The following is a 72089-nucleotide window of genomic DNA, read 5'->3' on the forward strand; positions in this document are numbered from 1 at the left end:
GCCTCTACACCTAATATTACTCCTTTAAAGGTAGTTTTTGTGGGCTTGATTCTTGACCGATCGATGCCCATTTTGCGCACCGTATCCTGATAGAGCAGGTTGAGGCTGCCGCCACCGTCCATGAGGACTCGTGTGAGGTGGAATCCATCAATTATTGGATCGAGAACCAGTGCGGCTGAACCTCCATGACGGATACTGGTCGTATGGTCCCTGCGATCAAAGGTGATCGGGCAGGACAACCATGGGTTGAATTTTGGGGCGACTGGCTCTATCACATAGACATCCCTGAGCGCGCGCTTGCGCTCCCTCTTGGGGATATGGGTAGCGTATATCATGTTCACCATTTTGATCTGAGGGGGAAACTTCTTCTGTCCCCATGTGTTCGATGGACAGGGCTCCTCGTCATCATTCTCTCTTTGCGAACCCTTCTTTTTGTCTTCGGCATTTAACTTGCCGGCCTATTTGAAGACCCAACAACTCCGGTGGGTATGATTGGCTGGTTTATCAGGGGTGCCATGGATCTAACATGGACGATCGAGTATGCGGTCCAGGATGGAAGAGCCCGAACTGTTCCTTTATATGGCTTCTTCCGCTGACCGGACTTGGAGCCACTGAATCCGATGTTGACCACTGTGTCATCAGTATTGTCACCATTGTTTCGATGCCTATGCATGTTGCGTCGGGTCTTGTCGTTGCTATTCTTGGTTTCAGAGGTGTCGGGTTCGCTTGCATTATTATTGCTATGGGCTAGCCAACTGTCTTCGCCCGCACAGAAGCGGGTCATAAGTGCCGTGAGGGCCGCCATGGACTTTGGTTTTTCTTGGCCGAGGTGTCGGGTGAGCCATTCGTCGCGGATGCTATGCTTAAAGGCCACTAGGGCTTCGGCATCCGGGCAGTCGACGATATGGTTCTTTTTAGTTAAGAACCTAGTCTAGAATTTCCTGGCTGACTCTCCGGGCTGTTGAACTATGTGACTTAAGTCGTCGGCGTCCAGAGGTCTAACGTATGTGCCTTGGAAGTTATCGCGGAAGGCGTCTTCTAGGTCTTCCCAGCCGCCAATAGAGTTTTCAGGCAGGCTGTTCAGCCAGTGCCGGGCCAGTCCCTTGAGTTTTAGGGGCAGGTATTTGATGGCGTGAAGATCATCACTGCAGGCCATATGGATATGGAGAAGGAAATCTTCGATCCATACGCGCGGTCTGTTGTCCCATCATATGATTCGATGTTCACGGGTTTAAACCTTTCTGGGAATTCGTGCTCCATTACTTCATCAGTGAAGCAGAGGGGGTGTGCGGCGCCTCTATATCGGGCCAAGTCGTGACGTAGCTCGGATGGAGGTCGTCTGCGGTTTTTGGCCTGGGCGTGAATATGCTTGTCACGTCCGGCTAGATAGCCGTCGTCGCGTGTCGAGGCACGCCCCCACGATCCGTAGATCGATCTGGTCTGTCCTGCTCTATTGTTCAGGTTCTGCCGCAGGTCATACGTATATCCCCGAGCTGTTTTATCTCTGCCTTTATGGTGAGGTAGTACGGGCTGGTGTTCGGCTTGAGTTGCCGCTTTGTACGGGCCACGTTGTGGCCGGTCAGCCGCATTACGCGATGATGGTATAGGCTCCAATGCCTCGTTATCGAATTGGTGTAGCAATTAGCGCTTCGGGTAACTTTTGGTTGGGCGCTCGAGGTTGTACTCCCCGGCTGCTAGGACATTAGTACATCTGTCGTTGAGCAGATCTTGATTAGCTTGAAGCTGCTGCTGCTTCTTTTTCAGGCTCCTTGAAGTGGCTATTAGCCGGCGCTTAAAGCGCTCCTGCTCGAGAGGCTCCTCAGGCACGATGAAATCCTCATTGCCGAGGTTCGCCTCATCATCAGAGAGTGGAAGATAATTACTGTCCTCCGAGTCTTCGTTTACGGCCTGTTCATCAGGGCTAACTTGCCCATCTTCCCATTCGTCCTGTTCGGAAGTTGGCTCAACGGGGTCTTCATTGTCTTCAGCATCTTCCGGAGTATTGTTTTCTCCTATGCCGGTATTGCTATCTTTTCCAAGGCGCGACTTAGAGCGGCGCCGTTGACATCGGCGCTATGGCTGTATCTCAGGAGGTTTATCCTCGATTGGGTTTTCCTTGTTGTCGCCATTATTCTCTTTGGGTGTATCCACCATGTACACGTCATACGAAGAAGTGGATGTCCAGCGTCCGGTAAATGACGAGTTTTGGGCCTCCTCTCCTCCAGCATTGTCGTCCATACCGTTGATGTCTTCGGAGCCGTAGTCGAGCATGTCGGTTAAGTCCTCGACAGTGGCTATAAGGTGGGTGGTCGGTGGGACGTAAAATTCCTTGCTCTCAGCCCCTAGTCCGGGATGGGCATAGTTTGGACGTTGCTCCACCGTAATGACAAAGGATCACATTAAGTCCAGGGCCTCGCTTAAACGCGAGGTTTGGCCAGAGAGAAGAGAGCCCGTGGAGTACAGAGAGAGGGAGACTCCTTGGTCGAACTCACACGATGCTGACTCCGAGGATTCAGAGCCAGTGTCCGGAGAAGGGCTCGGCTTCATGATGGTTGCCAGTGACACTTCTTCCCCCGGCTTTCCCACAATGGGCCTAGTGGCCGCAGACAGTCCGGCGAACTCAAGGAGCTCGCCTTCCGACCTGGCGATACGCTCCGGATCTAAGGCCAGAGCGGAGGTTGGGGCGTGAATCCTTGGAAGATCAAGTCTCCTCGGATATCAGCGACATAGTCCAGATTTCCAAAACTAATCTGGTGACCTGGGGCGTAGCTATCGATTTGCTCTAGATGTCCAAGCGAGTTGGCCCGCAGTGCGAAGCCACCGAACACAAAGATCTGGCCGGGGAGGAAGACCTCCCCCAGGGTAGCATTGTTGTAGATGATTGATGGAGCCATCGAACCTTCTGGTGACGACGCAGTGGAACTCTCAATGAAAGCACCAATGTCGGTGTCAAAACTGGCGGTTCTCGGGTAGGGGGTCCCGAACTGTGCGTCTAGGGTCGATGGTAACAGGAGACACGGGACACGATGTTTACCCAAGTTCGGGCCCTCTCTATGGAGGTAATACCCTACTTCCTACTTGTTGATTGATCTTGATGAATATGAGTATTACAAGAGTGGATCTACCACGAGATCATAATGGCTAAAACCCTAGGAGTCTAACCTATATGATTATGATTGCCTCTACGGACTAAACCCTCCGGTTTATATAGACACCGGAGGGGACTAGGGTTGTACAAAGTCGGTTATAGAGAAAGGAATCTTCATATCCGAACGCTAGGCTTGCCATCCACGCCAAGGAGAGTCCCATCCGGACACGGGAGAGAGTCTTCTATCTTGTATCTTCACGGCCCATCAGTCCGGCCATGTCCAACAAGTCGGACGCCCGACGACCCCTTAATCCAGGAATCCCTCAGTCATTGACTTAGACTGCCGGGTTATCTACCTGGCCAAAGTTTCATCCTCAGGTAACTCGCCCCGGGTCATGTAAGCCAAATAGGGAACCGTCCAATCAGGAATAGCATGAAGATCCGCCACCAGTTGTGCTTCTGGGTCAGGAATAGCAAGATCCTCCTCTGTAGGCAATTTGATAGAAGGGTTATGCAGAATATCCAGGAAAGTGTTAGGTGGCACCGGCTTACGCTGAGACCCTAACCGGCTTAAAGCATCAACTGCCTCATTTTTCCTGCGATCAACATGCTCAACTTGATAACCCTTGAAGTGACCCGCAATAACATCAACCTCTCGGCGATAAGCCACCATGAGTGGATCCTTAGAATCCCAAGTGCCAGAAACTTGCTGAGCTACCAAATCTGAGTCGCCGACGCACCTCACCCGGCTTAAGTTCATCTCCTTAGCCATCCAAAGACCATGGAGCAAGGCCTCATACTCAGTTGCATTGTTAGTACAAGGGAACGTCAACCGAAGAACATAAGAAAATTTATCACCTCGTGGGGAAGTCAAGACAACTCTAGCCCCCGAGCCCTCCAATTGCCTGGACCCATCAAAGTGGATAGTCCAATATGTGCTATCCGGCTTCTCCTCAGGCATCTGCAACTCTGTCCAATCATTGATAAAATCCACAAGTGCTTGAGATTTGATGGCTGTACGGGGCACATACTTTAAGCCATGAGGTCCAAGCTCAATGGCCCATTTGGCTACCCGACCTGTGGCTTCTCTGTTTTGAATGATATCCCCTAAAGGGGAAGAACTAACCACAGTGATAGGATGACCCAGAAAATATTGCTTAAGCTTCCGGCTAGCCATGAAAACCCCATATACAAGCTTCTTCCAATGTGGATATCTCTGTTTGGACTCAATAAGCACCTCACTGATGTAGTAAACTGGCCATTGAACCGGATATTCCTTGTCTGTCTCCTTCCTTTCCACCACAATGGCTACACTGACAGCTCGGCTATTGGCAGCCACATATAACAACAAAGGCTCTTTATCAATGGGAGCAGCAAGAATGGGCGGCTCAGCCAATTGTTTCTTCAAGGCCTCAAATGCCTGATCAGCAGCATCACTCCAGACAAAGTGATCTGTCTTCTTCATCATCTTGTACAGAGGGATAGCCTTCTCAACCAACCGGCTTATGAACCGGCTTAAGGCCGCAATACGACCCGCCACGTGTTGAACATCATTGATACACGCCGGCTTAGCCAGAGAGGTGATAGCCTTTATCTTCTCCGGGTTAGCTTCAATACCCCGTTCTGAAACCAGGAAACCCAAAAGCTTACCAGCTGGTACACCAAAAACACACTTGGCCGGGTTAAGCATCATTTTATAAACCCGAAGATTGTCAAAGGTATCCTTCAAATCATCAATGAGGGTCTCCTTCTTCCTGGACTTCACCACAATATCATCCGCGTAAGCATGCACATTGCACCCAATCTGATCATGAAGGCAATTTTGCACACACTGCTGGTAAGTCGCCTGGGCACTCTTGAGCCCAAAAGGCATTGACACATAACAGAAAGCTCGAAAGGGAGTGATGAACGTTGTCTTCTCCTGGTCCTTAACTACCATCTTGATCTGATGATAACCAGAATAAGCATCCAAAAAGCTCAAATGCTCACAACCGCCATCTTGGTAGCATCAATAATTTGATCAATACGAGGTAGAGCAAAAGGATCAGCCGGACAAGCTTTGTTTAAGTCCGTGTGGTCCACACACATACGCCAAGTGCCATTTTTCTTAAGTACCAGCACCGGGTTAGCCAACCACTCAGGATGAAAAACTTCAACAATAAACCCAGCCGCCAAGAGCCGGGCCACTTCTTCACCAATGGCCTTATGTTGCTCTTCATTGAAAGGACGAAGGAATTGCTTGACCGGCTTAAACTTCGGATCAATATTAAGAGTGTGCTCAGTGAGTTCCCTTGGTACACCTGGCATATCAGAAGGTTTCCATGCAAAGATGTCCCGGTTCTCACGGATGAACTCGATGAGAGCGTTTTCCTATTTCGGATCCAGTTTAGCACTGATGATGAACTGCTTGGATGAGTCACCAGGAACAAAGTCAACTAGCTTAGTGTCATCTGCCGACTTGAACTTCAAGATCGGATCATGCTCCGTAGTTGGCTTCTTCAAAGATGCCATATCTACCGGGTCAACATTGTCTTTATAAAACTTCAATTCCTCTGTTGTGCAGACACACTCATCATATGCAGCATCACCCTCTTCACACTCCAAGGCTATCTTGCGACTCCCATGCATTGTTATAGTGCCCTTGTGACCCGGCATCTTCAGCTGCAAGTAAACATAACAAGGCCTTGGCATAAACCTAGCATAAGTCGGCCGTCCAAACAGAGCATGATAAGGGCTCTTGATCTTAACCACTTCAAAGGTCAACGTCTCAGATCTGGAATCATACTCATCTCCAAAAGCCACTTCCAGAGCTATTTTTGTTGGAAATATGCCCTAGAGGCAATAATAAATTGGTTATTATTATATTTCCTTGTTAATGATAATCGTTTATTATCCATGCTAGAATTGTATTGATAGGAAACTCAGATACATGTGTGGATACATAGACAACACCATGTCCCTAGTAAGCCTCTAGTTGACTAGCTCGTTGATCAATGGATGGTTGCGGTTTCCTGACCATGGACATTGGATGTCGTTGATAACGGGATCACATCATTAGGAGAATGATTTGATGGACAAGACCCAATCCTAAGCCTAGCACAAAGATCGTGTAGTTCGTATGCTAAAGCTTTTCTAATGTCAACTATCATTTCCTTAGACCATGAGATTGTGCAACTCCCGAATACCGTAGGAATACTTGGGGTGTGCCAAACGTCACAACGTAACTGGGTGACTATAAAGGTGCACTACGAGTATCTCCGAAAGTGTCTGTTGGGTTGACACGAATCGAGACTGGGATTTGTCACTCCGTGTGACGGAGAGGTATCTCTGGGCCCACTCGGTAGGACATCATCATAATGTGCACAATGTGATCAAGGAGTTGATCACGGGATGATGTGTTACGGAACGAGTAAAGAGACTTGCCGGTAACGAGATTGAACAAGGTATCGGGATACCGACGATCGAATCTCGGGCAAGTATCGTACCGCTAGACAAAGGGAATTGTATACGGGATTGACCGAATCCTCGACATCGTGGTTCATCCGATGAGATCATCGTGGAACATGTGGGAACCAACATGGGTATCCAGATCCCGCTGTTGGTTATTGACCGGAGAACGTCTCGGTCATGTTTGCATGGTTCCCGAACCCGTAGGGTCTACACACTTAAGGTTCGATGATGCTAGGGTTATAAAGAAAGTTTGTATGTGGTTACCGAATGTTGTTTGGAGTCCCGGATGAGATCCCGGACGTCACGAGGAGTTCCGGAATGGCCCGGAGGTAAAGATTTATATATGGGAAGTCCTGTTTTGGTCACGGGAAAATTTTCGGGGTTTATCGATAACGTACCGGGACCACCGGGAGGGTCCCGGTGGTCCACCAAGTGGGGCCACCAGCCCCGGAGGGCAGCATGGTCCAAGTGTGGGAGGGGACCAGCCCCAGGTGGGCTGGTGCGCCCCCCCACCAAGTCCCAAGGCGCAAGGGAGAATGGAAGGGGGCAAACCCTAGGCTCAGATGGGCCTAAGGCCCACCTAGTGGTGCGCCCCCTCTCTCCCCCTTTGGCCGCCCCCCTAGATGGGATCTAGGGCTGGCCGCCACCCCTAGGGGTGGAAACCTAGGTGGGGCGCAGCCCCTCCCCTCCCCCTATATATACTTGAGTTTTTGGGCTGCCAGAGACACGAGTTCCTCTCCTTCTTGGCGCAGCCCTACCCCTCTCCCTCCTCGTCTCTTGCGATGCTTGGCGAAGCCCTGCTGGAGTACCACGCTCCTCCTCCACCACCACCACGCCGTTGTGTTTCTGCTGGATGGAGTCTTCCCCAACCTCTCCTTCTCCCCTTGCTGGATCAAGGCGTAGGAGACGTCACCAGGCTGTACGTGTGTTGAACACGGAGGTGCCGTCCGTTCGGCACTAGGATCATCGGTGATTTGGATCACGACGAGTACGACTCCATCAACCCCGTTCTCTTGAACGCTTCCGCGTAGCGATCTACAAGGGTATGTAGATGCACTCTTCTTCCCCTCGTTGCTGGTTTCTCCATAGATAGATCTTGGTGACACGTAGGAAAATTTTGAATTTCTGCTACGTTTCCCAACAGTGGCATCATGAGCTAGGTCTATGCGTAGTTTCTATGCACGAGTAGAACACAAAGTAGTTGCGGGCGTTGATTTTGTTCAATATGCTTACCGTTACTAGTCCAATCTTGATTCGGCGGCATTGTGGGATGAAGCGGCCCGGACCGACCTTACACGTACTCTTACGTGAGACTGGTTCCACCGACTGACATGCACTAGTTGCATAAGGTGGCTAGCGGGTGTCTGTCTCTCCCACTTTAGTCGAATCGGATTCGATGAAAAGGGTCCTTATGAAAGGTAAATAGCAATTGGCATATCACGTTGTGGTTTTTGCGTAGGTAAGAAACGTTCTTGCTAGAAACCCATAGCAGCCACGTAAAAACATGCAAACAACAATTAGAGGACGTCTAACTTGTTTTTGCAGGGTATGCTATGTGATGTGGTATGGCCAAGAAGAATGTGATGAATGATATGTGATGTATGAGATCATGTTCTTGTAATAGGAATCACGACTTACATGTCGATGAGTATGACAACCGGCAGGAGCCATAGGAGTTGTCTTAATTTATTTATGACCTGCGTGTCAACATAAACGTCATGTAATTACTTTACTTTATTGCTAACCGTTAGCTGTAGTAGTAGAAGTAATAGTTGGCGAGACAACTTCATGAAGACACGATGATAGAGATCATGATGATGGAGATCATGGTGTCATGCCGGTGACGATGATGATCATGGAGCCCCGTAGATGGAGATCAAGAGGAGCAAAGTGATGATGGCCATATCATGTCACTATTTGATTGCATGTGATGTTTATCATGTTTATGCATCTTATTTGCTTAGAACAACGGTAGTAAATAAGATGATCCCTCATTAAAATTTCAACAAAGTGTTCCCCCTAACTGTGCACCGTTGCGACAGTTTGTTGTTTCGAAGCACCACGTGATGATTGGGTGTGATAGATTCTAACGTTCGAATACAACAGGTGTTGACGAGCCTAGCATGTACAGACATGGCCTCGGAACACATGCAAAACACTTAGGTTGACTTGACGAGCCTAGCATGTACAGACATGGCCTCAGAACACAAGAGACCGAAAGGTCGAGCATGAGTCGTATGGTAGATACGATCAACATGAAGATGTTCACCGATGTTGACTAGTCCGTCTCACGTGATGATCGGACACGGCCTAGTTGACTCGGATCATGTAATCACTTAGATGACTAGAGGGATGTCTATCTGAGTGGGAGTTCATAAGATGAACTTAATTATCCTGAACATAGTCAAAAGGTCTTCGTAAATTATGTCGTAGCTCGCGCTTTAGTTCTACTGTTTAGATATGTTCCTAGAGAAAATTTAGTTGAAAGTTGATAGTAGCAATTATGCGGACTAGGTCCGTAAACTGAGGATTGTCCTCATTGCTTCATAGAAGGCTTATGTCCTTAATGCACCGCTCAGTGTGCTGAACCTCAAATGTCGTCTGTGGATGTTGCGAACATCTGACATACACGTTTTGATAACTACGTGATAGTTCAGTTAAACGGTTTAGAGTTGAGGCACCGAAGACGTTTTGAAACGTCACGAAACATATGAGATGTTTCGAGGGCTGAAATTGGGATTTCAGGCTCGTGCCCACGTCAAGAGGTATAAGACCTCCGACGATTTTCTAAAGCCTGCAGACTAAGGGAGAAAAGCTCAATTGTTGAGCTTGTGCTCAGATTGTTTGAGTACAACAATCATTTGAATCGAGTGGGAGTTGATCTTCCAGATGAGATAGTGATGTTTCTCCGAAGTGATTACCACCAAGCTGCTAGAGCTTCGTGATGAACTATAATATATTAGGGACATATATGATGATCCTTGAGATATTCGCGATGTTTGACACCACAAAAGTAGAAATCAAGAAGGAGCATCAACTGTTGATGGTTGGTGAAACCACTAGTTTCAAGAAGGGCAAGGAAAAAAAGGGATACTTCATGAAACGGCAATTCAGCTGCTGCTCTAGTGAAGAAACCCAAGGTTGAACCCGAGACTAAGTGCTTCTGTAATAAGGGGAACAGTCACTGGAGCAGAATTACCCTAGATACTTGGTAGATGAGAAGGCTGGCAAGGTCGATAGAAGTATATTGGATGTACATTGTGTTAATGTGTACTTTACTAGTACTCCTAGTAGCACCATGGTATTAGATACCGGTTCGGTTGCTAAATGTTAGTAAACTCGAAATAAAAGGCTGCGGAGTAAACGGAGACTAGCTAAAGGTGAGCTGGCAATATGTGTTGGAAGTTTTTCCAAGCTTGATGTGATCAAGCATCGCACGCTCCCTCTACCATCGAGATTGGCGTTTGCGTTGAGCATAGACATGATTGGATTATGTCTATTGCAATACAGTTATTCATTTAAGGAGAATAATGGTTACTCTGTTTATTTGAATAATACCTTCAATGGTCTTGCACCTAAAATGAATGGTTTGTTGAATCTCGATCGTAGTGATACACATGTTCATGCCAAAAGATATAAGATAGTAATGATAGTACCACCTACTTGTGGCACTGCCACGCAAGTCATATCGGTATAAAACGCATGAAGAAGCTCCATGTTGATGGATCTTTGGGCTCACTCGTTTTTGAAAAGTTTGAGACATGCGAACCTTGTCTATTGGTGTATATGCATGAAGAAACTCCATGCAAATGGACCGTTTGGACTCACTTTATTTTAAATCACCTGAGACATGCAAATCATACCACATGGGCAAGATGACTGAAAGCCTCGTTTTCAGTAAAATGGAACTAGAAAGCAACTTGTTGGAAGTAATACATTTTGATGTGTGCAGTCCAATAAGTGCTGAGGCGTGTAGTGGATATCGTTATGTTCTTACTTCACAAATGATTTGAGTAGATGTTGAGTATATTTACTTGATGAATCACGAGTCTGAATTATTGAAAGGTTCAAGTAATTTCAAGGTGAAGTTGAAAGATCATCGTGACAAGAGGATAAAATATCTATGATATGATCATAGAGATGAATATCTGAATTACGAGTTTGGCACGGAATTAAGATATTGTGGAAATTGTTTCACAACTAAAACAGCCTGGAACACCATAGTGTGATGGTGTGTCCGAACATCATAACTGCACCCTATTGGACATGATGCATACCATGATGTCTCTTATCGAATTACCATGATAGTTTATGGGTCAGGCATTAGAGACAACCACATTCACTTTAAATAGGGCACCACGTAATTCCGATGAGATGACACCGTATGAACTATGGTTTAGAGAAACCTAAGCTGTCATTTCTTAAAAGTTTGGGGCTGCGACGCTTATGTGGAAAAGTTTCAGGCTGATAAGCTCAAACCCAAAGCGGATAAATGCATCTTCATAGGACACCCAAAATAGTTGGGTATACCTCCTGTCTCAGATCCGAAAGCAATAAGGGATTGTTTCTAGAATCGGGTCCTTTCTCGAGAAAAAGTTTCTCTTGAAGGAATTGAGTGGGAGGATGGTGGAGACTTGATGAGGTTATTGAACTGTCTCTTCAACTAGTGTGTGGCAGGGCACAGGAAGTTGTTCCTGTGGCACCTACACCAATTGAAGTGGAAGCTTATGATAGTGATCATGAAACTTCAGATCAAGTCACTAACAAACCTCGTGGGATGACAAGGATGCGTACTACTTCAGAGTGGTACGTAATCCTGTCTTGGAAGTCATGTTGCTAGACAACAATGAACCTACGAGCTATGGAGAAGCGATGGTGGGCCCGGATTCCGATAAATGGCTTGAGGCCATAAAATTCGAGAGAGGATCCATGTATGAAAACAAAGTGTAGACTTTGGCAGAACGGCTCAATGGTCGTAAGGCTGTTGAGTATAGATGGATTTTAAAAGGAAGACGGACAATGATGGTAAATGTCACCATTAAGAAAGCTCGACTTGTCGTTAAGATGTTTTCCGACAAGTTCAAGGAGTTGACTACGATGAGACTTTCTCACTCGTAGCGATGCTAAGAGTCTGTTGGAATTATATTAGCATTATTTATGAAATCTTGCAGATAGGATGTCAAACATTGTTTCCTCGACGATTTTCTTGAGGAAAGGTTGTATGTGATACAACCGGAAGGTTTTGTCAATCCTGAAAGATGCTAATAAGTATGCAAAGCTCCAGCAATCCTTCTAAGGACTGGAGTAAGCATCTCGGAGTTGGAATGTATGCTTTGATGAGATGATCAAAGATTTTGGGTGTATACAAAGTTTATGAGAAACTTGTATTTCCAAAGAAGTGAGTGGAAGCACTATAGAATTTCTGATGAATATATGTTGTTGACATAATGTTGATCAGAAATGACGTAGGATTTCTGGAAAGCATATAGGGTTATTTGGGAAGTGTTTTCAATGGAAAGCCTGGATTAAGCTACTTGAACATTGAGCATCAAGATCTATAAGGATAGATCAAAACACTTAATGGTACTTTTAAATGAGCACATACCTTGACATGATCTTGAAGGTGTTTAAGATGGATCAGTCAAAGAAGGAGTTCTTGCCTGAGTTGTAAGGTATGAAGTTAAGACTTAAAGCTCGACCGCGGCAGAAGAAAGAGGGAGGACGAAGGTCGTCCCCTATGCTTTTGTCATAGGCTCTATACAGTATGCCATGCTGAGTACCGCACCTGATGTGTGCCTTGCCACATATCTGGCAAGAGGGTACAAAGGTAATCTAGGAGTAGATCACCAGATAGCGGTCTAAATTATCCTTAGAGGAATAAGGATATATTTCTCGGTTATGGAGGTGATAAAGAGTTCGACGTAAAGAGTTACGTCGATGCAAGCTTAACACCTATCCGGATAGCTCTGAGTAGAGATACCGGATACGTATAATGGAGCAACAATTTAGAATAGCTCCAAGTAGAACAGTTATTTGAAATGGCTCCAAATGTAGCGTAGTAGTTGCATCTACAAGATGACATAGAAATTGCGAAGTACATACGGATCTGAATGTTGCAGACCCGTTGATAGAAACCTCTCTCACAAGCATAACATGATCAAACCCAGAACTCTTTGGGTGTTGGTCACATGGGGATGTGACCTTGAGTGTTAATCACATATCGATGTGAACTGGATTATTGACTCTAGTGCAAGTGGGAGACTGTTGGAAATATGCCCTAGAGGCAATAATAAATTGGTTATTATTATATTTCCTTGTTCATGATAATCGTTTATTATCCATGCTAGAATTGTATTGATAGGAAACTCAGATACATGTGTGGATACATAGACAACACCATGTCCCTAGTAAGCCTCTAGTTGACTAGCTCGTTGATTAATGGATGGTTGCGGTTTCCTGACCATGGACATTGGATGTCGTTGATAACGGGATCACATCATTAGGAGAATGATTTGATGGACAAGACCCAATCCTAAGCCTAGCACAAAGATCGTGTAGTTCGTATGCTAAAGCTTTTCTAATGTCAACTATCATTTCCTTAGACCATGAGATTGTGCAACTCCCGGATACCGTAGGAATACTTTGGGTGTGCCAAACGTCACAACGTAACTGGGTGACTATAAAGGTGCACTACGGGTATCTCCGAAAGTGTCTGTTGGGTTGACACGAATCGAGACTGGGGTTTGTCACTCCGTGTGACGGAGAGGTATCTCTGGGCCCACTCGGTAGGACATCATCATAATGTGCACAATGTGATCAAGGAGTTGATCACAAGATGATGTGTTACGGAACGAGTAAAGAGACTTGCCGGTAACGAGATTGAACAAGGTATCAGGATACCGACGATCGAATCTCGGGCAAGTATCGTACCGCTAGACAAAGGGAATTGTATACGGGATTGACCGAATCCTCGACATCATGGTTCATCCGATGAGATCATCGTGGAACATGTGGGAACCAACATGGGTATCCAGATCCCGCTGTTGGTTATTGACCGGAGAACGTCTCGGTCATGTTTGCATGGTTCCCGAACCCGTAGGGTCTACACACTTAAGGTTCGATGATGCTAGGGTTATAAAGAAAGTTTGTATGTGGTTACCGAATGTTGTTTGGAGTCCCGGATGAGATCCCGGACGTCACGAGGAGTTCCGGAATGGCCCGGAGGTAAAGATTTATATATGGGAAGTCCTGTTTTGGTCACGGGAAAATTTTCGGGGTTTATCGATAACGTACCGGGACCACCGGGAGGGTCCCGGTGGTCCACCAAGTGGGGCCACCAGCCCCGGAGGGCAGCATGGTCCAAGTGTGGGAGGGGACCAGCCCCAGGTGGGCTGGTGCGCCCCCCCCCACCAAGTCCCAAGGCGCAAGGGAGAGTGGAAGGGGGCAAACCCTAGGCTCAGATGGGCCTAAGGCCCACCTAGTGGTGCGCCCCCTCTCTCCCCCTTTGGCCGCCCCCCTAGATGGGATCTAGGGCTGGCCGCCACCCCTAGGGGTGGAAACCTAGGTGGGGCGCAGCCCCTCCCCTCCCCCTATATATACTTGAGGTTTTGGGCTGCCAGAGACACGAGTTCCTCTCCTTCTTGGCGCAGCCCTACCCCTCTCCCTCCTCGTCTCTTGCGATGCTTGGCGAAGCCCTGCTGGAGTACCACGCTCCTCCATCACCACCAAGCCATTGTGTTGCTGCTGGATGGAGTCTTCCCCAACCTCTCCTTCTCCCCTTGTTGGATCAAGGCGTAGGAGACGTCACCGGGCTGTACGTGTGTTGAACACGGAGGTGCCGTCCGTTCGGCACTAGGATCATCGGTGATTTGGATCACGACGAGTACGACTCCATCAACCCCGTTCTCTTGAACGCTTCCACGTAGCGATCTACAAGGGTATGTAGATGCACTCTCCTTCCCCTTGTTGCTGGTTTCTCCATAGATAGATCTTGGTGACACGTAGGAAAATTTTGAATTTCTGCTACGTTTCCCAACAATTTTACCAACCGGGTATGCCGACTTACCAGGCACTACACCATGAAAAACAGTGTTCGACGGCTTAAGATTTTTATCAGTCAATCCCATGCGACGGAAAGTTTCATAATAAAGGATATTGATGCTACTACCCCCATCCATGAGTACCTTAGTGAATCTATATCCTCCAACCTGAGTCGCCACTACCAAAGCCAAGTGACCCGGATTATCAACCCGGGGCGGGTGATCCTCACGACTTCGCACAATAGGCTGCTCAGACCATCGCAAGTAACGAGGAACCACCGGCTCAATGGCGTTCACAACCCTTTTATGGAGCTTCTGATCCTGCTTGCATAAACTTTTGGTGAAGACATGGTACTGCCCACTATTCAACTGCTTCGGGTTACTCTGATAACCAGATTGCTGCTGCTGATTCCCCTGATTGTTCTGCTGGTTGTAACCACCTTGATTGCCTTGGCCCTGGAAACCGAAATTAGACGCGCCACCACCGTAACCCGGCCCATGACTGTTCTGGAAAAGATCGGAATTTTTATACTCCTTCATAATGTGGCAATCCTTCCAGAGGTGACCGGACGGCCTTTCCCGTGTACCATGCTTTGGGGGCAGGGCTGATTCACCATCTGCTCAAGATTGATACCTGGCCCTCCCGTCTGAGGAGGTGGCTTTCCCTTACGACGCTGGCCATTATTCTGCGGGTTGGTATTAGCCACAAAATCAAAATAGTTATCAGCCTTGCGCTTACCATTGCCCCCTTGACTCGCTGGGTTATGATGCTGCCCCTTGGCATTGCTACTCTTCTTTCCCTTACCCGGCTTTTCTTCATTAGACTCGGGGTCCTTGGTAAAATCAGAGTCGACATATTTAACCAGAGGAGCCATGAGCGTCCCCATGTCATTGCAGTGGCGTTTGAGCCGCCCTAATTTCTGCTTCAGGGGCGTGAAACAACAATTGGTCTCCAACATTAAGACTGCCAAATCAGCATTGATGCGATCCGAAGCAGGATCGCTGAGACCCGATGCACCCAATGGGTTGTCGACTCGCCCTCTTCTTGGGCACAGGAGGCCAAATCTACAATCGACATAGGCTGCTTGCATGTATCCTTAAAATTCTGGATAAACCGGGCTTTTAACTCAGCCCATGACCCAATGGAGTTGGCTGGCAGCCCCTTCAACCAAGTGCGGGCCGTTCCTCCCAATATCATGGTGAAGTACTTAGCACATGCAGCATCGTCGACATCCAATAGCTCCATCGCCATCTCATAACTCTCAACCTATGCTTCAGGGGGTAAATCAACTATGTAGTTGGGCACCTTACGAGGACCCTTGAAATCCTTGGGCAATCATACGTTATGTAAAGCAAGAACTAAACATGGCACTCCCAAGGTTCTGGAGGTTACACCTATCTCCACCGAAGTTGTCGGATAAACCGGAGGATGCTGATGAGTCGCTTGCTGAGCCGCCAGCTCAGCCTCTCGACGGGCTCTGCCCTGGTCTATCAAATCCTGAGCACCATCACGCGCCGAGTCACGTCCACGAGGCTGGTTATGGCGCCTGTCACTGCTTGAAACGGCCGGTGAGTCAATGTGTCTGCTATAACTCTGGCTTGGGCGAGGGGTTGAGTGGATCCTCCCACGACTATAAGAATAAGCCTCCTGCTATACCAATGTTGTCTAAAGAAGCTCTCTAGCCCTCCGCGCTTCAATCGCAGTTGTAGACTCGCCTTCAACTGGGAGAGCCGCCAATTGTGTCGCCGTAGCAATCATATTATCCAAAGGGTTAGAATAATGACCTGGTGGCGTCGGCACATATTGTGGCGGGATATTATTCAGATCAGGCGGATCCGTCGTGCGTGGCTGAGCCGGCGCTCCAGCCCTAGGTCTAGCTACCGCCTGGTTTACCTCTGGCGGGTCACTGGTCCCTGCACCAGGTGTGTTGAAGAGGTTCCTTTCCTCGTAAACCGGAGGCAGACGGCTCAGGTGTCTTCTCCTTAGGACTTCATTTGAAACGTTCTGATCCAGCGTGAGCCGGAAGGAGTCAGCCTGGATCCGTTGTGCCTGAGCATCCAGAGCAGCTTGCTCCGCCGTCATCCTCGCGTCCTCAGCTGCCAGATCTTCCTTGGCTTGGGCTATCCCATCTCGTAGTTTTGCAACTTCCGCCTTATGCTGAGCTTGATTTGCCGGATTAACCTCTGTTGCTAACAATGTTGTCAAAGCCTCCTGCCCCAGCCGCCGTCGCCGTTACTGACCCGGAAATCATTGTTCTTGTAGTCGTAGAAGTCTGCCCTGGCTATGTACCGGCCATGAAAATCGCGACCCGGTTCGGCGGCTCATAGGGGTCCGGAATTGTGACGCCCCCGATTCAATCGTACACTAATCATACACGAAAACGTGTACGATCAAGATCAGGGACTCACGGGAAGATATCACAACACAACTCTACATATAAAATAAGTCATACAAGCATCATATTACAAGCCAGGGGCCTCGAGGGCTCGAATACAAGAGCTCGATCATAGACGAGTCAGCGGAAGCAACAATATCTGAGTACAGACATAAGTTAAACAAGTTTGCCTTAAGAAGGCTAGCACAAACTAGGATACATGTCGAAAGAGGTGCGGGCCTCCTGCCTGGGATCCTCCTACACTACTCCAGGTCGTCGTCAGCGGCCTGCTCGTAGTAGTAGGCGCCTCCCGAGTAGTAGCAGTCGTCATCGACAATGGCGTTTGGCTCCTGGACTCCAACGTCTGGTCGCAACAATCAGATATAGAAAGGGGAAAAAGGAGGGAGCAAAGCAACCGTGAGTACTCATCCAAAGTACTCGCAAGCAAGGAGCTACATTACATATGTATGCATTGGTATCAAATGGTAAAGGGGTAGCATATGTGGACTGGACTACAGAATGCCAGAATAAGAGGGGGATAGCTAGTCCTATCGAAGACTACGCTTCTGGCAGCCTCCATCTTGCAGCATGTAGAAGAGAGTAGATGGTAAGTTCACCAAGTATCATCGCATAGCATAATCCTACCCGGTGATCCTCCCCTCGTCGCCCCGTGAGAGAGCGATCGCCGGTTGTATCTGGCACTTGGAAGGGTGTGTTTTATTAAGTATCCAGTTCTAGTTGTCATAAGGTCAAGGTACAACTCCGGGTCATCCTTTTACCGAGGGAAACGACTATTCGAATAGATAAACTTCCCTGCAGGGGTGCACCACATTTCCCAACACGCTCGATCCTCTTTGTCCAGACACACTTTTCTGGGTCATGCCCGGCCTCGGAAGATCAACACGTCACAGCCCCACCTACGCACAACAGAGAGGTCAGCACGCCGGTCTAAATCCTATGGCGCATGGGTCTGGGCCCATCGCCCATTGCACACCTGCACGTTGTGTACGCGGCCGGCGAGCAGACCTAGCCTCCCTTATACAAGAGCAGGCGTTCCAGTCCAACCCGACGTGCGCCGCTCAGTCGCTGACGTCACGAAGGCTTCGGCTGATACCATGACGTCGAGTGCCCATAACTGTTCCCGCGTAGTTGGTTAGTGCATATAGGCCAGTGGCCAGATGAGGGAGTCCTGGATTAGGGGGTCTCCGGACAACCGGACTATATCCTTTGGCCGGACTGTTGGACTATGAAGATACAAGATTGAAGACTTCGTTCCGTGTCCGGATGGGACTCTCCTTGGCGTGGAAGGCAAGCTAGGCAATACGGATATGTAGATCTCCTCCCTTGTAACCGACTCTGTGTAACCCTAGCCCCCTCCGGTGTCTATATAAACCGGAGGGTTTAGTCCGTAGGACAACATACAATCATACCGTAGGCTAGCTTCTAGGGTTTAGCCTCTACGATCGCGTGGTAGATCAACTCTTGTAATACTCATATCATCAAGAACAATCAAGCAGGACGTAGGGTATTACCTCCATCAAGAGGGCCCGAACCTGGGTAAACATCGTGTCCCCTGCTTCCTGTTACCATCCGCTTTAGACGCACAGTTCGTGACCCCCTACCCGAGATCCACCGGTTTTGACACCGACATTGGTGCTTTCATTAAGAGTTCCACTGTGTCGTCACCATAAGGCTTGATGGCTCCTTCGATCATCGATAGCGATGCAGTCCAGTGTGAGGTTTTCCTCCTCGGACAGATCTTTGTATTCGGCGGCTTCACACTGCGGGCCAATTCGCTTGGCCATCTGGAGCAGATCGAGAGCTACGCCCTTGGCCATCAGGTCAGATTCGGAAACTTAAACTACACTACCGACATCCGCGGAGACTTGATCTTCGATGGATTTGAGCCCGTGTCAGGTGCGCCGCACAGTCACGACGAGCACGACGTAACTCTGCCGTTCGATAGTGTTCGGGGGTTCGCATCCGCAACTACTCCGGCCTTCGATCAGGAGCAAATTGCGCCATCCAAGGACGGAGTGATAGACCCCGCCATGGAGGCCGCACTCTCAGTGGCGATGGAGCCGCATACTGATTTTACCCCTTACGAGAGCCGTATCGCCAAACCACTAGATTCGTCTCTGGCCACGGACTCCGAGACGCCCGCATCCGTGCCCATCGAATCCGACTGGGCGCCGATCATGGAGTTCACCTCTGTGGATATCTTTCAGCACTTGCCTTTCGGTGATGTGCTAAATTCATTAAAGTCTCTCTCCCTGTCAGGAGAACCTTGCCGAACTATGTCCGGCTAGAATGGGATACAGACGACGAACAAAATTCGCTGCTCGCCCACCACCCACTTAGTAGCCACTTTCGACGACTTAACCGACATGCTCAACTTCGACTCCGAAGACATCGACGGCATGGACGAAGATGCAGGAGACGAACAGGAACCAGCGCCCACAGGGCGCCGGACAGCCACTTCATCACATGACATATACATGGTGGATACACCCAAAGAAGGCAATGGCGAAGACATAGCTGAGGATGGCCCCTCCAAGAAGCAACCCAAGCGCCGACTTCAGCGGTGCCACTGTAAGTCCCGCCATAGCAAAAACAGCGATAACAACGCAAGAGAAAATAACACTCCAGTCGACTCCAGAGGAAACGACGACCACATTGCCCCGACGGCAGAGCACGATGAAGCTGCAAGCGGCGAACATAGTACGGATCCGATGTCCAAACACAGCGACGCCGAGGATAACCCTCATCAAACCCCATCTGGGGAGGAAAACAGTCCGGACAAAGATGCACACATCATCCCGGAAACGCACTTGGAGCAAGAGAACCTCCGCAGAAGGCTTATTGCCACAACAAGGAGTCTGAAGAAGCAGAAGCAAAGGCTTAAGGCCGCACAAAACACACTCAACAGCAGGTGGAACAAAGTGCTCGACAGCGAAGCAAAGTATGGTGGAAGTTACCATAGAAAGAGCTATACAAAGCGCAAGCCGTTACCTGAATTCGACGACGAGGCCTTAAAGCCCACGCAACCAAATAATGAAACGGCCAACCAGCCGGATCCACCACCTTGTGACCGTGATAGAGCGGCTCACAAAGTCGCACATAAGTCAATACACGATCTACGTGAGGACTTGCAGCAAAAATTCGGTACGACCAGATCCATCTATGGATCTAGGAAGCGCGCTCTGGCACAAAATCAAAACCGAATATTACAACCGTCCAAACACCACGGTACGTCCAAGTACAGGGGTGCCGCACACCCCCTATGTTGCACCGATGAGGTGCTGGACCACGAATTCCCAAAAGGATTCAAACCAGTGAACATAGAAGCGTACAACGGGACCACAGACCCTAGGGTCTGGATTGAGAACTTTATCCTCCATATCCATATGGCTCGTGGAGACGATCTCCATGCCATTAAATACTTGCCCCTCAAGCTTAAAGGACTAGCTCGGCACTGGCTGAAAAGCCTCCCCGAAAACTCAATTGGAAGTTGGGAGGAGCTCGAGGACGCTTTTCGGGCTAATTTTCAAGGGACCTACGTCCGACCTCCAGATGTAGACGATTTAAGTCATATAATTCAACACTCCGGAGAGTCCGCCCGAAAGCTTTGGAACAGGTTTCTCACCAAGAAGAACCAAATCATCGACTGTCTGGACGCCGAAGCCTTAGCAGCTTTCAAACACAGCGTCCGAGACGAATGGCTCGCCAGACACCTCGGCCAAGAAAAACCGAGAACAATGGCAGCTCTAACAAGTCTCATGACCCGCTTTTGTGCGGGCGAAGATAGCTGGTTAGCCCGCAGCAGCACCAGCGACCCAAGCACATCCGAAGTTAGGGATGGCAATGGAAAACCACGACGCAATAAAAGAAAGCGTCGAAATAAAGAAGTTAGCCCAGATAATATGGCGGTAAACGCCGGATTCAGGGGCTCTCGACCAGGTCAGCAGAAAAGGCCTTTCAAAGGCAGCAGAGACGGACCGTCTGGCCTAAACAAGATTCTTGACAAACTATGTCAGATTCACGGCACCCCCGATAAACCTGCAAATCACACCCACAGAGAATGTTGGGTCTTCAAGCAGGCCGCTAAGCTAAACGCTGAACACAAGGGTGGGGGAGACACCAAACAAAGACGAGGATGAGCCTCGCGAGCAAAGCACCGGAGGACAGAAAAAATTCCCTCTAGAGGTTAAAACAGTCAACATGATCCATGTGACGAAGAGGAAAAGCAAACATGCACTCCGAGACACACGCGCCATAGAGCGTGTCACCCCTAGGTTCAACCCCTGGTTGGCCTGCCCAATCACTTTTGATCACGGGGATCACGCGACAAGCATCCTTCACGAAGGATTGGCTGCCTTGGTGTTAGACCCAATAATAAACGGATACCATCTCACACGAGTCCTCATGGACGGCGGCAGTGGTCTAAACCTGATATATCAGGACACAGTCCGCATAATGGGGATAGACCCATCAAAAATAAGCCATCGTACTACTACCTTCAAGGGAGTAATACCAGGCCTAGAGGCCCGCTGCACGGGCTCTCTATTACTAGAGGTTGTATTCGGTTCTTCTGACAACTTCCGAAGCGAAAGGTTAAATTTCTACATCGCTCCATTCTGAAGTGGCTATCAGGCACTACTCGGAAGAGCGGCTTTCGTTCGTTTTAATGCAATCCCGCATTACGCTTTTCTCAAGCTTAAGATGCCCGGTCCAGGTGGCACCATCACAGTTAGCGGAAATACTGAGCGTGCTCTACGCACGGAAGAATGTGCGGCGGCTTTAGCCGCTGAGCACTAGACGGCCTCACCAACCAGAAAAAATGACAGGTTGTCAAGACCACGGACACGGTTAGACGAGTCCGGTACACCACTACATATACATGAGATTGGTTTGATGATCAAGCCCTCCTAGACGGTACCAGGGGCTTCCCGCGTGTAATCAGGGCTAGTCCGGCTCAACTTGACTTATCTTGAATTTTAATGGTTTATTGATAATAACCAATTTTCTGGCATGGCAACTTTCACCTAAGCTCTTTTCTTTTACAGGTGACAATCATGCTACACCCGTCCAGGACACGGCACAACGGAGACACAGGCGCAGACGTGCAGCAGGGACCCGCTCAAAGGTTTCTCTTTAGATTAAGACCCTGCGTCAACCTTTTTTACTGTCTCTTGTTGCTCACATCCTCCGGATACTCAATACAACCGAGAAGGATGCCGACGTATTGGCATGTGGCCACGTCAGGATATTGCATGTACCTGGACACCCAGGGTTTATTATTAAGGACATTGTTCAGCCCGGCATATGTTATAAAGACCGAATACCTTAGGGAGTGTTCGGCGTCGCGAGTTTGGCCTTATATGCATCAGCTCCGAATCATGTCTTTGGTCAAATGTTGGGTTTGCCCAGCTCCCATGTTTTGGTACCTTACGTTCCGCTATATCGGCTAAGGTAGCACTAGGAGAACTACTACGATTGTGCCCTGGTTCATCCGGATGAGCACCTTAGTAGAGAAAGCCGAAAACTGACTGTCATGATATAGCGCGAGACTGGTCAACCACTCGATGACTCAGCGGAATCTTCGGGATTCCTCCGCATTAATGAAGGGCCGTTTCCCGGTCATGTACGTATGCGCCCCGTATTCGGACGAGCGCAGAAGTACCAGGGGCTATATAGTAGCCCCACCGTCAAACTCCTATGGCTAAGTGAAAGTGTTAAAGCAATATAGTCCGATTGCCTCGTTCGCTGCGCTACCACCTCCTTAATGGACCAAGACATTGGATCAAGTGTGAATACGCATTTTTTGCGAATACCCCCGCATTATATGCGTGGGGGCGGAAGCTGACGACTGCAAAACTTTCAGGTTATATACATACATAAACGGCCACACAGGAGGCATCATAATACTTTCAGGCAAAAGTATAAACACAGCCTTGATAACTCAATAAAACATTGTTTTTACAATGGGAGTACATGTCACTAGAACATGAGGTTCTTCGAGCACTGAGCCTCTATCGAACGAGCGCCATCAAGGACTTCTTCAAAGTAGTGCTTGATAGCCACTCGTCCCATGGCCGAACCATGTGTTGCAATAGTGGTGGCCTCCATCTCTGCCCAATATGTCTTGACACTGGCAAAGGCCATCCGCACACCCTCTATGCACGCCGACCTCTTCATAGCATCGATGTGCGGCACAACACCAAGGAATTGTTGCACTAAACTAAACTAACTATTCGGCCTTAGCCCTCCCGGCCACAGATGATCCACAACAGACCTCATGGCGAGTCCGGACAACCTATGGAGCTCGGCCCACTCGGCCATTCGCTCATTCAATAGCAGCGGACGCATTGGAGCATGGAACTGTGACCAGAACAGCTTTTCCACTTCGCGATCTTTTTGATCCTTGAAGTACTCGGCCGCATCAGCAGCACTTGCCGCCAAATCCACGTAGGCATCCGCCGAACTCCATAGTTGATCAAGAGGAGCATACTTCAGATCTCTGAACTTAGTCCGCAACAAGAAGGGCTTCCCAGCCACGATATCTGCAGCTTGCTGCAACTCCTCCTTCGTCGCTCTGATTTTAGAGCGGGCTTCCTTGGCTGCTACCATGGCCTTTTCCAGGTCCGTCGCCCTCGCTCGGCTTTCTTCTTCAAGAAGCTGGTAACGGTCAGCGGCATCTTTCAACTCAATGGCCATCTTGGCTATCCTTTCCTTGCTCTGGCGATGCGCGGACTGTTCGGCCCTCAGCTCTTCGACCGCCTTCAGAGCGGCCGCATCGATGTTCCTTGCTTGTTCCTTGGCTCGGGCAAGCTCTGCCCGAAGGGTCTCCACGGTGGCAGCTCCATCTGCAGTCACAACATATTAAAGATACTGGCATCATGCTCCTCTTACTATGCGTTGATCACAGGATAAATTACTTACCCTGTGCCTCGTCAAGCCGCTTGTTGACAAGCACGATGTCGGCATCTGCCCCATCAAGTTGCCGCTTTAGCTTGGTAAACCCATCAGTCCGGCTAGCCACCAGAGCTTCAGCCACCTGCACATAAAGGCGGTTTGGTTATTACCTGGGACTATGATCCTCTGTTTGCCGCCGTTTTCGACGACAACCAAAGTCTCAGGGGCTTCTATCTGCATAGGGCACACCTAACGTGTGCGGTACTGTGAAAAACATACACTATGTAGCGTATCTCAAAGCCTTTCACCAGAATCATAAAAGCTTCATGCAATTCGCTTTCAGCGGATGAAATCCTTTCAACTACCGTACCCATTAGCGTATGATGTGCTTCTGAGATGGCCGCTTGCTCCAGAAGATCCTTCAGTGCATCCGACCGCACACTATACGGTTTCGGACTCTTTCTGTTGCTCTCTTTAGGAGTCGAATACTAAGGACTCCGGGTGGCCAAGGGATTACCCCCTAGCCTTGGCGGATCAGGAGAAACCCTCCGCGATGACACTTCAGGGTCGCCCGCCTCATGAGGTGGGGTGGCAGGGGGAGGTGTTTTGCTCTCCATCATCTCCGGAAGAAGATCCCCCGAAGACGAACTCTGTCGAGAAGGGCTACAATCCGAACTACAAGATATAAGCTTTGGTTATTGTCTTCAGAAGTAAGGTAGGATATTTTCACTACTAAGTACTTTTTGATTACTTACAGCTCGGTAGAGGGCTGATTCCCTTGCGGATACTGTGCGGCAAGGGTATCCCCCGGGGCAGGACCCTCTGGTGAAGACTTCTTCCCTCGTTTGGAAACCTCTGTTTCCGGATATTCAGAGGTGGTCCTCTTCCTTCCCCGGGGAGAGGGAATGTCAGATTCTTCTCCCTACTTGTCCTCCTTCGCGGAGGCGCTCGTTCCCCTGGTTGGGACGAGTAGTGAGCGAGGCTCGCTTCCGGCCTCTTTATTCCCCCTTCCTCTTCCTTCGAGGGCACCTGATAAGGCGTCGGCTCCAGCATTCTGTCTAATACTGGATTGGCCAAGCCCTCGGGAAGGAGGGCCGGACACCTGATCATCTTCGCCTTTGTTATCCAGTCCTGGTCAAAGAGCGACTTTTCAGCGTGATGTTGTGATAAATAAGAAAAACAGCGTGTTCGGCCACGGGATTACTTACTTGGGTATCTGGGCGATTACAGCTTAGACCCGCATCCTCGGTGCTGTTCGGACACTTTATTTGTGGTCCGAAGAACAACTTGTACATCTCCTCGAGCATCATGCTGAGGAAGTGCTGAATGATTCGCGGTCCCTCCGGGTTGAACTCCCACAAACGGAGAGGTCTACGTTTGCAAGGCGGGACCTGGCGAACTAGCATGACCTGCATCACCGTGACCAGGTTGACGTCTCTCTCAATGAGATCTCGGATGCGACTCTGCAATATCGGCACATCCTTTACTGGACCCCAGTTTAGCCCCTCGCTGATCCATGACATCAGTTGTGGTGGGGGGCCCGAGCAAAAGGCAGGGGCGGCTACCCACTTGGCACTCTGGGGGGCTGTGATATAAAACCACTCCCGCTGCCACAAACTAGACACCTCTGGGAAGGAACTCTCTGGCCATGGAGCATCAGCGCTTTTGCTTATTACGGCACCTTCGCACTCTGCATGCCGCCCCTCGATCATCTTCGGATTCAAATTGAAGGTCTTGAGCCACAGGCCGAAGTGAGGGGTAGTGCGGAGGAAGGCCTCACATACGACGATGAACGACGAGATGTGAAGGAGGGAATCCGGGGCCAGATCGTGGAAATCCAGCCCATAAGAGAACATGAGTACCCTAACAAAGGGGTCCAGAGCGAGGCCTAGTCCTCGGAGGAAGTGAGAGATGAACACAACACTCTCGTTGGGTTCGGGAGTGGGGATGACCTGCCCTCGGGCGGGCAGCCTGTGCGAGATTTCGGCGGTCAGATATCTGGCCTCTCCCAGCTTCTTGATGTCCTCCTCTGTGACAGAGGAAGGCATCCACCGACCTTGGAGGTTGGATCCGGACATGGTTGAAGGTCCGAAGCGCCTGACCTGAGCCTGGGGTGTTGGAACTTGAGGTGGGGGCAGGATTCGATTGAGCGCGAGAGGAAAAAGGGACGGGTCTTGGCCTCTTTATAAAAAGGGTGAATGTCAAGCGTCCTCCTCGTGGCCGTTTTGGGGCTTGCCTAAAATCAAGGAGTCATACCAACGGGCACGAGTGGGTTACCCACATTCGTATTGATGAGAATCCCGTAATAAGGGGGACACGATCTCTGTTTTGACAAGACGTGTCAAGAAAACCGCCTCACGTTATGTGCGGTGCTGTTTGAGAAAAACGGTTCGAATAATGACCGGGCCATGACGTAACATCATGCTGTCAAAACACGTCAGCAGATTAGATTTGTGGAAATATTATTCTCTCTATGGTGGTATGTGGAAATTATTTTATAGGGCCGGACACTATCCTTGGGTCCAAAATCTTCTATGGAGTATTCGGAGGAGGAAACCGCCTTGCAATGCCAAAGACGAAACTGCGCGTCGGACTCATCGTCATTGAAGCCTGGTTCACGAACTACTGAGGGAGTCCTGGATTAGGGGGTCTCCGGATAGCCGGACTATATCCTTTGGCCGGACTGTTGGACCATGAAGATACAAGATTGAAGAGTTCATCCCGTGTCCGGATGGGACTTTCCTTGGTGTGGAAGGCAAGTGTGACGCCCCCGATTTGACCGTACACTAATCATACACGCAAACGTGTACGATCAAGATCAGGGACTCACGGGAAGATATCACAACACAACTCTACAAATAAAAATAAGTCATACAAGCATCATATTACAAGCCAGGGGCCTCGAGGGCTCGAATACAAGAGCTCGATCATAGACAAGTCAGCGGAAGCAACAATATCTGAGTACAGACATAAGTTAAACAAGTTTGCCTTAAGAAGGCTAGCACAAACTGGGATACAGATCGAAAGAGGCGGAGGCCTCCTGCCTGGGATCCTCCTAACTACTCCTGGTCGTCGTCAGCGGGCAGCACATAGTAGTAGGCACCTCCGGTGTAGTAGGAGTCGTCGTCGAAGGTGGCGTCTGGCTCCTGGGCTCCAACATCTGGTTGCGACAACCAGGTAGAAGGGATAGGGGAAAAGAGGGAGAAAGCAACCGTGAGTACTCATCCAAAGTACTCGCAAGCAAGGAGCTACACTACATATGTATGCATTGGTATCAACTGGAATAAGGCTATTATATGTGGACTGGACTGCAGAAAGCCGGAATAAGAGGGGGATAGCTAGTCCTTTTGAAGACTACGCTTCTGGCAGCCTCCGTCTTGCAGCATGTAGAAGAGAGTAGACTGAAATCCTCCAAGTAGCATCGCATAGCATAATCCTAACCGATGATCCTCCCCTCGTCGCCCTATGAGAGAGCGACCACCGGTTGTATCTGGCACTTGGAAGGGTGTGTTTTATTAAGTATCCAGTTCTAGTTGTCATAAGGTCAAGGTACAACTCCAAGTCGTCCTGTTACCAAAGATCACGGCTATTCGAATAGATTAACTTCCCTGCAGGGGTGCACCACATAACCCAACACGCTCGATCCCATTTGGCCGGACACACTTTCCTGGGTCATGCCCGGCCTCGGAAGATCAACACGTCGCAGCCCTACCTAGGCACAACAGAGAGGTCAGCACGCCGGTCTAAATCCTATGGCGCAGGGGTCTGGGCCCATCGCCCTTTGCACACCTGCACGTTGCGAACGCGGCCGGAAGCAGAACTAGCCCCCTTAATACAAGAGCAGGCTTACGGTCCAATCCGGCGCGCGCCACTCAGTCGCTGACGTCACGAAGGCTTCGGCTGATACCACGACGTCGAGTGCCCATAACTGTCCCCGCGTAGATGGTTAGTGCGTATAGGCCAGTAGCCAGACTCAGATCAAATACCAAGATCTCGTTAAACGTGTTAAGTATCTGCGAACGCCGACCAGGGCCAGGCCCACCTCTCTCCTAGGTGGTCTCAACCTGCCCTGTCGCTCCGCCTCAAAGTAACAGTCAGGGGCCGTCGGGAACCCAGGCCCACCACTACCTGGATGGAGCCACCTGCCCCTTCAGCCCCCAACTCCGCACAGTATCACAGGTAAGGTAACTGTGTAAAGTATATTGTATATGCCCGTGATCACCTCCCGAAGTGATCATGGCCCAGTAGTATAGCATGGCAGACGGACAAGAGTGTAGGGCCACTGATGGAACACTAGCATCCTATACTAAGCAGTAGGATAGCAGGTAATGGTAACATCAGTAGTAGCAAGGACAGGCTATGCATCAGGATAGGAATAACGGAAAGCAGTAACATGCTACACTACTCTAATGCAAGCAGTATAGAGAAGAGTAGGCGATATCTGGTGATCAAAAGGGGGGGCTTGCCTGGTTGCTCTGGCAAGAGAGAGGGGTCGTCAACTCCATAGTCGTACTGGGTAGCAGCGACGTCGGTCTCAGTGTCTAGCGAGAGAAGAGGGGGAAGAAACAATAAATACGTAAGCAAACAGATGCATAGCGATGCATGGCATGACAAGTATCGGTGCTAGGGGTGCCCTAACGCAGTATGAGGTGATACCGTTGAAGGGGGGAACATTCGGGAAAGAATCCCCGGTGTTTCGCGTTTTCGGGCAGAGGAGCCGGAGGGGGAAAGTTGCGAGTTTGATATGTTAGGGGTGTGTGGCGGATGAACGGGCTGCGTATCCGGGTTCGTCTCGTCGTTCTGAGCAACTTTCATGTTGAAAATATTTTAATCCGAGTTACGGATTAAAAGATATGATTTTCTAAAGATTTTATTAATTTTTGGTATTTAATTAATTATTTAAATTAATTCAAAAATAAATTAATGACATCAGCATGATGTCATGCTGACGTCAGCAGTCAACAGAGTTGACTGGGTCAAACTGACATGTGGGTCTAGTGGGACCCACCTGTCATACACTGTTTAGGTTAATTAGGTCTTAGTTAAACTAATTACTATTTAATTAAACTAACTAGTTAATTAGATTAATTAAACATGATTAATTAACTTAATTAATTTACTTATTGATTAATTAATTAATTAATGTAATTATTATTTATTTATTTTTAATTCTCATTTTAGTAAAATACTACAGTGGCAAGAAAATAGAGGTTGCAAGCTAAGCCACAGCCACAAACCACTTAGCATCGAAGCAAAATAGTTTTGAAATTGTTTAACATTTTGAAAGCATTTAAATAATTATTATTGTTACTATTTTATTCATTTTAGAGTGTTTAAACATTTTATAAAGGTGTGCTTTCTCCATCGTATTTACACATGATTTATCTGACCCACCTTGAACATTTTGGTTTCATTGTTTGAAAACTTTTATTATCTGCCTTTAATCGAATTTGAATTTGAATCGGTTTCGAACTAACACGAGATTAGCGATAGTAATTGAAGTGACGTGGCATCATTAGCAGAGAATTACTGTAGCGTAACTATCCGGGCGTCACAATTCTCCTCCACTACAAGAAATCTCGTCCCGAGATTTAAGAGGTAGTGAAAGGGGGAAAGGTTTGGTAACGAATCTAGCGGGTCTTCTTACCCTGGCTTGCTCTTCTCGAAGAGGCCGGTCCAATAAATTGATGTCTTCATTCCTCTAACCCAGGTCATTATGATGAAGTCGTCCTCCTTTCTTCGGAAATTCTGTCGTACTTACGAATAGGTAAGGGGCTGCCCTACAACGATAGAATGGTATAAGGGGAAATCATATGGGGTTATCCCAGGAATGAACACACGAGTATCTCTCGAGTTGAACAAACAAAACACATCGAGAGTAAAGTTGGAAGGTACAATAAGAAGTTTCAAGCAGCCAGGCAATCATTCAATGCCTAGATAGAAGGTAAAAGGGGCTTCAAAGCAACAGAATAATTATTGTGTCCGATATCAGACCTGAAGGTGGCTCGTGAATTACATACGAGGCCACGAGCGAGGAGTAACTTTGGAAATCGGGGGTGTACAGGAGAGTCAGGTTTCGATCCTGTGAAACTGTGGGTTATGGGCCCACCATACGGGATAAAGGTAGAAGGAGTGGTGACATCTTGCACGGTCATGATAGCAAGGCATGTTAGAGGGTAGCCCATTAGTTATGTCGAAAACAACGTCGGTACCAAGGGCGAGGGACGAAGAGAACCATTTTCCTGCTCGTTGAACGAGGCGGACCATTAGGCAAAGTTCTCGTCCATCGGTGGCTACCGAAATGTCATCAATTATAGTAATAGGGTCTTACTGGCAGAGTTGTACCACGAGGTGCTTACCTAAGCAGGGAATTACCACGGCTCAGTTAAGTAGATTATAAGAAAGTTTGAACAAAACAATGGAAAGGAAAATGTGTTTAAACACATATATCAGGGGTATACCCTTCCTAAAGTCAAGCAGAGGATGATATCCAAGACAGGATATAAAGTAGAAAATCATTTAGGTAAAGGGAGAGCAATTCCATGACATTACCCAAACAATGGTGTTTGGGTAATTGAGCAAGAAGCATTCAGCATTGGGCTAAAAATGTTCTTGCTGAAAATCGGAGTACCATAGACATGCTTCGAGATAGCATTGACATGGTATTCAAGCAAAGGTCAGACTTTGGATACACGAAGGATTCATCAGGAACAACTTGTAGAATAAGTCTTACAATTTCCTCATGGAAGAATGGATAACCCCGCAGAAAAGGAAACTATAACAATAGGTCCTCCGGCCAGGTGTGCTAGGATGACATCACCTTACCGGGTCATATAAGGAACAATGTTATGACTCTTGGAAAAATGTTCCAACCATCATATCTGACCGAGATTCAGATCTGATTGCTGTCAGGATAACTCAGACTCGGGATGCCTAAGAAGAAAGGTGCAACACAATTTGTTGCGATGACATTGTAAGATTCTCAGGAATTAATCTACGGAAGCGAGTTCCGAAACAAGAGTTCATCATTAAACCAAGGAGAGGATGAGAAGGTGGCTGATGGACTCAGCGACAATTCGTCGAGACTTCCAAAATGTGGTTTCCACAATTATGTGAACAAGGAGATAACATTAGTCAGATCTAATGATATAATGATGTATGCTTGAGGAAAACATACACAGTTAAACATTGCTTAAAAGGTGCACCCGAAAATGGGCTTAGGTAGCATGATCAATATTTAGAATGGTGATTCAATAACCAATGGTCAAAAATGAAATATCGACCATTAATATCAAAGCATTAGGGTTGCTAGAAGTGCAGAATCACAGTAGTTCCGTTGACTGCATCCCGGTTAGAATCAACACGGGGACCAAGAAACAAAGGGATACGGCGATAAGTATCACCGTATCAAGAATTGTTATGAGGTGGAGCAAGTCTCACAACATCCTTGACATAAAAGATAGTAATACTTCAAGGTAGAATATAATGTAAGCTGGATAGCAGGTTGCATCAATAACAGAACGAGTTTGTGATGAAAGAACGGTAAGGGTGTTGTTGATGGTAACACAAATCATCGAGGGGTAAGGATGGTATTTCTCATCGGGAAGTCGATTGATATCATGGAAGATCTCATTACGTTGAGGATGATCACGACACATTTGTCGAAAGTTTTCTTGAAGATGTAATCAATCAGCGACGACAACAAGTCAAAGGAATGATGAAACGGAAGGTTATTGGAACATGGGTACAACACAAACTCGAAATCAAGCTTTCTGTTCAAGGTGAAATGATAGGACAAGGAAATCGACGTAAGCTTAGCTTATTGTCGAAAGATGTGCTCCGGTAATAAGGAACAGGTGGCACAGTTAAATTTTAGCACGATAATGATATAGCCAATCAGGCTAGGAATGACTTGAAGGATTATTAAACTCATAAGCCACGAAAATTACTTAGAGTTATTGAATCGGAGTGCTGAATCGATTCACTTATCGGTGTTCTAGAGTGACTAGTAACTCATATCTCGAGGGGGCACTGGAATCGGCAAGAATAATAGTTGATGAAGAACTCATAAGAAGTTATGTAGTCCCGTGATAATCTCGAGATACCAGAGGGGTAATACTCGATGACAGTCAAAGTAGAGGTTGGACTGGGGTATTGCCCTACAGAAGACAAGCGCTTAAACTTGCACGCGAAATGGTATTTAAAGGAGAACATGGTCGGAACCACGATTGCAAAAGGCTAGATCCCAGATATAAGGTGAACTTATACCAAAGGAATAATTAATTTAAGAGAAGCTTTAATGATAAGATCTACATCGTGTCCATGGGCATGAACACAAAGCTCAAGGTCGACTCCCACTTCTCCAATGCATAACCTTTCATTCACTTCTCACTTTCGAAGAAGTTGTAGTGTTGAAATTTTACCTGGCATAATACCAGAAGTGTAAGGCTCGTGAAAACTTTCGAGTTGACACGGTTTAGAGAAGGCATATGTTCAACCCATAGGGGCTTCTTAGAAACATATACCACAAGTTTCAAGAGTAAGTATCACAAGCTCGAAAGTAGAGCAAGGTTGAGCAAGTAGATGATACAATTTACCAAAGGCATTATGTATCCGAGGGAAGGCTCACATGGTTATTGAATATGAAGGATGTTGTCGGATAAAATCCATTGAAGGATCTGCCGGTCCATAACAGAGCTGATGTGAGCATCGGCACACAACCAGAGGAAGTAACAATGCAAAGGCATTGGATTATGGAAACAACTGACTAATCCAGAGCTCAAATGCAAAGGAATTATGATTTTCAAATCAAGGGATCGGAAGCAATGTTCTGATTAGGGATTGGCAAGTAGAATAGCCTTAGGGGTACAATCGACGGCAATTGGATTTGTTGAGAACCAGCTCATGTTTAAACTGACGTCTAAGCCGGAAAGATAATTTAAAAGGATCAACTGATGGTTGTGTGTATTCGCACTCATGTTGAATCAAAGGGATCAAAATGACGATGCCTAAGGATACTAACGAATATTCTTAGACATATGGAAAGCATCCATCATGCAAGCAGACAAGTATTGTAGAGCAATAAGCTACTAAGGAGTTTTGGAGGATCGAATAGTATTTCGAAGACCATTGTGAAACACATGAACAACTGGGGGATGAGCGGATACTCGATAAGTGCGAGAATTATCCGTAGGGGTATTCAGGTGACAAAGAACAGCAAGGCAGTAAGCTCAAAGGATTATCGAAACAACGACGAGTATTTCGAGGTATCTTGTAATAACAAGACCAACTGGGAATAAAAGTAAGAACAACAGGTGCAAGTATTTATCCATAGGGATTTTTCGGTGGTAGGGAATTGCAAAAGCAACAGGCACAAGGTCTCGAGAGAATATCGGAAAGTATTGTCAGAATCTTCTGTTGAAGCAGTCGATCATCCGTAATGAAAGGGCGCTTCGGCAGGAAGTGGTAACGAGAACCTAGAGTTAGATTTTAGCAAAATCATTTGACCCGAATAGAAGAGAGATCAGAGTCCCAGATTGTAGACAAGGAGTAAAATATCCTAATACCACCCAATGGCGACGTGGGCCCGTAAGGCACACAGCCATGTTAGTAAAAGTTTTTGCAATGCCTAGACTCAACTTCAGCCAAGGAGTGTGGAAGGGGGATTCCTACAGGCAGTTGGCTCTGATACCAACTTGTGACGCCCCCGATTTGACCGTACACTAATCATACACGCAAACGTGTACGATCAAGATTAGGGACTCACGGGAAGATATCACAACACAACTCTACAAATAAAAATAAGTCATACAAGCATCATATTACAAGCCAGGGGCCTCGAGGGCTCGAATACAAGAGCTCGATCATAGACGAGTCAGCGGAAGCAACAATATCTGAGTACAGACATAAGTTAAACAAGTTTTCCTTAAGAAGGCTAGCACAAACTGGGATACAGATCGAAAGAGGCGGAGGCCTCCTGCCTGGGATCCTCCTAACTACTCCTGGTCGTCGTCAGCGGGCAGCACATAGTAGTAGGCACCTCCGGTGTAGTAGGAGTCGTCGTCGAAGGTGGCGTCTGGCTCCTGGGCTCCAACATCTGGTTGCGACAACCAGGTAGAAGGGATAGGGGAAAAGAGGGAGAAAGCAACCGTGAGTACTCATCCAAAGTACTCGCAAGCAAGGAGCTACACTACATATGTATGCATTGGTATCAACTGGAATAAGGCTATTATATGTGGACTGGACTGCAGAAAGCCGGAATAAGAGGGGGATAGCTAGTCCTTTTGAAGACTACGCTTCTGGCAGCCTCCGTCTTGCAGCATGTAGAAGAGAGTAGACTGAAATCCTCCAAGTAGCATCGCATAGCATAATCCTAACCGATGATCCTCCCCTCGTCGCCCTATGAGAGAGCGACCACCGGTTGTATCTGGCACTTGGAAGGGTGTGTTTTATTAAGTATCCAGTTCTAGTTGTCATAAGGTCAAGGTACAACTCCAAGTCGTCCTGTTACCAAAGATCACGGCTATTCGAATAGATTAACTTCCCTGCAGGGGTGCACCACATAACCCAACACGCTCGATCCCATTTGGCCGGACACACTTTCCTGGGTCATGCCCGGCCTCGGAAGATCAACACGTCGCAGCCCTACCTAGGCACAACAGAGAGGTCAGCACGCCGGTCTAAATCCTATGGCGCAGGGGTCTGGGCCCATCGCCCTTTGCACACCTGCACGTTGCGAACGCGGCCGGAAGCAGAACTAGCCCCCTTAATACAAGAGCAGGCTTACGGTCCAATCCGGCGCGCGCCACTCAGTCGCTGACGTCACGAAGGCTTCGGCTGATACCACGACGTCGAGTGCCCATAACTGTCCCCGCGTAGATGGTTAGTGCGTATAGGCCAGTAGCCAGACTCAGATCAAATACCAAGATCTCGTTAAACGTGTTAAGTATCTGCGAACGCCGACCAGGGCCAGGCCCACCTCTCTCCTAGGTGGTCTCAACCTGCCCTGTCGCTCCGCCTCAAAGTAACAGTCAGGGGCCGTCGGGAACCCAGGCCCACCACTACCTGGATGGAGCCACCTGCCCCTTCAGCCCCCAACTCCGCACAGTATCACAGGTAAGGTAACTGTGTAAAGTATATTGTATATGCCTGTGATCACCTCCCGAAGTGATCACGACCCAGTAGTATAGCATGGCAGACGGACAAGAGTGTAGGGCCACTAATGGAACACTAGCATCCTATACTAAGCAGTAGGATAGCAGGTAATGGTAACATCAGTAGTAGCTAGGACAGGCTATGCATCAGGATAGGAATAACGGGAAGCAGTAACATGCTACACTACTCTAATGCAAGCAGTATAGAGAAGAGTAGGCGATATCTGGTGATCAAAAGGGGGGGCTTGCCTGGTTGCTCTGGCAAGAGAGAGGGGTCGTCAACTCCGTAGTCGTACTGGGTAGCAGCGGCGTCGGTCTCAGTGTCTAGCGAGAGAAGAGGGGGAAGAAACAATAAATACGTAAGCAAACAGATGCATAGCGATGCATGGCATGACAAGTATCGGTGCTAGGGGTGCCCTAACGCAGTATGAGGTGATACCGGTGAAGGGGGGGAACATTCGGGAAAGAATCCCCGGTGTTTCGCGTTTTCGGGCAGAGGAGCCGGAGGGGGAAAGTTGCGAGTTTGATATGTTAGGGGTGTGTGGCGGATGAACGGGCTGCGTATCCGGGTTCGTCTCGTCGTTCTGAGCAACTTTCATGTTGAAAATATTTTAATCCGAGTTACGGATTAAAAGATATGATTTTCTAAAGATTTTATTAATTTCTGGTATTTAATTAATTATTTAAATTAATTCAAAAATAAATTAATGACATCAGCATGATGTCATGCTGACGTCAGCAGTCAACAGAGTTGACTGGGTCAAACTGACATGTGGGTCTAGTGGGACCCACCTGTCATACACTGTTTAGGTTAATTAGGTCTTAGTTAAACTAATTACTATTTAATTAAACTAACTAGTTAATTAGATTAATTAAACATGATTAATTAACTTAATTAATTCACTTATTGATTAATTAATTAATGTAATTATTATTTATTTATTTATTTTTAATTCTTCTTTTTTTAATAAAGTTCTAGGGCGTGGGCCCCTGTGTCATTGGGCCAAAGGGGCCACAGCGGTTCGGGCTAACGGGTGCTGGGGTGGAGATGGGCGCAATGGGTGTCCAGCACCCATTCGTTCGAGTGCACGCCAGTGCGGGCGGACCCGGCAGGGGGGGCGGTGCAGGGGGAGGCCGGTGGCCACGGCGCCGGCCAGGCGCGGGGCGGCGAGGAAGCAGCACAGGCGAGGCCACGGCGACCTGGGGAGGTAGCGGCACGGCGATTGCGGTGGGTAGAGGAGGCAGCAGCAGCCGTGGAGCAGGGGCACGGGGCGTGGGATGGTCGAGGGAGCGGGGCAAGGAGGCCGTGAGCAGGAGCGGGCAGAGCACCGTCTCGGGCGCGGGCATCCGGCAGCGATGGCCGTGGGCGCGGGTGGGCGCGCACGGGCGCGTGCAGGGGGCGCCGGTCCAGTCGCGGCGCGGGGAGAAGGTCGCGTTCGTGAGCGCGCGGTATGGGATCATCTGGAGCGCGTGGTGAGCGCGTGCGGCAGGAGGAAGAGCAGCAAGACCGGGACACGCGGTGCGTGGCACCGGGGTTCGAGCACGCGGGCGGGAGGAGGAGAGGACGGTGCCTCACCGACGTTGCAGAGACGAGGGTCGGCGAGGCTCGGTGGAGCCTTTGGGGAGGAGGACGGGGACGCGGCGACGCAGGGGAGGAGCGGCGATGGCGTCCGGCGTGGTCGTCCCGGTCGGTGGCGATGGTCGGTCCGGCGCAGGGCGGCGATGGTGGGGCAGCGCAGGCGAGGCGGCGCCTGGCGTCGGCGATGACGACGGGGTCGGGGGCGCGTCCAGATCGGGGAGAGGGGGCGGTGAGGGTTGGTGGGTGGATCGGGCGCGGGGATCTCTTCCGCCAGGCACGATGCGTGCGTGCGGCGCGAGGTGGAGGGGAACGAGGGGAGCGAGCGGGGTGGGGCGAGTGGGGGTCTCGTCCCCGATCCAGATTGGATCGGGAGGGGGGGAACGGCATGGGGGGGAGTGCGGGTGGTTGGGTTAGGGTTTGCTAGGGTGGGGGGGATATGGGAGGCCGGTTGGGCCAGGGAGGAGTTGGGCCGGATGGCCCTGTTGGCCTGGGGCTTTCCATTTTTTTAAACCTTATTTTCTTTTATAGTTTCTGTTTATTTGTTTTCTTTTATTTCTCATTTTAGTAAAATACTACAGTGGCAAGAAAATAGAGGTTGCAAGCTAAGCCACAGCCACAAACCACTTAGCATCGAAGCAAAATAGTTTTGAAATTGTTTAACATTTTGAAAGCATTTAAATAATTATTACTGTTACTATTTTATTCATTAGAGTGTTTAAACATTTTATAAAGGTGTGCTTTCTCCATCGTATTTACACATGATTTATTTGACCCACCTTGAACATTTTGGTTTCATTGTTTGAAAACTTTTATTATCAGCCTTTAATTGAATTTGAATTTGAATCGGTTTCGAACTAACACGAGATTAGCGATAGTAATTGAAGTGAGGTGGCATTATTAGCAGAGAATTACTGTAGCGTAACTATCCGGGCGTCACAGCAAGCTAGGCAATAAGGATATGTAGATCTCCTCCCTCGTAACCGACTCTGTGTAACCCTAGCCCCCTCCGATGTCTATATAAACCGGAGGGTTTAGTCCATAGGACAACATACAATCATACCATAGGCTAGCTTCTAGGGTTTAGCCTCTACGATCTCGTGGTAGATCAACTCTTGTAATACTCATATCATCAAGAACAATCAAGCAGGACGTAGGGTATTACCTCCATCAAGAGGGCCCGAACCTGGGTAAACATCGTGTCCCCTGCTTCGTGTTACCATCCGATTTGGACGCACAGTTCGGGACCCCCTACCCGAGATCCGCCGGTTTTGACACCGACACCAGACTCAGATCAAATACCAAGATCTCGTTAAGCGTGTTATTTTGAAGTAACAGCGGACGCCGACCAGGGCCAGGCACACCTCTCTCCTAGGTGGTCTCAACTTGCCATGTTGCTCAGCTACAAAGTAACAGTTGGGGGCCGTCGGGAACCCAGGCCCACCACTACCTAGATGGAACCACCTGCCCCTTCAGCTCCCAACATCGGAATCACTTGCGGGTACTCAACGAGCCGACCCGACTTTAGTCACCGCAAGTATCATATATTATGTATATAAGTATATACCCGTGATCACCTCCCGAGTGATCAAGGCCCGATAGTATAGCATGGCAGACGGACAAGATTGTAGGGCCACTGATGATAAACTAGCATCCTATACTAAGCATTTAGAATTGCAGGTAAGGTATCAATAACTGTAGCAACAATGTCAGGCTATGCATCAGGATAAGATTAACGGAACGCAGTAACATGCTACACTACTCTACTCTAATGCAAGCAGTAGAGAGAAGAGTAGGCGATATCTGGTGATCAAGGAGGGGGGCTTGCCTGGTTGCTCTAGCAAGAAGGAGGGGTGGTCGTCGATGTAGTCGATCTCGGGGGTAACGATAGCGGTCTCGGGGTCTACCGGAAAGAAGTAACGGGGGGAACACAATAAATAATAGAGCAAACAAAGCATCACAAAGCATAACAGGGCAATACGCGGTGCTAGGTGTGCCCTAACGCGGTACGAGGTGATACCGACGAAGGGGGGAAACAACCGGGAAAGTATCCCCGGTGTTAGGCATTTTTGAACAGATAAAACGGAGAGGGATTGTTGCATACTCGCTATGCTAGAGATGTGTGGCGGACGAACGGGCGGCGTATTTAGATTCGTCACGTCGTTCTGAGCAACTTTCACGTACAAAACTTTTTCATCCGAGTTACGGATTATTTTCTATGAATTTTCAAAGATTTGAACATTTTCTGAATTTATTATTAAATCTAAAATGGAGTTATTACACCAACATGACGTCATCATGACATCAGCGGTCAACACAGAGCGTTGACTGGTCAAACAGGGTTGTGGGGCCCGTCTGTCATACACACACCAACTAATTAGATGACTAATTAGACTAACTAGTAATTAGTTTAGTTAAACCTAATTAATTAAATTAATTAAACCATTAATTAATTAGTTCATTATATATATATATTAAATCTTTTTTTTTTTTGGACAGGGGCGTGGGAGGACCACTGGGTTGTGGCCCATAAGGCCAACCGGGCGTGCGGGTTAACGGGGCTGTGGGCGGGGTTGCTCGTCGGGGCGAACCCGGGCAAGGCGTGCCGGGTGCCGGAGCGCGCGACCGCGGGGGTTGGGGAGCAGCGGGCGGCGCCGGCAGAGGGCAGCGCGCGCGTGGCAGGAGAGCGGGGCGGGGCGGCGCTAGGCGGCGGGGCTATGCAGCGGAGGCAGCGGGTGGTGCTGGATGGCTGCGGCGGCAGAGGAGCAGGGCGCCGGCGCGGTTGGAGGAGGCGGGCACCACAAGGAGGAGGCGAGGCGAGCCGGAGCGCTCGGGCGCAAGCGGCAGCGGGAGCGCGCGTGCACGGGCGCGGCCAAGCGAGCAGCCTCCGGCGACGGCAGCAAGCCGCAACAGCGCGGGCAGCAGCAGTATTAGCACAGCAGCAGTTCCTGCGGGAGGCACGCGGGCGCGGGCGCGCGAGCAGGGAGCGGCCGGCGTGCGGGCTGGGCGCGCAGCAAGGCGCAGTTAGGGAAGCCCAGGGTGCGGGCCGGGCGCGGCCACGGGCAGGGGGCGCATCCAGGGAGGTCCGTGGGGCGGAGACAACACATGGTGAGCTCGAGGTCGACGACGGCGGCCTACGGCGTCTACGAGGATAGATCGAGGACGGGAAGAGGGAAAACCGGCGGAGAGGCTCACTGCGGGTCCGATGGCGTGCTCGAGGAGGCCGGTGAGGTCGCGGTGGTGTAGATCGACGGCGACGACATGCGATGGCCGAAGCAGAGAAGACGAGGTTGATGGCGATGGCTACGCAGCTCCCCTCCTAGCTCCGATGCTCGGAACGGACGCGGACGAGCGCGACGAAGATCCAGGACGTGCTCCCGCCCGCCGGAGAGGTCGGTGGACGCGTCAACGATGGCGAGGAAATGGTGAATGCGTGAGCTTGCGATCTCAAAATCGACCCACAGGAGAGGGGGGCGATGGGGATCCAAGGGGAATGGGAGAGGGCGAGCTAGGGTTTCGGGGGAACACCTAAGTAGGGTTGGGGAGGGGCACGTGGTGGCCATCCACCTCCATGGCACCGTGGATGTGTGCTACGCCCTCCCCCTGCCGGGAGCTCCTAACCGGCGCTCTCAGCGCCGGTTTCTGGTACTGGCGCCCGAAGGAGTTGCGAGTGGGCCGGCCCAGCGAAATACAATCATAGGGGTAGCGCGAAAAAAAAAACAACCGCAAAATTGTTCCCAGCGAGATTCGAACTCGCGCCAAGAAAACAGCGAACGGGCCAGGTTAACCACCTCACCCACTTTGCGCTACTGAAAACCTGGGCGAACTTTATTAATACATTTGTACTCGCGTAATTAATTGTACATAAACATTCACTGTAGCGCTTTGATTTTTAATATTTTTGAATACATTTTGGAAAAAAATCGATGAATTACAGAAAAGCTCATTTGTTTTGAAAAAAATACTAAATTTTGAAAAAGAGTTCACGATTTTGAGATAAATGTCTATCGATTTTGAAAAATAGTTCACCAATCATAAGAAAACAGTTCACAGATTTGAAAAAAGTTCATCAAAATTCAAAAAAGGTTCATCGATTTTGAAAAGTGTTCACCGATTTTGAAAAAGGTTCATCGGTTTTGAAAACAATTTCATCAAAATTCAAAAAAGGTTCATCAATTTTGAAGCAATTTCATCAAAATTCAAAAAAGGTTCATTGATTTTGAAAAAAGTTCATCAAAATTCAAAAAGGTTCATCGATTTTGAAAAAAGTTCATCAAAATTCAAAAAAGGTTCATCGATTTTGAAAAAAGTTCATCAATCTTCAAAAATAGGTCACCAATTTGAAAAAAGTTCATCGGTTTTGGAAAAAAGTTCACAAAAAGGTAAAAAAGTTCATTGAAATGGAAAAAAACATCAAATCTGAAAAGAGTTCATCGACATTAAAAAAGTTCGTTGAAATTCGGAAAAAGTTCATCAAAATTCAAAAAAGGTTCATCGATTTTGAAAAAAGTTCATCAATCTTCAAAAATAGGTCACAAATTTGAAAAAAGTTCATCGGTTTTAGAAAAAAGTTTACAAAAGGTGAAAAAAGTTCATCGAAATAAAAAAAACATCAAATCTGAAAAAAGTTCATCGACATTAAAAAAGTTCATTGAAATTCGGAAAAAGTTCATCAAATTGCAAAAATAGTTCATCGAATTTTAATAAAAGTTCATCAAAATTTTAAAAAAAGTTCATGGATTTTGAAAAAAGTTGATCGATTTGAAGAAAATGTTCATGTATTTGCGAACAAATTCATCATGCCAAGATGAAGAGAAAAAAGAAAACGAAAAATTTAAAAAGGAAGAAGAACGAATACTAGAGGAAAAGACTAGAACGTAACCAAATTCCGCTGTGTGGTCGCGTGGTTAAACTAGCGGTCCTTGATGTGCAAGGTAGGTGGTTCGAATCCTGGCAGCGAACTTTTTTGCTTGTTAAGACACAAAATAAAAACACGAAAATGGGCCGGCCCAGTGCGCGGCGGGGGGTGTGCGCCCGTTGCGCCCATGCCTGTAACGGGCGCAACAGGCGCCGTTTAGGGAATGCCCCTGCCTCCCCATCCTGTAGCGAGAAAGGAGAAGGCCTGCTAGGTGGGCTGGGCCGCACTGTGGCTTCGGTCAGGCCGAGTTACAATAGCACTTCTTTCTTAAATCTTTTTTTGTATTTGTCTTAACTAATGTTTTCTATTTTGTTTTGCTGGCCAACGATCTTGTTTAATTATGAGATTTGGCATATAAATAATAGACAGTATCACAGGGTTGCACAAAAGGTTTGGGGCCAAATGGAGTTGTTCAAAAGTAGCCTTGAATTTAAATGGCTCACTTAAGTGCTGCTGGTCCAACTTTAAATACCTTAAGGGCATTTAAAATAATCAAATGATGTTTGTTAATTCATGAAAATTTCTTAGAGAATATTTGGGACATAACGAACATTTTTGTTTTACTGTTCGAACAAATAAGTATTTGACTTGTAATTTAATTTGAATTTAAACCGGTTTTGAATCTAAGTGAGATTAGCAACAGTAATCTTTGATGACAAGGCATCATTAATACGGGATTACGGTAGCTTGATTATCTGGGCGTCACAATTCTCCTCCACTACAAGAAATCTTGTCCCGAGATTTAGGAGGGGGAGTAAGGGGGAAGAGATTAGGTTGCGAAATTCTAACGAATCTTCTCGGTCGTGGTTGCTCTTCTCAAAGAAGTTGACCGCTTCCGTTGATGTCGTCATTCCTTAGCTTCGGGTTATCAGGATAAGTCATCAGCCTTTCTTGGTGAACTCCATCGTACTTACCAATAAGAAAGGGGCAGCCCGACAACGATAGAATGCTATCAGGGGAAATCATCTGGGATTTATCCCATGAATGATCACATGAGTAACTCTCGAATTGTTCAAATGGAACACATTGAGAGCCGAACAAGAAGGTACGGTAAGAAGTTTCAGGTGGCCAATCGTTCGTTGCCTAAAACAGAGTGTGAAAGGATTTTAGAGTAACGGAATAAGTATTAGTCTGATACCAGAATTGATGATTTCTTGTAAGGTGGCTCGTGAATTACATACGAAGCCAAGCATGAGGAATAACCTTTAGGAGCTGGGGTGTACTGGGGATTCAGGTTTCGATCATGTGGAACTGTGGGTTATGGGCCCACCATGTGGGTTAAAAGTAGGAGGAGCGGTGACAATTTGCATGTTCATGATAGCAAGGCATGTCAGAGGGTAGATTGCCAGTTATGTCGGCAACAACGTCGGTACCAAGGGCGAGGGACGAAGAGAACCATTTTCCTGCTCGTTGAACGAGGCGGACCAATAGGCAAGGTTCTCGTCCATCGATGGCTATCGGAATGTCATCAACAATAGTAACAGGGTCTTGCTGACAGGATTGTACACCGAGATGTTCACATAAGCAGGAGAATATTACTGCTTAGATCTTATAGACCACAAGCAACGTTAAACCAACCAATGGAAAGGAAGATACGATTATCAGATTAAACAGAACAATGGAAAGGAAAATGTGTTTAAACATATAATTTAGGGGTATATCCTTCCCAAGGTCAAGTAGAGCATGATATCCATGACAGGATATAATGTAGAAAACTCTTTAGGTACGGGGAGAGAAATTTCCTGACATTACCCATACAACGGTGTTTGGATAATTGAGCAGGAAAAATTTAGCATTGGGCTTCAAATGTTCTTGTTGAAAATTGGAGTACCATAGACATGCATCGAGATAGCATTGATATGGTCATCAGATGAAGATCAGACTTTGGAAACACAAAGGATCCATCAGGAACGGCTTGTAGAATAAGTCTTACAATTTCCTCATGGAAGAAAGGATAGCCTTGTTGAAAAGGAATCTATAACAGTAGGGCCTCCGGCTAGATGTGCTAGGCACGACATCACCTCACCGGGTCAGATAAGAACAATGTTATAACTCTTGGAATTATGTTCCAACCATCATATCTGACCGAGATTCAGATCTGATTGGTGTTAGGATAACTCAGATTCAGGATGCCTGAGTAGAAAGGTGCAACACAAATTGTTGGGATGACATTGTAAGATTCTCGGGAAATGGACTATGGGAGCGAGTTCCGAAACAAGAGTTCATCATTAAATCAAGGAGAGGTGAGGAGGTGGCTGATTGGCTCAGCGAAAATTCATTGAGATTTTCAAAAGGTGGATTTCCACAACTATGTGAACAAGGAGATAACATTAGTCAGATCAAATATCAAATGATATAATGATGTAGGCTCGAGGGAAACATACACAATTGAACAACGATAGAAAGGTGCACCCGCAAATCTAGACTAGGTAGCACGATCAATGTTCGAATGATGATTCAATAAGCAATAGACTTAGAATGAAACTATCGACCATTAACTTCAAAGCAATAAGGTTGCTAGAAGTTTAGAATTTACACATCACAGACCATTTGTCGATATTCCAGTTAGAAACAACACGGGGACCAAGAAAAGAATGGTGATGGTAATAAGTATCACTTGTAGCAAGAATTCTTAAGGGTGGTGAATTTCTCGCAACATTCTTGACATAAAATACGATAGTGCTCCAAGGTATGACATAACTTAAGCTGGATAGCAAGGAGCTCCATAGCATGATCAAGTTTGTGCCGGAGGGAAGGCAATGATGTCGTCAATGATAATATAATTCATCGAGGGACAAGGATGGTATTTCTCATCAAGAATTTGATTGATATCCTGGAAGGAGTCAAAATGTTGATGATGATCACAACAAATTTTGTCGAGATATTTCATGAAGATGTAATTGATCGGTGATGACATCGAGTCAAATGAATGGTGAATCGAAAGGTTATTGGAACCAAGGGTATGACACAAACTCCAAACCAAGTTTTCTATTCAAGGCGAAATGACATGACGAGGAAGATCGACGTAAGCTTAGCTCATCGTCGAAAATTGTGCTCCAGGAAGAAGGACCAGGTAGCCCAGTTGAAACTTAGCACAATAATGATATAGCTGATCAGGCTAGGAATGACTTGAAGGATTATTAAACTCGTAAGCAACGAAGATTACTTAGAGTTATCGAACCAGAGTGCGGAATCGGTTCACTTACCGGTGTCCTTGAGCGACTAACAACTCAGAACCCATGAAAAATTGGAATCAGTGAGAAATAATAGCTGATGAAGACTCATAAGATGCAACACGGTTCTTAGATATTCTCAAGATACCAGAGGGTAATACTCGACAGTAGATCAAAGTAGAGGTTGGACTGGTGTATTGACTTGCAAAATACAAGTGATTTAACTTGTCCAAGAAATGGGATCAAAGAGAAAATATGGTCCGAACCACGATTGCATAGGATCAATTCACAGATACCAAACTATATTATATCAACGAAATAGTTATTATTACAAGAAGCTTCTATGGTAGGATCTACATTGTGTCCATGGGCATGAACACAAAGTTCAAGGTCGACTCCCACTTCTTCAATGTATAACCTTCCATTCACCTCTCACTTTCGAAGAAGTTGTAGTGTTGAAATTTTATCTAGCAAAATACCAGAAGAGTATGACTCGTGAAAACTTTTGAGTTCACACATATTAAGGAAGGCATAGGTTCAACCCGTCAGGGTATCATGGAACCATATACCACAAGCTTCAATAGTAAATACCACCAGCTCGAAAACCGAGCATGGTTGAGAAAGCAGAGGATATAATTTACCAAAGGCTTTATATATTCGTGGAAAGGCTCACAAGGTTATTTGAATATGAAGGACATTGTCAAATAATAATCCAACAAGAGGTCTGGTGGTATACAACGGAGCTGATGTGAGTATCGGTACTCTATCAAAGGAAGAAGGAATGCAAGTGCATCGGATTATAGAAACAACTGACTAACTCAAAGCTCAAATGCCAAGGAATTATGAATTCCAAGACAAGGGATCAGAAGCAATGCTCTGATTAGGGATGGATAAGCTGAATAGCGCAATTTGATGGGTCGAGATCCAGCTCATGTCCGAAATGACGTCTGAATCGGAAGGATAAATTCCAGGGAACAACTGATGATTGTGTGCATTCACACACATGTTGAATCAAAAGGATCGGAATGACAATCACAAAGGTTTTTAAAGTGAATTGCTAAACCAATGGAATTAACCGGAATGTAAGTATGCAAGAATTCCCAGAACAACAGGATGTTGAGGATTTTCGAAAGATCAAATAGTATTTCGAAGTCTTTTGCGGAACACAAGAACAACTGATAATGAGTGGATACTCGATAAGTGCGAGGAATTATCCGTATGGGTATTTCTGCGGCAAGGAACTATAAGGCAGTGGTACAAGGGATTCTTAAGAATCAGAGAGCAATTCGATGCATCTTGTAATAACATGAGAAACTCAAAGTAATTGTATGAACAACAAGTGTATGTCGTTATCCATATGGATATATCGGTAATAGGGAATTGAAAAGGCAGAGGGCACAAGGGTCTCGGGAATGATCAAAGAGTATCTTCAAAATCTTCCGGTGCAGTAGGCGATCATCTGTGATAAGGGACTCTCCGGGAGAAGTAGTTACGAGAACCTAAAGTCATATTTAGTAAAATCATTTAACCTGAATAGAAGAGAGATCAGAGTCCTAGAGTATAGACAAGGAGTAAAAGATCCTAATACCACCCAAATGGCGACGTGGGCCCGTAAGACACACAACCATGTTAGTAAAAAGTTTTGCAATGTCTAGACTCAACTTCGACCAAGGAGTGTGGAAGGGGGATTCCTACAGGCAGTTGGCTCTAATACCAACTTGTGACGCCCCCGATTCAATCGTACACAAATCATACACGCAAACGTGTACGATCAAGATCAGGGACTCACGGGAAGATATCACAACACAACTCTACAAATAAAATAAGTCATACAAGCATCATATTACAAGCAGGGGCCTCGAGGGCTCGAATACAAGAGATCGATCATAGACGAGTTAGCGGAAGCAACAACATCTGATTACAGACATAAGTTAAACAAGTTTGCCTTAAGAAGGCTAGCACAAACTGGGATACATGTCGAAAGAGGTGCAGGCCTCCTGCCTGGGATCCTCCTAAACTACTCCTGGTCGTCGTCAGCGGCCTGCACGTAGTAGTAGGCACCTCCTGAGTAGTAGCAGTCGTCATCGACAGTGGCGTCTGGCTCCTGGACTCCAACGTCTGGTCGCAACAATCAGGTATAGAAAAGGGAAAAGGGGGGAGCAAAGCAACCGTGAGTACTCATCCAAAGTACTCGCAAGCAAGGAGCTACACTACATATGTATGCATTGGTATCAAATGGAAAAGGGTTAGCATATGTGGACTGAACTACAGAATGCCAGAATAAGAGGGGGATAGCTAGTCCTATCGAAGACTACGCTTCTGGCAGCCTCCATCTTGCAGCATGTAGAAGAGAGTAGATGGTAAGTTCACCAAGTATCATCGCATAGCATAATCCTACCCGGTGATCCTCCCCTCGTGGCCCTGTGAGAGAGCGATCACCGGTTGTATATGGCACTTGGAAGTGTGTGTTTAATTAAGTATCTGGTTCTAGTTGTCATAAGGTCAAGGTACAACTCCGGGTCATCCTTTTACCGAGGGACACGACTATTCGAATAGATAAACTTCCCTGCAGGGGTGCACCACATTTCCCAACACGCTCAATCCCCTTTGTCCGGACACACTTTTCTGGGTCATGCCCGACCTCAGAAGATCAACACATCGCAGCCCCACCTAGGCACAACAGAGAGTTCAGCACGCCGGTCTAAATCCTATGGCGCAGGGGTCTGGGCCCATCGCCCATTGCATACCTGCACGTTGCATACGCGGCCGGCGAGCAGACCTAGCCTCCCTTATACAAGAGCAGGCGTTCTAGTCCAACCCGGCGCGCGCCGCTCAGTCACTGACGTCATGAAGGCTTCGGCTGATACCACGACATCGAGTGCCCATAACTGTTCCCGCGTAGTTGGTTAGTGCATATAGGCCAGTGGCCAGACTCAGATCAAATACTAAGATCTCGTTAAGCGTGTTATTTTGAAGTAACAATGGACGCCGACCAGGGCCAGGCCCACCTCTCTCCTAGGTGGTCTCAACCTGCCCTGTCGCTCCGCCACAAAGTAACAGTTGGGGGCCGTCGGGAACCCAGGCCCACCACTACCTGGATGGAACCACCTGCCCCTTCAGTCCCCAACATCGGAATCACTTGCGGGTACTCAACGAGCCGACCCGACTTTAGTCACCGCAAGTATCATACATTATGTATATAAGTATATACCTGTGATCACCTCCCGAGTGATCATGGCCCGATAGTATAGCATGGCAGATGGACAAGAATGTAGGGCCAATGATGATAAACTAGCATCCTATACTAAGCATTTAGGATTGCAGGTAAGGTATCAATAACTGTAGCAACAATGATAGGCTATGCATCAGGATAGGATTAACGGAAAGCAGTAACATGCTACACTACTCTAATGCAAGCAGTACATAGAAGAGTAGGCGATATCTGGTGATCAAGGGGGGGGGGCTTGCCTGGTTGCTCTGGCAAGAAGGAGGGGTGGTCGTTGATGTAGTCGATCTCGGGGGTAACGGCAGCGGTCTCGGGGTTTACCGAAAAGAAGTAACGGGGGGAACACAATAAATAACAGAGCAAACAAATCATCACAAAGCATAACAGGGCAATACGCGGTGCTAGGTGTGCCCTAACGCGGTACGAGGTGATACCGACGAAGGGGGGAAACAACCGGGATGAAGGAAATATGCCCTAGAGGCAATAATAAAGTTATTATTTATTTCCTTATAATCATGATAAATGTTTATTATTCATGCTAGAATTGTATTAACCGGAAACATAATACATGTGTGAATACATAGACAAACAAAGTGTCACTAGTATGCCTCTACTTGACTAGCTCGTTAATCAAAGATGGTTATGTTTCCTGACCATGAACAATGAGTTGTTGTTTGATTAACGAGGTCACATCATTAGTTGAATGATCTGATTGACATGACCCATTCCATTAGCTTAGCACCCGATCATTTAGTATGTTGCTATTGCTTTCTTCATGACTTATACATGTTCCTATGACTATGAGATTATGCAACTCCCGTTTGCCGGAGGAACACTTTGGGTGCTACCAAACGTCACAACGTAACTGGGTGATTATAAAGGAGCATTACAGGTGTCTCCAAAGGTAGATGTTGGGTTGGCGTATTTTGAGATTAGGATTTGTCACTCCGATTGTCGGAGAGGTATCTCTGGGCCCTCTCGGTAATGCACATCACATAAGCCTTGCAAGCATTACAACTAATGAGTTAGTTGTGAGATGATGTATTACGGAACGAGTAAAGAGACTTGCCTGTAACGAGATTGAACTAGGTATTGGATACCGACGATCGAATCTCGGGCAAGTAACATACCGATGACAAAGGGAACAACGTATGTTGTTATGCGGTCTGACCGATAAAGATCTTCGTAGAATATGTAGGAGCCAATATGGGCATCCAGGTCCCGCTATTGGTTATTGACCGGAGATGTGTCTCGGTCATGTCTACATTGTTCTCGAACCCGTAGGGTCCGCACGCTTAAGGTTACGATGACAGTTATATTATGAGTTTATGCATTTTGATGTACCGAAGGTTGTTCGGAGTCCCGGATGTGATCACGGACATGACGAGGAGTCTCGAAATGGTCAAGACGTAAAGATTGATATATTGGAAGCCTATGTTTGGACATCGGAAGTGTTCCGGGTGAAATCGGGATTTTACCGGGTTACCGGGAGGTTACCGGAACCCCCCGGGAGCCATATGGGCCTTCATGGGCCTTAGTGGAAAGGAGAAAGGGACAGCCCAAGGTGGCTGCGCCACTTCCCCCTCCCCTAGTCCTATTAGGACTAGGAGAAGGTGGCTGGCCCCCCTCTCTCTCTTTCCCCCCTTGGGAATCCTAGTTGGAATAGGATTGGGGGGGGGGAGTCCTACTCCCGGAAGGAGTAGGACTCCTCCTGCGCCTCTCTCCCTGGCCGGCGCCCCCCTCCCCCCTTGGCTCCTTTATATACTGAGGTAGAGGCACCCTAGAACACACAAGTTGATCCACGTGATCTATTCCTTAGCCGTGTGCGGTGCCCCCTGCCACCATATACCTCGATAATACTGTAGCGGAGTTTAGGCGAAGCCCTGCTGCTGTAGTACATCAAGATCGTCACCACGCCGTTGTGCTGACAAAACTCTTCCCCGACACTTTGCTGGATCGGAGTCCGGGGATCGTCATCGAGCTGAATGTGTGCTCGAACTCGGAGGTGCCGTAGTTTCGGTGCTTGATCGGTTGGATCGTGAACACGTACGACTACTTCCTCTACGTCGTGTCAGCGCTTCCGCAGTCGGTCTGCGTTGGGTACGTAGACAACACTCTCCCCTCTTGTTGCTATGCATCACATGATCTTGCGTGTGCGTAGGAAATTTTTTGAAATTACTACGAAACCCAACACGGGAAAGTATCCCCAGTGTTAGGGATGTGCGGCGGACGAACGGGCGGCGTATTCAGACTCGTCTCGTCGTTCTAAGCAACTTTCATGTACAAAACTTTTTCATCCGAGTTACAGATTATTTTCTATGAATTTTCAAAGATTTGAACATTTTCTGAATTTATTATTAAATCTAAAATGAGTTATTACACTAGCATGACGTCATCTTGACGTCAGCGGTCAACACAGACCGTTAACTGGTCAAACAGGGTAGTGGGACCCGTCTGTCATACACACACCAACTAATCAGATGACTAATTAGACTAACTAGTAATTAGTTTAGTTAAACCTAATTAATTAATTTAATTAAACCATCAATTAATTAGTTAATTATATATATATATATTAAATCTTTTTTCTTTTTTTGGACAGGGGCGTGGGGGGCCCCCACTGGGTTGTGGCCCATAGGGCCAACCGGGCGTGCGGGTTAACGGGGCTGTGGGCGGGGTTGCCCGTCGGGGCGAACCCGGGCAAGGCGCGTCGGGTGCCGGAGCGCGCGGCCGCGGGGGTTGGGGAGCGGCGGGCGGCGCTGACGGAGGGCGGCGCGCGCATGGCTGGCGAGCGGGGCGGGGGCGTCGCTAGGCGGGGGGAGGCTATGCAGCGGGGGCAGCGGGTGGTGTTGGATGGCTGCAGCGGCAGAGGAGCAGGGCGTCGACGCAATTGGAGGAGGCGGGAGAGGCGAGGCGAGCCGGAGCGCTCGGGCGCGAGCGGCAGCGGGTGCGCGCGTGCGCGGGCGCGGCCAAGCGAGCAGCCTCCGGCGACAGTACCAAGCCACAGCAGCGCGGGCAACAGCAGTGTTAGCGCAGCAGCAGTTCCCGCGGGAGGCACGCGGGCATGGGCGTGTGAGCAGGGAACGGCCGGCGTGCGGGCTGGGCGCACAGCAAGGCACGGTTAGGGAAGCCCAGGGTGCGGGCCGGGCGTGGCCATGGGCAGGGGGCGCGGCCAGGGAGGTCCGTGGGGCGGAGACAACACATGGTGAGCGCGAGGTCGGCGACGACGGCCTACGGCGTCTACGAGGATAGATCAAGGACGGGAAGGGGGGAAACCGGTGGAGAGGCTCACTGCGGGTCCGACGCCATGCTCGAGGAGGCCGGTGAGGTCGACGACGACGACATGCGATGGCCGAAGCAGAGAAGACGAGGTTGATGGCGATGGCTACGCAGCTCCCCTCCTAGCTCCGATGCTCGGAACGGACGCGGACGAGCGCGACGAACGTCCAGGACGTGCTCCCACCCGCCGGAGAGGTCGGTGGACGCGTCAACGAAGGCGAGGAAGTGGTGACCGCGTGAGCTTGCGATCTAAAAATCGACCCACAGGAGAGGGGGGACGATGGGGACCAAAGGGGAATGGGAGAGGGCGAGCTAGGATTTCGGGGGAACACCTAAGTAGGGTTGGGGAGGGGCAAGTGGTGTCCATCCACCTCCATGGCACCGTGGATGTGTTCCACGACCTCCCCTGCCTCCCCATCCTGTAGCGAGAAAGGAGAAGGCCTGCTAGGTGGGCTGGGCCGCACTGTGGCTTCGGTCAGGCCAAGTTACAGTAGCACTTCTTTCTTTCCTCTTTTTTTGTATTTGGCTTAACTAATGTTTTCTATTTTGTTTTGCTATCCAATGATCTTTGTTTAATTATGATATTTGGCATATAAATAATAGACAGCATTATAGGGTTGCACAAAAGGTTTGGGGCCAAATGGAGTTGTTCAAAAGTAGCCTTGAATTTAAATGGCTCACTTAAGTGCTGCTGGTCCAACTTTAAATACCTTAAGGGCATTTAAAATAATCAAATGATGTTTGTTAATTCATGAAAATTTCTTAGAGAATATTTGGGACATAACGAACTTTTTTGTTTTACTGTTCGAACTAATAATTATTTGACTTGTAATTTAATTTGAATTTAAACCGGTTTTGAATCTAAGTGAGATTAGCAACAGTAATCTTTTATGACAAGGCATCATTAATAGGGGATTACGGTAGCTTGATTATCCGGGCGTCACAGGAATACTATCAACATCGGAACAGCCCCCAAGCCTGCCGTCTTGCAGTTGATACAATGAAGTAATCTCGCCCGTGGACAACTCACCATCAGAATAGATGGCCGTCTCACCGCCAGATACGAACCCTTCCTCAAATTCCGCCCCATGGATGAATCCGACGAAGGCGTGCTTCACGGCGGGTTGCACCCGGGCGGGTCGTGCACGCTGAGCCGTCTTGATGAGGTCGGTGCAGATGTCTAGCTCAGGGCCCGGTTCGCCGATCTTGCCGATGAAGACGTGAATTCCGCCGAAGGGGACCCGGTACCCGTACTCGATTGAGCCGGCCTCGGGGCCCCAGCCTGCATCGTCGATGTAGAGCTTGCCGCGACGACTCTTGGTCATCCGGCCCGATCCCTTCAAATTTGCCATGTAAGAACTCGAAACCACCGTGTGCTGGCCCCACGGTGGGCGCCAACTGTCATGGATTTGTCACGGCAGATGTCCTAGCAAAAGGACTTAGTCGTGGAGTCATCGCAACAGGGTTAGCTTAAAGGGGTTAAACGGGGCAAAGGACACAAAGATTTTATACTGGTTCGGCCCCTTGTGGTGAAGGTAAAGCCTAATCCAGTTTGAAGTGGGATTGCTTATGTCTCGATTACCAGGGAGTGGATACGCTTGACCTAGTTCTCGATGTGTTGCCTCTTGCCCTAAGCCGCCGCCGGGTCGTCCCTTTATACACACAGGTTGACGCCCAACGGCTTACAGAGTCCCGGTCGGCTCATAAACAACGTGTCCGGCCCGGTGACTAATTACACTTGCCTTACAATACAAGTCATACATATATGGCGGTTTACACCTATGGACCTTAAACCGCCTTTGGGCTTTGGGCCCTTTAATAAGTCTGCTTCATGAACCGCCATCTTCAACAACTTCATGGGCTTCCAATTGATGAACCGCCATTGGTATAACCCGGCCCCTCCTGGGCGGGTCATACCTAATAGTTATATCCCCAACAACAGCGGTAGCATTATAAGATGATCCCTTAACTAAAATTTCAAGGTATAAGTGTTCTCCCTGAGTATGCACTGTTGCGACAGTTCGTCGTGTTGAGACACCACATGATGATCGGGTGTGATAGATGAAGGAAATATGCCCTAGAGGCAATAATAAAGTTGTTATTTATATTTCCTTATATCATGATAAATGTTTATTATTCATTCTAGAATTGTATTAACCAGAAACCTAGTACATGTGTGAATACATAGAAAAAACAGAGTGTCCCTAGTTTGCCTCTACTTGACTAGCTCGTTAATCAAAGATGGTTAAGTTTCCTGACCATAGACATGTGTTGTCATTTGATGAACGGGATCATATCATTATAGAATGATGTGATGGTTAAGTTTTATTGCTATTGCTTTTTTCATGACTTATACATATTCCTCTGACTATGAGATTGTGCAACTCCCGAATACTGGAGGAACATCTTGTGTGCTATCAAACGTCACAACGTAACTGGGTGATTATAAATATGCTCCGAAGGTGTTTGTTGGGTTGGCATAGATCAAGATTAGGATTTGTCACTCCAAGTATCAGAGAGGTATCTCTAGGCCCTCTCGGTAATGCACATCACTATAAGCCTTGCAAGCAATGTGACTAATGAGTTAGTTACGGGATGATGGATTACGGAACGAGTAAGGAGACTTGCCGGTAATGAGATTGACCTAGGTATGATGATACCGACGATCGAATCTCGGGCAAGTAACATACCGATGACAAAGGGAATAATGTATGCTCTTATTGCGGTTTGACCGATAAAGATCTTCGTAGAATATGTAGGAACCAATATGAGCATCCAGGTTCCGCTATTGCTTATTGATCGGAGATGTGTCTCGGTCATGTCTACATAGTTCTCAAACCCGTAGGGTCCGCACGCTTAACGTCCGATGATGATTTGTATTATGAGTTATGTGTTTTGGTGACCGAAGTTTGTTCTGAGTACCGGATGAGTTCACAGAATTAACGAGGAGTCTCAAAATGGTCGAGAGGTAAATATTGATATATTGGAAGGTGGTATTTGGACATCGTAATGGTTTCGGGTGGTTCGGGTATTTTACCGGATTACTGAAACCCCCCGGGGGAAATATTGGGCCTACATGGGCCTTAGTGGAGAGAGAGGGGAGCCCGGAAGGGGTGGGCCCCCCCCCATGGGAGTCCGAATTGGACTAGGGGAGTGGCGGCGCCTCCCTTTCCTTCTCCCTCTCCCTCTCCTTCCTTTCCCCCTCCGATGAAAAAGGAAAAGAGGGGGGACGAATCCTACTAGGAGTGCAATCCTAGTAGGACTCCCCCCATGGCGTGGCCCTCCTGGCCGGCCACCTCCTCCTCCGCTCCTTTATATACGGGGGTAGGGGGCACCCCATAGCATAACCGTTGTTCTCTTAGCCATGTGCGGTGCCCCCTCCATAGTTTACTCCTCCGGTCATAGCGTCGTAGTGCTTAGGCGAAGCCCTGCATGGATCACATCACCATCACCATCACCATGCCGTCGTGCTAACAAAACTCTCCCTCGACCCTCTGCTGGATCAAGAGTTCAAGGGACGTCATCGAGCTGAATGTGTGCTGAACTCGGAGGTGATGTACGTTCGGTACTAGATCGGTTGGATCATGAAGACGTTCGACTACATCAACCGTGTTAACCTAACGCTTTCGCTTTCGGTCTACGAGGGTACATGGACACACTCTCCCCCTCTCGTTGCTATGCATCTCCTAGATAGATCTTGCGTGATCGTAGGAATTTTTTGAAATTGCATGCTACATTCCCCAACAGTGGCATCCGAGCCAGGTCTATGCGTAGATGATATGCACGAGTAGAACACAAAGAGTTGTTGGCAATAATAGTCATACTTCTTACCACCAATGTCTTATTTTGATTCGGCGGTATTGTTGGATGAAGCGGCCCGGACCAACCTTACATGACCACATCCATGAGACCGGTTCCACCGACAGACATGCAACTTGTTTTGCATAAAGGTGGCTGGCGGGTGTCTGTTTCTCCAAATTTAGTTGAATCGAATTTGACTATAGCCGGTCCTTGTTGAAGGTTAAAACAGCACACTTGACGATTTTTGTGTGGTTTTGATGCATAGGTAAGAATGGTTCTTGCTAGAAGCCCATAGCAGCCACGTAAAACTTGCAACAACAAAGTAGAGGACGTCTAACTTGTTTTTGTAGGGCATGTTGTGATGTGATATGGTCAAGACATGATGTGATATAAGTTATTGTATGAGATGATCATGTTTTGTAAAAGTTATCAGCAACTGGCAGGAGCCTTATGGTTGTCTCTTTATTGTATGGAATACAATTGCCATGCAATTGCTTTACTTTATCACTATGAGGTAGCGATAGTTGTAGAAGCAATAGTTGGCGAGACGACAACGACGCTACGATGGAGATCAAGGTGTCAAGATGGTGACGATGGAGATCATGACGGTGCTTTGGAGATGGAGATCAAAGGCACAAGATGATGATGGCCATATCATGTCACATATTTTGATTGCATGTGATGTTTATCTTTTATGCATCTTATTTTGCTTAGTACGGTGGTAGCATTGTAAGATGACCCCTCATTAAATTTCAAGGTATAGGTGTTCTCCCTGAGTATGCACCGTTGTTACAGTTCGTTGTGCCGATACACCACGTGATGATCAGGTGTGATAAGCTCTACGTTCACATACAACGTGTGTAAGACAGTTTTGCACGTGTAGAATACTCGGGTTAAACTTGACGAGCCTAGCATATGCAGATATGGCCTCGGAACACTGAGACCGAAAGGTCGAACGTGAATCACATAGTAGATATGATCAACATAGAGATGTTCACCATTGAAAACTACTCCATCTCACGTGATGATCGGACATGGTTTAGTTGATATGGATCACGTGATCATTTAGATGACTAGAGGGATGTCTATCTAAGTGGGAGTTCTTAAGTAATATGATTAATTGAACTTAAATTTATCATGAACTTAGTCTTGATAGTATTGCATATCTATGTTGTAGATCAATAGCTCGCGATATAGCTCCTATATTTTTTTGATATGTACCTTGAGAAAAGTAGAAAGATGATAGTAGCAATGATGCGGACTGGGTCCATGATCTGAGGATTATCCTCATTGCTGCACAGAAGAATTATGTCCTTGATGAACCGCTAGGTGACAAACCTATTGCAGGAGCAGATGTAGACGTTATGAACATTTGACAAAGCTCGGTATGATGACTACTTGATAGTCTAGTGCACCATGCTTTAGGGCTTAGACCTGGGACTTCAAAAATGTTTTGAACGCCACGGAGCATATGAGATGTTCCAAGAGTTGAAATTGGTATTTCAGACTCATGCCCATGTCTAGAGGTATGAGACCTCTGACTAGTGCTTTGCCTACAAGATGGAGGAGAATAGCTTAGCTAGTGAGCATGTGCTCAGAATATCTGGGTACTACAATCACTTGAATCAAGTGGGAGTTAATTTTCTAGATAAGATAGTGATTGACAGATTTCTCTAGTCACTATCACCAAGTTACTAGAACTTCATGATGAACTATAATATGCAGGGGATGACGAAAACGATTCCCAAGCTCTTCACGATGCTGAAATCAGCGAAGGTAGAAATCAAGAAATAGCATCAAGTCTTGATGGTTAACAAGACTACTAGTTTCAAGAAAAAGGGCAAGGAAAGAAAGGGAACTTAAAGAAGAATGGCAAGCAAGTTTCCACTCCCGTGAAGAAGCCAAAAGCTAGACCCAAACCTGAAACTTAGTGCTTCTACTGCAAAGGAAATGGTCACTGAAAGCGGAACTGCCCCAAAAACTTAGCAGATAAGAAGGATGGCAAAATGAACAAAGGTATATGTGATATACATGTTATTGATGTGTACTTTACTAGTGTCCCCTAGGTATTTGATACCGGTTCAGTTGCTAAGATTTGTAACTCGAAAAAGGAGTTGCAAAATGAACAAATACTAGTTAAGGGTGAGGTGACGATGTGTGTTGGAAGTGATTCCAAGGTTGATAAGATCACCATCGCACACTCCCTTTACCTTCGAGATTAGTGTTGAACCTAAAATAAATGTTATTTGGTGTTTACGTTGAGCATGAATATGATTGGATCATGTTTATTGCAATATGGTTATTCATTTAAGTCAAAGAATAATTGTTATTCTGTTTCCATGAATAAAACCTTCTATGGTCATACACTCAATATAAATGGTTTATTGAATCTCGATCGTAGTAATACATATATCCATAATATTGATGCCAAAAGATGCAAAGTTGATAATGATAGTGCAACATATTTGTGGCACTACCATTTAGGTCATACTGGTGTAAATCACATGAAGAAACTCCATGCGGATGGAATTTTGGAATCACTTGATTATGAATCATTTGATACTTGCGAACCATGCCTCATAGGCAAGATGACTAAGACTCCATTCTTCGGAACAATGGAGCGAGCCGCTCACTTATTAGAAATAATACATACCGATGTATGCAGTCCGATGAGTGTTGAGGCTCGCGGCGGGTATCGTTATTTTCTAACCTTCACAGATGATTCGAGCAGATATGGGTATATCTACTTAATGAAACACAAGTCTGAAACATTTGAAAAGTTCAAAGAATTTCAGAGTGAAGTGGAAAATCATCTTAACAAGAAAATAAAGTTTCTACGATCTGATCGCGGACGCGAATATTTGAGTTACGAGTTTGGCCTTCATTTAAAACAATGTGGAATAGTTTCACAACTCAAGCCACCTGGAACACCACAACGTAATGGTGTGTCCGAACGTCGTACCCGTGCTTTATTAGATATGGTGCGATCTATGATGTCTCTTACCGATTTACCACTTTCGTTTTGGGGTTATGCATTAGCTACAACTACATTCACGTTAAATAGGGCACCATCTAAATCCGTTGAGACGACACTGTATGAACTGTGGTTTAGCAAGAAACCTAATCTGTTGTGTCTTAAAGTTTGGGGTTGCGATGCTTATGTGAAAAAGCTTCAGCCTGATAAGTTTGAACCCAAATCGGAGAAGTGCGTCTTCATAGGATATGTCGGAAATATGCCCTAGAGGCAATAATAAAATGGTTATTATTATATTTCCTTGTTCATGATAATTTTCTATTGTTCATGCTATAATTGTGTTATCCGGAAATCGTAATACATGTGTGAATACATAGACCACAACATGTCCCTAGTGAGCCTCTAGTTGACTAGCTCGTTGATCAATAGATGGTTACGGTTTCCTGACCATGGACATTAGATGTCTTTGATAATGGGATCACATCATTAGGAGAATGATGTGATGGACAAGACCCAATCCTAAGCATAGCACAAGATTGTGTAGTTCGTCTGCTAAAGCTTTTCTAATGTCAAGTATCATTTCCTTAGACCATGAGATTGTGCAACTCCCGGATGCCGTAGGAATACTTTGGGTGTGCCAAACGTCAAAACGTAACTGGGTGGCTATAAAGGCACACTACGGGTATCTCCGAAAGTGTCTGTTGAGTTGGCACGAATCGAGACTGGGATTTGTCACTCCGTGTGACGGAGAGGTATCTCTGGGCCCACTCAGTAAGACATCATAATAATGAGCTCATTGTGATCAAGGAGTTGATCACGGGATGATGTGTCAGGGAACGAGTAAAGAGATTGAACAAGGTATAGGGATACCGACGATCGAATCTCGGGCAAGTATCATACCAGTAGACAAAGGGAATTGTATATGGGATTGATTGAATCCCCGACATCGTGGTTCATCCGATGAGATCATCGTGGAATATGTGGGAACCAAGATGGGTATCCAGATCCCGTTGTTGGTTATTGGCCGTAGAGACGTCTCGGTCATGTCTGCATGATTCCCGAACCTGTAGGGTCTACACACTTAAGGTTCGGTGACGCTAGAGTTGTTATGGGAAATAGTATGCAGTTACCGAATGTTGTTCGGAGTCCCGGATGAGATCCCAGACGTCACGAGGAGTTCCGAAATGGTCAGGAGGTGAAGATTTATATATGGGAAGTCATCATACGGTCACCGGAAGTGTTCGGGGGTTTATCGGTATTGTACCAAGACCACCGAAGGGGTTCCGGGGGTCCACCGGGAGGGTCCACCTGCCCCGGAGGGCCCTATGGGCTGTATGTGGAAGGGAACCAGCCCCTAAGTGGGCTGGGCGCCATCCCCCCCTAGGGCCCATGCGCCTAGGGCTGGGGGGAACCCTAAAGGGGGCACCCGCCTTGGCTTGGCGGTGAGGGAGTCCTGGATTAGGGGGTCCTCGGACAGCCGGACTATATACTTTGGCCGGACTGTTGGACTATGAAGATACAAGATTGAAGACTTCGTCCCATGTCTGGATGGGACTCTCCTTTGCGTGGAAGGCGAGCTTGGCGATTCGGATATGTAGATCTCCTCCCTTGTAACCGACTTTGTGTAACCCTAGCCCCTCCGGTGTCTATATAAACCGGAGGGTTTTAGTCCGTAGGACAACAACAATCATACCATAGGCTAGCTTCTAGGGTTTAGCCTCTCTGATCTCGTGGTAGATCAACTCTTGTAATACTCATATCATCAAGATCAATCAAGCAAGAAGTAGGGTATTACCTCCATCGCGAGGGCCCGAACCTAGGTAAACATTGTGTCTCCTGCCTCCTGTTACCATCCACCTTAGACGCACAGTTCAGGACCCCCTACCCGAGATCCGCCGGTTTTGACACCGATATTGGTGCTTTCATTGAGAGTTCTACTATGCCGTCACAATCAAGGCTTGATGGCTCCTTCGATCATCGGCAACGATGCGATCCAGGGCGAGGTTTTCCTCCCCGGACAGATCTTCGTATTCGGCGGCTTTGTACTGCGGGCCAACTCGCTTGGCCATCTGGAGTAGATCGAGAGCTATGCCCCTGGCCATTAGGTCAGGTTTGGAAGCTTGAATTATACCACCGACATCCGTGGAGACTTGATCTTCGACAGATTCAAACCCATGTCAGGTGTGCCGCACAGTCACGATGAGCATGATTTAGCTCTGCCGTCGGACAGTGTTCGGGAGATCACACCTGTAACTACCCCGGTCCTCAAACCGGAACAGATCGCACCGTCCGAGGACGGGTGGATGGACCCCGCCACGGAGGCTGCACACTCGGTGGCGATAGAGCCAAATGCTGACTTCACCTCCTATGAGACCTGTGTTGCCGGACACTCGGATTCGTCCCCGGCAACAGACTCCGAACCACTCGCGTCCGTGCCCACCCAATCTGATTGGGCACCAATCATGGAGTTCACCTCCGCGGATATCTTTCAGCACTCGCCCCTAGGTGATGTGCTAAACTCATTATGGTCTCTCTCCTTGTCAGGAGACCCTTGGCCGAACTATGTCCAGCTCGAGTGGGAAGAGGACGGCGAAGAAATTCGTTCCCCACCCACCACCCACTTAGTAGCCACTATCGATGACTTAACCGACATGCTCGACATCGATGGTTTGGACGACGATGCGGGAGACGAACAGGAACCACCAGCCACAGGGCGCTGGACTGCCACCTCATCTTATGATATATACATGGTGGACACCCCCAAAGAAAGCGATGGCAATAAGGCAACGGAGGATAATCCCCCGAGAAGCAATCCAAGAACCAGCGTCTTCGGCGCCCCTCTAAGCCCCACCATAGCAAAAACAGCGATACCGGCACAGGAGACAATAAAGCTGCAAATAGTGCTGAAGACGAAGACAATCCCCTCCAGTCAGGCTTCGAGCAGGAAGATGGGCAAGCCAGCCCTAAGGAACAAGCAGAAGACGGAGAATCAGAGGATGACAATTACATGCCTCTCTCCGAAGACGAGGTGAGCCTCGGCGACGAAGAATTTATCGTGCCTGAGGATCCCGTCAAACAGGAGCACTTTAAGCGCCGGCTTATGGCCACAGCAAAAAGCCTGAAGAAAAAGCAACAACAGCTTCAAGCTGAGCAAGATCTGCTAGCGGATAGATGGTCTGAGGTCCTGGGAGCCGAGGAATACGAACTCGAGCACCCAATCAAAACTTTCCCAAAGCGCAGGTTGCTACCCCAACTTGAAGAGGAAGCATTAAAACATGTGCCTCCAGCGTATGATGCGGCAGACCGGCCACCTCGTGGCCGGGACAAAGTGGCATATAAGCCCGAAGTCCAGCCTGCACCCCGTCGCCAGTCAAACAAAAACAGCAAGGCCCGGGGTAACATGCAGGACCTGCGAGACGTATTGGAAAACAAAGTAGGACACAAAAGATCGATCTTCGGATCACGAGGGCACGCCCCAACACATGACGACGACCGTCATGCCGGATATACCAAAAGCAAATCCGGCCGGGCCGAACACAGCAGACAAGACTCGTATGAACTGCGTCGTGACATAGCCTGGCACAGAGGCGCCGCACACCCCCTATGCTTCATTGATGAAGTAATGGATCATGAATTCCCAGAAGGGTTTAAACCCGTGAACATTGAATCATACGATGGTACTACTGACCCCGGGTATGGATTGAGGATTTCTTCCTCCACATTCACATGGCCCGCGAGGATGATCTACACGCCATCAAGTACCTCCCGTTAAAACTCAAAGGACCAGCTCGACATTGGCTAAATAGCTTGCTAGCAAACTCCATCGGAAGTTGGGAGAACCTAGCAAATGCATTCCTGGACAACTTCCAGGGAACTTATGTGCAACCACTGGATGCTGATGATTTAAGTCACATAACACAACAGCCCGGAGAGTCAGCCAGGAAATTTTGGACTTTGTTCCTAACCAAGAAGAACCAAATTGTGGACTGTCCGGATGCCGAAGCCCTAGCGGCCTTTAAACATAACATCCGTGATGAGTGGCTCGCCCGACATCTCGGCCAAGAGAAGCCAAAGTCCATGGCAGCCCTCACGACACTCATGACCCACTTCTGCGCGGGCGAGGATAGCTGGTTGGCTCGTAGCAACAACACAGCAAGCAACACTAGCAAATCAGAGGCCGGAGATAGCAACGGCAAACCCTGGCGCAACAAACACAAACGCCGCAAACATGGTGAAAGCGCCGAAGACACGGTAGTCAATGCCGGATTTAATAGCTCTAAGTCCAGTCAGCGGACAGGGCCACTCAAAAATGACAATTCGGGTCCGTCCAGTTTGGACCGCATACTCGACCGTCCATGCCAAATTTATGGAAAACCAGGAACAGCAGCCAATCATACCAACAGAGAATGTTGGGTCTTCAAACAAGCTGGCAGGTTAGGCACCAAAAACAAAGATAAGGGGTCTCAAAGCGATGCCAGCGACGAGGATCCCAGATCACTGAATAGAGGAAGACAAAAGAAATCTCTCTAGCAAATCCAAATGATGAATATGGTAAATATGCTTATGGACGGAGGAAGCAGTGTAAATCTGCTTTACCAGGACACAGTGCACAAGATGGGCATCGATCATTCGATGATCAAACCCACTAAAGCCGCCTTTAGAGGTATTATACCAGGCGTGGAGGCCAGCTGTACCGGCTGCACCGCCCTCGAGGTAGTCTTCGGATCACCAGACAATTACCGTGCCGAAGAGTTAATCTTCAACATCGTCCCCTTTCGCAGTGATTATCTGGCACTGCTTGGGCAAACTGCGTTCGCTCGATTCAACGCGGTGCCACATTATGCCTACCGTAAAATCAAGATGCCCAGTCCGCGCGGTGTCATCATGGTTAATGGCGAGGCCAAACTCTCCCTCGGTACAATAGAGCACGCTGCCTCTTTCACAGCAGAAGCAATGGAGGGCACCTTTCAATCAAATCTCGAGTCAATGGCTAAAACCCCAGACACATTCAAAGTAGTCCGAACTACTTCACGGCAGGATAGCCCGGATCGTCTAGGGCTCAACTAAGCATTCCGGCGAAGTCAAGAACATGCCACATATCGCGGCTCAACCGCTCTCCGGCACACAAATATTTCTTACATTTCCTTTGGAGGCTCACCCTTGCGCAGGCCGGGACCGGTGACATGGTAGCAGCTCGAACGCACAAGGGAATCTTTAGATATTCCTCGCGACGTCCATCCGACTATACTCCGGATCTGCACACATCGTCTTCCTCCCCGGTCCCAGCAGGTTCCACAGTCATATTCCCCTTTTTATCACATTACCTGTACTCATACGCTTCGACGTATTATTCAAATACAACATGTGGATTTATATGACGCTTATTTGCTGCTATTTCTTATTGAAACTCTTTTGTTAAGTGGCATCCGTACACCGCGATATGCCTTTGCCAGGGGCTTTGTTTTACCCATAATATGGCAATAAAGTCCGCACACCTTCACGAAAGTTCGGCACCCCAAACTTATAGCATTATATGCATCAGCTCTGAATCATGTCTTGGGTCAAATGTTGGGTTTGCCCGGCTCCCTTGTTTTTCTATCTTACGTTCCGCTATATCGGCTAAGGCGACACAGGGAGAATTACTGCGATTGTGTCCCGGTTCTTCCGGACGAGCACCTCAGTAGAGAAAGCCGAAAATGACTGTCATGATACGGCGAGAGCTGGTCAGCTGTTCGAGAGGTTGTAAAATCTTTAAGGATTTCTCCCGCATAATGCCATAACCAATGCAGCGTGTGATGGATCGGTTCTTCTTCTGATCAGGTGCCTATAGGGCCCCTCGTGTGGTCTTCCGGACACCAGGGGCTGCGCCTACTTTCCTAATGCTCCTATGGCTAAGTGAGAATGATAAAGCCCTATAGTCCGATTGCCTGGTTCGCTGTGCTGAACACATCCTTCAAAGGACCCAACACTGGGGTAAAGAGTGATCAGGTTTATCCTGAACACCCCCATATTTCTTACGAGGGGGCAGAAGCCGACGACTGGCCAAGTCTCAAGTTTAATATATAAAACGGCCGCGCAGGAGGGTAAACTTTTACAACGGGCAATAAATAATAGAAATGACCTTGTTCACACATTACAAAGGACAACATGACTATATTCATGGAAATACAATATCCTTGGTGCATTGCTCCGCCACAAGGCAGGATCCTTTCAGGACACTTTCATAATACAATTCGGGCTTGCGATGCTCCTTTCCCCTCAGCGGTCCCTTGGTCATCAGCTTCTCAGCATCCATCTTCCCCCAGTGCACCTTTGCGTGGGCAAAGGCCATGCGTGCACCTTCTATGCAGACCGACCGCTTGATGACGTCAAGTCGAGGGCAGGCACTAACAAGACGCTTCACGAGTCCGAAGTAGCTACCTGGAATCGGCTCGGCGGGCCATAGCCGGATAATCAAATCCTTCATGGCTAGTTCGGTTGCCTTATGCAGTTCGATCAGCTGTTTCAATTGATCGGTAAAAGGCACCGAATAATTCGGCGCTAGATACTGCGACCAGAAGAGCTTATCCACAATATTCCCCTCTTTGGCTCGGTAGAATTGGGCGGCATCTGATATGCTGCGAGGAAGTTCTGCAAATACCCCTGGAGAAATCTGAACTTAAAATTATAAAGCATAATTTTCTCCTGAAATACTTGCTTTACATGGAAAAAGACCTTACCCGCCGTGATCTCCCTCGCCTCTTGGATCTCCTGCAGGGCGTCTTGGGTTTTCCCACAGGCATCGCACACGGCCTGATGAGCCCTGGTGAGTTTGGATTCTTTCTCCGTTAAACTCTGCTCCAGGGTCTCGCATTTTTTTCATGGCCTCTTGGAGCTCTCGCCTAGCTTCCACAACCTTGGCCTCGTGCTTCTCACGAAGAGCCTGCTCTGCGGCTGCCTTTTCCTTGACCTCGGCAACAGCCTTCTTCAGAGCCTCGACTTTGGTCATCACCCCTAGCGCAAATCATGACACATATTCTATCATAACGAAAATTCGTTCGCACTGAACGCAAACAAGATTTGTGCATACCTTGTTGATCTTCCAACTGCCTTTTTAACTGGCCAAGCTCCGCTTTGGCCCGGTCCAGACTTTGATTCAGTGCGGAAACCTCCGCGGTATGAGCGGCAGTAGCCGCTACAGACGCATGCTTACAAAAGAAGAGAGATAGATGTCATCAAATGAGTCTTCCTGCGAAAAATATATTTGATCCTCTGTCCAGTTCTTTCTTTCACCGGACAGTGTATCAGGGGCTACTATCCATACTATGACATTCTTCGAAATAGTATAAAACATACCTCAAAACCTCTTATAAGGTCGATACAGGCTTCATTCAGTCCATTTTCAGCGGACTGAATCTTCTCAATCACCGCACCCATAAGGGCACGCTGTTCATCGACGATGGAGGCGCTCTTCAGCGCTGCCAATAAAGCACCAGGCGCCTCTGGTTGGACAGAGGTTGCCGGTGGAACAGGGACGCCCTCTCCAGCCGAGGAAGGCCGCCTGCTTGATTCCGAAGCCGTATTGGTCTCCAAAACTGTGTCCGGCTGGGGGCCCTGTTCAAGATGGTCCCCGCCGTCGACTCCTGTGGGGATCTTCTCCCCCATGTCTCCGGCCCCTGAAGTTTGACCTCCAGACGCCGCCTTCACGACTTTCTCCACCCCTCCTTGGACGGAGTCCCTCTGGGACGAAGCCTCGGTGTTGATCACATGTTTGGGGGGAGGGGCCTTCGGAGGCGTCCCGCTCTCCATAGCATCCGAGCTAAGAAAATCCTCGGACGAGGATTGTTTGGAACGGGACCCCATCGGACTACAAAAAATATGGCTCGGGTTAAAATACTATGCCGTGATGGGTCCGGACACATGAACGTGTTCGGATTTTATATACTTACGAGTTCACTAGGGGCTGGGCCCTAGGATCCCACACCGGGCTGCTAACGGCGACGGCAGTGGACTCTTCCGGAAGAAGAGTTTTCCCCCTTTTAGGCGACTCGGCCTCCAAGTGTACGAAGGTCATCCTCTTCTTTCTTCCCCCTGCTGGGGAGTTGTCTTCCTCTTCCTCGTCCTCTTCGGAGGCGGGTCGGGCATGGTGACGAAGGCCGCCCCGGGTCTTTTTGGCCTCCTTTTCGGTCTTCTTCTCCGGCACCTTGTAAGGCGCCGGGTCCAACATCTTCGTCAGAAGTGGGTCGAACGGTTCTTCGGGCAGCGGGGCCGGACATTGGATCCGCCCCGCCTTCTTCGTCCAGCCCTAGGAGAGTTGTGTAAAATACATTAAGCATTTCCCTTGAGTTATGCGAATAAAATGTATGGTAACTTACCGAGCTTGCAGGGCGGAACAGTTGGTACCCGCGGTCCTCGGCCGAGTCCGGCCATGATTTGTCGGGCTTAAAAAGCACCTTCCAGGTATCTTCATGCAAGGAGCCAAAGAGCTCTCGCAGGGTCTGGTGCTTGGCCGGATCGAACTCCCATAGATTGCAAGTCCGGTGTTGACAAGGTAGGATCCGACTGACTAACATCACCTGGACTACATTGACAAGTTCGATATTCTTGTCTTCCATATCCTTGACGCGCGTCTGGAGCGCCAATAGCTCATCGGACGAAGACCAGTCCAGGCCCTTCTTGAGCCAGGACGTGAGCCGCAGAGGGGCTCCGGATCAGAACTCGGGAGCAGCGGCCCACTTCGCGCCACGCGGCTCAGTAATGTAAAACCACTCCTGTTGCCACTCCCTGACGGAATCATTGAAGGTACCTGTTGGCCATGTGACGTTGGGCATCTTGCTCACCATAGCGCCCCCGCACTCAGCATGCTCACCTCCCACTACCTTGGGCTTCACATTAAAGATCTTCAGCCATAAGCCGAAGTGTGGCGGGATGTGGAGAAAAGCCTAATGAATGTCGAGATGTTGATGAAGGAATTGGGGGATAGATCATGAAAATCGATCCCGTAATAATACATGATACCGCGAACAAATGGGTGGATGGGAAACCCTAGCCCGCGGATAAAATGAGGGAGAAATACGACCCTTTCATGGGGATCCGGGGTAGGGATGATTTGTCCCGCCGTCGAGAGACGATGGCCGATTCCCTGGGCTATATACCCGGCCTCTCGAAGTTTCTTGATGTCCTTCTTCCGGACGGTAGAGGCCATCCACTTGCCTCCCGCTCTGGACATATTTGGATTGGTTCTTCGAAGAAGATGCAAACTTGGGCAGTAGAGCTCGAGTGCGCGAGAATGGATGGGCAGGGGAGAAGAAGGCGTGGGTAAAAAAAGAGGAACCCTTACCCCTTTATAAGGGCGGAAGAAACTATGCGCCTCCCCACTTGCCTGGTAAAACTCGCTTATTCCCCAAGCGTCATGATTGATGGCACGGTTGGGTTACCCACACCCGTATTGATGAGAATCCCGTGATAAGGGGACACAATCTCTACTTCGACAAGACGTGCCAAGAAAACCGCCTCACAATATGTGCAGTAGCTGGTTTTGAAAAACGGTTCGAATAATAACCGGGGCCATGGCGTGATGTCACATTATGAAAAGTTGTCAGCAGATTAGATTTGTGGAAATATTATACTCCCTATGGTGGTATGTGGAATTTGTGTTGCAGAGCCGGACACTATCCCTGTGTTCAAAATCTTCTATGGAGTATTCGGAGGAGGAACCCGCCTTGCAATGCCGAAGACAATCTGCGCGCCGGACTCGTCGTCATTGAAGCCTGGTTCAGGGGCTACAGAGGGAGTCCTAGATTAGGGGGTCCTCGGATAGCCGGACTATATACTTTGGCCGGACTGTTGGACTATGAAGATACAAGATTGAAGACTTCGTCCCGTGTCCGGATGGGACTCTCCTTTGCGTGGAAGGCAAGCTTGGCGATTCGGATATGTAGATCTCCTCCCTTGTAACCGACTTTGTGTAACCCTAGTCCCTCCAGTGTCTATATAAACCGGAGGGTTTTAGTCCGTAGGACAACACAATCATACCATAGGCTAGCTTCTAGGGTTTAGCCTCTCCGATCTCATGGTAGATCAACTCTTGTAATACTCATATCATCAAGATCAATCAAGCAGGAAGTAGGGTATTACCTCCATCGCGAGGGCCCGAACTTGGGTAAACATTGTGTCCCCTGCCTTCTGTTACCATCCGCCTTAGATGCACAGTTCGGGACCCCCTACATGAGATCCGCCGGTTTTGACACCGACAGGGGGCAAGCCGCCTCCCCTTGGCCGCCGCCCTCCTCTAGATCTCATCTAGAGGGGTCGGCCCCCTTCCCCCTTCGCCCTATAAATAAAGGGGTGGAGGGAGGGCAGCAGCACCACATCCAAGGCGCAGCCCTCCCCCTCTCCAACACCCCCTCCTCCTCCGTTGAGCTTGGCAAAGCCCTGCCGGAAAACTGCAAGCTCCACCACCACACCGTCGTGCTGCCGGAGCTCTTCCCCAACTTATCCTCCCCCCTTGCTGGATCAAGAAGGAGGAGACGTCCCCGGGCTGTACGTGTGTTGAACGCAGAGGCGCCATTGTTCGGTGCTTAGATCGGAATCAACCGCGATCTGAATCACTGCGAGTACGGCTCCTTCATCCGCGTTCTTGTAACGCTTCCGCATTGCGATCTTCAAGGGTATTAAGATGCACTCCCCTCTCTCTCGTTGCTAGTCTCTCCATAGATTGATCTTGGTGATGCGTAGAAAATTTTAATTTCTGCAACGATCCCCAACAGTGGCATCATGAGTTAGGTCTATGCGCAGTTTCTATGCACGAGTAGAGCACAAGTTGTTGTAGGTGTCAATTTTGTCAATTTACTTGCCATTACTAGTCTTATCTTGATTCGGCAGCATCGTGGGATGAAGCGTCCCGGACCGACCTTACACATACGCTTACGTGAAACAGGTTCCACCGACTGAGATGCACTAGTTGCATAAGGTGGCTAGCGGGTTCTGTCTCTCCCACTTTAGTCGGATCGGATTCGATGAAAACGGTCCTTGTGAAGGGTAAATAGAAATTGGCATATCACGTTGTGGTTTTGGCGTAGGTAAGAAATGTTCTTGCTAGAAACCTATAGCAGCCACGTAAAAAACTTGCAACAACAATTAGAGGACGTCTAACTTGTTCTTGCAGCGTATGCCGTGTGATGTGATATGGCCAAAAGGATGTGATGAATGATATATGTGATGTATGAGATTGATCATGTTCTAGTAATAGGAATCACGACTTGCATGTCGATGAATATGACAACCGGCAGGAGCCATAGGAGTTGTCTTAATTTATTGTGTGACCTGTGTGTCACTGAAAACGCCATGTAATTACTTTACTTTATTGCTAACCGTTAGCCATAGTAGTAGAAGTAACAGTTGGCGAGACAACTTCATGAAGACACGATGATGGAGATCATGGTGTCATGCCGGTGAGAATGATGATCATGGCGCCCCGAAGATGGAGATCAAAAGGAGCAAAATGATATTGGCCATATCATGTCACTATTTGATTGCATGTGATGTTTATCATGTTTTTACATCTTATTTGCTTAGAATAACGGTAGCTTAAATAAGATGATCCCTCACAATAATTTCAAGAAAGTGTTCCCCCTAACTGTGCACCGTTGCTAAGGTCCATTGTTCCGAAGCACCACGTGATGATCGGGTGTGATAGGTTCTAACGTTCGCATACAACGGGTGTAAGCCAGATTTACACACGCTATACACTTAGGTTGACTTGACGAGCCTAGCATGTACAGACATGGCCTCAGAAAACGGAAGACCGAAAGGTCGAACATGAGTCGTATAGAAGATACAATCAACATGAAGATGTTCACCGATGATGACTAGTCCGTCTCACGTGATGATCGGACACGGTTTGATTAGATGAACTTAATTATCATGAACATAGTCTAAAAATCTTTGCGAATGTATTGTAGATCGAATGGCCCACGCTAATGTTGCCCTCAACTTCAACAGATTCCTAGAGAAAACCAAGCTGAAAGACGATGGTAGCAACTACACGGACTGTGTCGGGGATATACCCCGCGGTGTAAACCGGCCGGAAGTTAACCCGGCCGGACTTGGCGGTTTATCTGAAGACCCCGCTGACACTTGGCGAGTTACTGGCAACCCGCCCTGACCTGGCGGTTTACAAGCAACCCACCTGGTCATTATGACTCACTGGTGATCCGGCGTGCGGGATCGACGGATGACAAGGCCCAAAGCCTAGAAGGCCGGTTCACGTTTAACGGTGGGCCGGTTTAAGAGGAAAGGCATGAGGAACATTATCTTGCAAGGAGCTAAGACCTGGACTTGTATCCGGTTTGTATTAGAGATAGACTAGTCCTAATCCTAATAGGACTCCACATGTAAACCGCCCCTTCAACATATATAAGGAGGGGCAAGGCTCCCCAAAAGGGGAGGAGGGGGACAAGTTCCACAAGTTGGACAAGTTAGGTTTAGACAATAGCTCTCGAGATAGAGCACTCTTGTAACCGTGATCATCATCATCAATATCAATGAAGCAGGATGTAGGCTTTTACCTCCACCGTGAGGGGCCGAACCTGGGTAAAACATCGCGTCTCTTGTCCCGCTCAACCCCTCTCAAGCTACCACATAGATGCGTTGGCCTCGCGACTAAGTCCTCACACTAAGGACATCCGACGTGTCAATTCCAAGACAGATGGCGCCCACCATGGGGCCAGACACACGGTGGTGTTGAGTTCTTGAAGGGATCTTTTCTAGGGTTTGAGAAGTTCGCAATTTTCCGGTTCAACTAAAGCCGGCGTGGAAGATTCACATCAATATACGTACGGGCACCTGGATGATTATGCATACGCATTGTGCCATTGGTGACCGGGCGAGTTGATGGATTAATGCAGCAGTGAAGATTGAAGAAAAATACTACTTCAAGTAGTAGTACGCCCAAGGGCCGGTTGCGAGATGTTTTATCCGAACTGTTAAAAAAAAGGGAAAGAGATCTGCTGGAAAACCGCCTCCGTCTCCGCCAATGAGCCGCCTATGCAGGCCTCGAGCCGCCTGGATCGCGCTTCGTTTCTGCAGGGACCAAGCCACCGCAACGGTCTTTGCCTCCGCCGCGGCCTTACGCCTCCGAGCCGCCCTCGTTCGGCCTCGTGCCGCTGCCGCCGGCCGCCTCGCTTCACCTCCACCAGGTCTCGACTCCGCCCGTTATGCCTGCAAGTCACGGGTGCGCCTCGCCTGTAGGACCCGGAGAAGGACTCAAACTCGGAGAAGGGCTCGTGGGCGTGAACTCGGACGCCTCTACGGCCTCAGCTCCTTGCCTCGGCCGCCACCCCAGCGTCGGTTCCTGGCCGCACTTCGCTGCCGCCGACCGCCTCGCCTCAACGGCCGCTCCGAGTCACCACCAACAACGCCTTTCAAGTCACCGGAGTACTCGGCCTCGTCTTCATGCTGCTGAGCCGATGCTTGCAAACCGGCGTCAGTTCATCGTCGCCTCTACTGCGACACGGTCGTCGAGCCGTCGTCAATGGCGAGTCGCCGCGCCCGACTCTGCCACAACGCCTTTCAAACCACCTGGTGCTAACCTGCCCACGCCGCCGTGGCCTCGTTTGCAAGCCACCGGCCTCGTCCGAGTCGCTGGAGCGGCCCCGCTGCCACAAGCCGCCTTGCTGCTCTGTTGTTCAGAGCCGCCCCATAAAAGCAGCTTGCCTCTCCTTCTGCTGTGAGATGACGCCTTCGTCAGTCCGTCATGGAGCGCACCGCCTGCTCTCTAATACTCGTTGGAGAAAATTCCCTGACACAGTAGCTCCAGGACGACGGGTCGGGTTGACAATGAGCTTCCAGTTCCCTTGATTTTGCTGAAGAACTGCTCCTACAGTGCTGAATAGGCCACCATCACAGTCAAACGAACCTGTGCCTGCTATGGAATTATGTTCAGTTGCAGAAGTTTGACATACTGGCCTCTACAGAGCTGCACCCAATTGGCAGATTGGAAATTGCCGCTGAACCGACTGAGGGGTCAGCCGTTACCCCCCAACGCAGCCTTCACCTTTTGACCAGTTGAGTCACCTCCATACCATGAACCGTCGGGTCGTGTTGAGCCGCCTCTGTTGCGTTGAACTGCTGGCACCATATT

The sequence above is a fragment of the Triticum urartu genome, chromosome 1A (assembly GCF_056163025.1).
Source record: "Triticum urartu cultivar PI428250 chromosome 1A, HENAU_Tu73, whole genome shotgun sequence".
Taxonomy (NCBI): Eukaryota; Viridiplantae; Streptophyta; class Magnoliopsida; order Poales; family Poaceae; genus Triticum; species Triticum urartu.